Source organism: Callorhinus ursinus, unplaced genomic scaffold, assembly GCF_003265705.2.
Source record: "Callorhinus ursinus isolate GAN/ISIS: 27379988/994484 unplaced genomic scaffold, GSC_fseal_2.0 scaffold52, whole genome shotgun sequence".
Classification (NCBI taxonomy): Eukaryota; Metazoa; Chordata; class Mammalia; order Carnivora; family Otariidae; genus Callorhinus; species Callorhinus ursinus.
This window is the reverse complement of record NW_027397114.1, coordinates 7,493,874-7,563,254: the sequence shown is the minus strand read 5'-3', so window position 1 is coordinate 7,563,254 and position 69,381 is coordinate 7,493,874. Positions and strand designations below refer to the sequence as shown.

Genomic DNA, 69,381 nt, shown 5'->3' with positions numbered 1-69,381 from the left:
TACACTCACCCCAGTGCGGTCCCTAGGCCATCTCAGCCTGCTGTCCCACTGAGGCAGGAGGGAAGAGATACCCGCCTGGCACTGACTGGCACTGTCCTGCTAAAGAGCTGGCGCAATTTCGCATGAAATAGGGGGGCCTGGATCTAAAGGCGGGTTGTTTGAAGGGGGTGGGGGGTGCTGGGGAAAGGCAGAGCCAGCTCCCACAGGCCCTATTCATGGCTGTCTCTGGGGAGGGAGAGAGAGAGCGGGATAATTAAAACTGGGCTTTGTCCAAATCCCTGACCAAGCCAATATCTCACCTTTGAACCCCTGCAGCCAACAGAGCAGGGCTGATGCCCCTTTGGAAGGAAAACACCAATGAACCGAGCCACAGTCCAAGGGCTATGGGTTAGCCCGAGGTGAGGTGCGGGTGTTGGGGGAGTCAATGAGCTGATTCCACACCCACCAATGTTGGATGGCCACCTAAGGCTTTGCCACCCTGAGGCCTCCAGTCCTCTGCCCTGTCCCAGCCTGACGACAAGCAACCAAGCTCCCATCCAGCGAGAGGTTAACCTTGTTGTTGAGCTGTGGCCTAGATGGACCCAGATCCAGGGTGGGAGTGACAGTGGGACCAGGGAAGGCCCAAGAAACAGGATGGCAGGGTGAGAGCATGGATTCTGTGGCCAGATCACCACATTCCTTCCCCGGCTCTGCCACTCGTTAGTGATGTGACTCTGGCCAAGCTATTAGCTCTCTAGGCCTCAGTGTCCTCAACTGTAAAATGGGGACAATAATGGTACCCACATCACAGTGGTGGTGTGAGGATTAAATGAAGTAATTTTCATAAATCCTGGCCCGGAGTCATTGCTACCTACGTCTTAACTATCAGGTGTTTTATTAAAGCAATCCCCGCCTCCTTAAAAACACATTTTTTTCTTAGGCACTAATGTATGTACTTATTTGCATATATTTGTATCCCCTCTGAATCTCTCCAGATTCCTACACTTGGAATCCAGTGTCAAGGGATCTACCTAACCCAGTGTCCTGGAGGAACCTTCCCTGTGGGATGTTCCAGGCCAGACTGGGATGCTGCAGCTCCGCAAGCCTCTCTCTATAAGTCCCCTTGCAGAGTTAACTGCAGTCCCTCACACTATAACTTAGTCCATTCTCCTTCTTTGTGGTCTCTTTTAACCTTATATACCAGGCAGTCCTTCTGCAATGAAGGATGAAGTGATGCATGCCCCTGCCCACCCCAGCCCTGCCCTATTCTGCAACCAGCACCATCCCTCATCCCCACTCCCATCCCTGGCAAAACTGCTGCACCCCTGGGGGACCAGAGGGGCCTCCTGTCTCTCTTCACCATGGGCTCAGGGCAAGCCTGATGAGGGGGCAGAGAGGTCCCCATCCAGGCAGCCCAGCACGAGGCCTACTCCCTGCGTCCAGTCCCTCTCTGCTTGGGCTGAGATCCTTGTAAGCCTGCCCCATTGCCCATGGTGTACCAAAGCCACCTTCCTAACAGCACACCCCTCTCAAAGTTTCACCTTATGCCAGGATCTCATCAGGGTACCCAGGTTCTAGCCCTAGCGCTCTCACTGTGTGGTCTCAGACCTGAATACCCACCCTGCCCGCTCACAGGGCTTTTGAGGTCCTGGAATCCAGCATCGGAGGTAAAAGGGATTTATTGCTCTTATCATTCCCAAGGGGAAGGTAAGGCCTCAGATGCTGGAAAAGGAGTTCCCAGCCACCTTGTGAGCAAGTGGCCAAGGCTGGGGCTGGGGGCCTTTGAGTTGTGTTTGGAGGCGAAATGACTGGTTATATAATGGAGATTCAAATCGCATGCCAATGAGCACATCTCAGTGAGAGCAGCCACTCTGGGGAGTAAGGCTGTTGCCCTGGCAGAGGGGCAGAACCACATGGAATCAAACCCCATCCACCCCTAGCTGGGCCTGGGGTGGGGGTGGATATGGTAGGGGGGTGGAGATGAAGCCATGTGTTGTTGGGGGTTGGGGGGGTGAATCCATGGGACTCGGGCCTAATGACCTCCACCCCCACCCCCTGTCCATCCTGAATTTCAAGTTTGTAATTAGGAAACACTTTGGCTGAAAGGTGCAGGGAGAGTCCGGGAAGAGAGATGCAGGTTGAGAAAGAACTGAGCATACATCCAGCGTCTGAGAAACACACCAGTCTCAGAAAGAGTTTGCAAAGCACCAGACCCCAGCTCCATCATGGGATGGGGGGCGAACAGGGGAGGCAGCTGAGGAAGAGCATCACTAAGTCCTCCAGCCTCGTCAGAAGAGGAAGAGGCCTTGGCCCAGACCTTGACGGCAACCTAGACCCCGAGGGAACTTCTTTTCCAACCGGGGAACGACTGTCCCCAGAGCGTCCAACGCTTCCACTTGGGAAGGAGGGTGGTGCAGTGTTGGGGTACTGCAGCACTGGGCAACCAGGCTCAGAGGTAGGGGGCTGGCTCCAAAGGGGCCCAGAGGCCCTTACTGGCCCCTCCCCAGCTTCAGCAGCTGGCAGATGAAAGAACCCAAGCAAAGCAGCCCAGCGCTGAGTAATGCCCCTGGCACCCCGCGCCCAGACCCACCCACAGCCAGCCCGAGGGGGCGGAGGGGAGCGCAGCGGAGCCTTCGGGACCCGGGGTTCCCGGGCCTGTTTCTTTTCCCCAGGAGCCAGTGGAGCCGCAGACCCGCTCCCTGAAGCTCATCGTGCGGTCCGGCCCGGCAGGGGGCGAGTGTGGCGCGGGGAGGGGGGTGTCCGGCCGCAGTGGCCAAGGACATCCCGCTCCGGGAACCCCCTCCCCCACTCCCTCTCCCTCCAGCTGTGCCGGGGCCTCGCCAACGGAAAACGAAAACTCGGGCAGAGGAAACGGCGGCAGGCGCCCCGCCTGAAAAACCCGGACAAAAGGCGCGGGCCTCCCGCCCCTGCTGCCCGGCCGCGGAGGGCCTGACACCACCGCCCTGGTCCGTGCCCTCTGCCCAGGCAGCCCCGTACGCGTCCCGGCCCCCTGCCTGCCTTCCTCCGTCCCGCCCCCCCTGCCCAGGGCACCTCTCGCTCCGGCCCCCTCCCCGGCCTGCCACCAGCCCAAGTTCCCTGCAGCCGTGCCCGCGGTGTCCGCGCCGGGTGCCCCAGGCCGTGCCCGCCAAGCGGGGGCGCCGCGACCCCGGCCCTGTGGCCAGCTCCCCGGCAGCGCCTGGATCCGCCCCCCTCCCCTGGCCCAGCGCCCTCACCTGAGGGGGCCGGGGCTCCGGGCGGGGCGGGATCCCGACCAGGCAGAAGGCGACTCCATTCATCGGGCGGCAGCGGCGGCTCTGCGGCCAGGGCACTGCTGGGGGCGCGGGCAGGGACCCGGGAGGGGCGGGGCCGGAGGGGGCGGGGCCGAGCGCGGAGTGCCCCCTCCCCGGGGGGCCAGCCCCTTCGCTCCTCCCCCTGCGCTCCCGACGGGGCGCACCCGCCGCCTCTTCCCAGGGCAGCTGACTTGGCAAAGGGGGCTCAGGTAGGGGTTAGCGCCCGGCAGCGGAGCTACGGGGCAGTGCAGCCTGGGGAACAGAGGTGGTCTCAGGGAGACAATTTGGGCTGGCCTCCCGAGAACCGGCCCAAATAGGTGGTGATCCTGGCTGACCGAGGAAAGAGGCCAAGGGCACCCAACCCAGAGCTAGCACAGGGAGAGGGAAAGAGGAAGGAAGGGAGAGGGAAGCAAGCAAGAGAGAAACATAGCCAGACAGAGATGGTCAGAAACAAAGACTGAGAGACACAGAAAGCATGACAGAGACAAGATAGAGACAGTGTAGAGAGCAGGAGAAGACAGACAAAGATAAAGAGACCCAAGACTGAAGAGAGGGAAAGACGGAAAAAGGCTTAGGGAGCCTTCCGTCCAGAGATTTACGGAGACAAGGACAGAGATGGTGATGCCCATGGGAGTGGGGGCGGGAGGGAGCTTTCAGGGGCTCCAGCCCCTCTATCTAGGGTCTCCCTCCTAGGCGGAGTCTCAGTCCAGGACCCCAAGGGGGCAGAGGAGTGGAGGCTGGAAAAGAAAGGCTGGCAGGTGACCCAGCCCTTCAGACCCCCAGCCAGCCAGCTGGGGCTCAGGCCTCTGGACCAGCTCATAGGTCTGCTCTACAGTGGACACCAGAGAGGGCAGAGATGGCCCCAGGCCTCCCAGTCACAAGCTCCCCACAGCCTTCCTTCAGGGCTTCATTCCTGGGTGGGCCCAAAGAGCCATTGGGGTCCTGAGCCAGTTCTTCATTTCCCTGCCCCCAAGCAGGACCCCTCCAGGCCATCTCCTGATGATCCGAGAAGAGATAGTCCCACAGTCCTTCGTTTCTGACAGCAAGTTCTTTCTGCTGTCTAACTGACATCCTTCTTACTTCCTATATTTCCTACAGCCTATGCTTACCTCTTTCCTGTGCCTTCTTGCAGTCTTTTTTATATTGATTCTTTTATTTAAGATTTTATTTATTCATTTGACAGAGAGAGAGACAGCGAGAGAGGGAACGCAAGCGGGGGGAGTGGGGGTGGGAGAGAGAGAGACAGTGAGAGAGGAACACAAGCGGAGCAGGGAGCCCAATGCGGGGCTCGATGCAGGGCTCAATCCCAGGACCCTGGGGTCATGACCTGAGCCGAAGGCAGACGCTTAACGACTGAGCCACCCAGGCGCCCCTGCCTTCTTGCAGTTTTGACGGGCTCCTGTATTCCTACGCCCAGATTATGAAGAAAAGGCGGGAGAGGCCACGGAGAGGTAGGGATAGGATTGGGATAAGGCAGCCAATGAAAGTGGAAGGCTGACTCTGCCCACTGGAATCACCCACCCCTCTGGGCAAGGAGACCTCATAAAACCTGCCTACCTCACCACCATCACCAGCCCCAAGTCCCCCCAGGACCAGGGACTCAGGTCCCAGAGCAGGTTGAGAGTGGCCCAGACACCAGCTAGGCCATCCCTACTCCTGTTAGCCTGGGGAAGGACATACTGACTTGGTTTTAAATCTTATGTTTTATTTAATTTCTTTGAAATTCCCTGGCAGTCCATGGAGAGGGAGGCTCTCATAATGATGGAAGGGCACTTCATGACTCCTCGTCCTTCCCCACCTCTCTTCATCAAGGTCGCGAGTGCAGTTGGACTTGCCCCCCTCTTCTGAGAAGTCCTTCCTGCCATCTAACTGTGACCCATCATACTGCCTGTATTGCCTTGCATGGTTTTCAACAAGGTTCCTGTTTCTACCTCTGTCTGTCCCATAGCTCCAGTGGTCCAAGGCTTGCTGCCACCCTGGCTCAGGGGTCTCTCCTCTCAGGACAAAGGGGCTGTCTCTGTAAGGGGGAAGCAGTGACACCTGGCATGCAAACTGAACTGCGGCTGTGGGGGAGGGGAGGAGGGTGGTGACTGCTGGTGTGCCCCTGGCTCACTTTTTCCAGAGCCTGATGCCCTCAGACACTGCGGGAGGCAGTGAGAGGAAATGAGCTCACGCCCGGCCAGCAGATGAATTCCTCCCTCCACAATGCACTGCGCTCACCTCCCCCACCCTCTCCCACTTCCCAGAAAGTGCGCTCTTCCCCCACCCTGCTGCCCTTCCCACCTCTTCCTGCACCTTGACCCGCACCCCCACCCTGTCCTGGCTCCCCCCCCATCAATCTTCTCCAAACCCTCTTCCTCCCATCCTTTCCCTCAGCCTCCCTGGGTCTCACTCCCTAGTCCCACCACCCAACCCCAAATCCACTTCTATTCCTGGCACACTCTTTCTCTGGGGGTCCTGGAAGCAGAGCCCAACATGGGTGGAGGGGGTCCTTCACTGAGGACCCTCCTTATATTCCCCCTCTTTCTAAGCCCCTCCTCCAGCCCAGTCACCTTTCTTGGTTCACAGATGCTTTTTGGGAATCCTAATATCTGAAGGGGTGGGGGACTGGAGGTTGCCCCCGGGGAAATGGAGGTAAGACCTAGCTCCTTCCCTTGAGGGGTCCTAGTCTTAGCCACCCTGACTCTATAGTAAGATCTCCGAAAAGGAACAATGGAAGGCCAGAGAAGCCGAGGAAAGCTTCGAGAACGAGAACGAGGTGGCCTTGAGCTTTTAGGGGCTTCATGGGTGAGGGGGGGGGGGCGGGGAATGGGGGTTAAAAGCATTCCAGGGAAAAGAACTATCAATAGGCAAAGGCAGGAGAAAGCGGACTCTAGTGATACGGCTGGAGCCAAGTGGAGGGTAAGGAGGGTACAACGTAGGCAGGAAGCATGGAGGGATGAGGAAGGAAACGTGGGCGGGGATGTGCCGATGGAGTGACTGGGCCTGAGGCACTTAGATTCTCGCCTGTCCAGGGGCAGGGATTTAGGAGGAGATGTGCCACAGTGCAGGAAAGAAGGAGAGCAGCAAGAGATGCGGATGGCGGCGGGGGGGGGGGGGGGGGGGGGGGGAGACACTGCATTAGGGCAGGGGCAAGGAACATCAGAGGCCCCCCCAGACCAACTGGCTGTTGCGGGAAGGAGATGGAAAAATCTGGAGTGTTCTCAGGGAGACAGGGCATGCCAGGCACTGTGAGTCCTTTGTATGTATTATTTCAATTCAGCCTTACAAGGGAGCTTTGAAATAGATATTATAATCCTCATTTTATGGATAAGGAAACTGAGGCCCAGAGAGCTTGAGTATCTTACCCAAGTCCACCCAGACTTTGAATCCAGGCATCTGGGTTCTGGAGTCCACACACTTAACCCATAGGCTGTGTTGCCAAGCGGAGTAGTGACGAGCAGCTTAAACTCTGGGTCCGTCTCTCAGAAGAGAGGCCTGAACTGGAGACAGGGCGTTGGAAGTCATCAGTAGAGCAGGGGTGTGGTTCGGGTTCTCCAAGGACAATACAGAGAGGAGACTGGACACCAGACAGGATCTGAGGAGCACCACCTTTAGGGGCCGGTGAGGAAGACAGGGAGGACTGAGAGGAAGCAGGTAGCCCAAGGAACTGTGTTGGGCAAAGAGGACACTTTCAGAGGGCCGGTGGAACCAGAGGCCAGATTATACAGTGAGGAAGGGCATCGGGGAGAGGAAGTGGAGTCAGGCCTGTTAAGAAAGTGAGCAGCACAGGTGAGCCGTGGGCAAGTCTTGGGCAGGAGAGAGACGGAAGGGCTGATGAGTGGAGCGAAGGAAGAAGCAGCAGAGCCTGGGGCTCCAGAGGAAGAACCCGTGTTCCCCAGCTCCAGCTAGGCCAAGGGGAGGAGCGTGGGGGCCGGTCAGGGAGGGGTCCTCAGACCAGAGCCGCCCTCCATGGCCAGGATGAGGCCTGGCCCAGGAGCCAGCTTGGAGTTGCATGGTGTCATCAAGGAGCACTGACCCCAGAGTCCAAAGGCCTGGGTTCAGGTTCCCATCCTGCCCACCTGGTTGCTGTATGTTTTTGAGGAAAAGGACATTCTCTGAGCCTATTTCACCCTCTGTAAGATGAGAACAATAAGGCCTTCTCTGCCTGCCTCCCACTGGGGGGCTCACACTTGAGAATGGATTCAAAGCACCCCCGGAGCTGAAAAGGAGAAACATTGGGTGGAAGGTGGGTTATAGGAACCGTGGCCGTGGCCATGGCGGTAACCCTAACCCTGGACAACAGCTTCGGCCCTTCCACCGAAGGGGAAAGAGCACCCCCTGGTGGAAAAGGGCGGGAGGGCAGGACTAGAGGGGATGGCTGAGGAGGCTTGCTCCTGTGCCTCTGGCTTTCAATCCCCCAGCTTGTCCTCTGCTTGTCCCCTGAAAGCAACCCACCCCCACCTAAATGTTCACCTCTAAAGCAGGTGTGGGCCCAGTTCATTCAAGTCAAAAGATATTTATTAAGCTCTGACTACATGCAAACTGCCGTGTGCAGTGGTGGGGACCGTTGATGTTCCTGCCCTCTTTGGGCTCAAATTCTAGGACAGCAAGAAACAGCCAGGGATGGCTGGGATGGTGCTGCAATGTGGTGGAAGCAGTGCACTGAGGAAAACAAGAGGGGCCTCCCAAAATGAGGGCAGAAGTCAGGGGTGGAACCAGAACCTTCCAGAACCTGGAAGGCCCTGTATGGCCTAGACCTTGAAGGCTCTCAGGGGGCAAGTGGCAGAGGAAGGAGGCCTGAAGCTGAAAGCTGGGGAGGGCATGGGGCCCAGGTTCTGGCAGAAGCTCCAGGCATCCCACAGAATGGATCTCGCTGAGCATCTTTATTGGTGTAGGGTGGGGCAAGGGGCCACTCAAGAAGACACCAGTCCCCACCCTCCTCCCTGCCGCCAGGTCCCTCAGGAATCCCACCTGAACACCCCTCAGGGAGGGAGGCTACATACCCCCTAGCCTGGTTGGGGCCAAGGGGCATTGGTAACCTGCCAAGCAGCTGGGAACCCAGCCCAGCTGGCTTGGGGGTGGGAGCAAGAGGCTGCAGCTTCTCCGGCTGGCAGCTGGGCAAACAAGCCACACCCAGTAAAACCCTGGTGTCAGGGCAGGGGATGGGTGAAAAGATGCCCAGCCCTGCCATTCTCCACTCACAGCCCCTCAGCAGAGCCATGTTTGTCATGATACGGGGAGAAGAAGAGGCCCTGGGCTGGGGTCTCCACCCTTGCAGGCTCCCAACTGTGTGATACTGGGTCATGGGGGACCCCGTGGCCTGAACTATGTGTACAAGGCTAACAGACGACTTCTAAGCACCATGACATCACCTAACACATCACCAAGATGTGTTCAAATGTGCTGAGTACCTACTGTGTGCCAAGCTCTTTACAAACATGATTTCATTTATTCCCCATGACAACCCTGTAAGGTAGGTATTAGTAGCCCCACTCTATAAATGAGGAAACAAGCTCCGAAAAGTTAAGTAACTTGGCGAAGTCGGATGCCAAGCCACTGCTCCATGAAGCAGGATCCCTCTGGGAGGAGCTAGGCCAGGTAGTGTCTTCCCAGCTCCAGGATGCTAAATTCTGAGGTTCTGTGTGAGGGTGTTTAAATTCTTGCAGCAACTGGCCTGCAGTCCTGCTTTTGCCACAGGCCCCCAGAGCCTGCCCAGCTGTACCGAAGCCCTGCACACAAGAGGCCCCTGGCCCACTCTCCTCCCTGTCTCCATTTTGCCCTTCTAGGAGCAGGGGGAGCAGGGGGGAGAGGAAGAAAAGAGAGAGGAGGGGAGAGGAGGGAAACATGAAGGGAAGGAAGAGAAGAGGCCGGGAAGGGGGGAGGACGAGGGGAGGGGTAGCTCCCACCTTCCCCTGGAAGCTCTGGAAATCCCCCCTGCAGCTGCTCCCTCTCCTCTGTCTGGCTCTGAGCCAGCCCCTGGAGGGAAAGGGGAGTAGATGGGGAGAAAAGAGAGGCAGGGCACTGACCACAGGGGGCAAGCCCCTCCATCCTGGCACCCACCCCACCTGGCAATTCCAGCCCCTATGAGAGATTCCAGGCATGCTCCCCTTTAAGAGACCCTACGTGCCAAAATCCACGCATACCACACAGACACATTGGGGCGGTTCTTGCACTATAAAAGGATTCTTCGCTTTACAAGAGGGCTCAGCACATGGGAAACTTAAAATAGGAGCTTCCCCTGGTTGCGGTGAAAGAAGCTCTGATTTCAGAAGCACCCCATACACACCATACTTCTGGCACATCCAGAAAGCCGGTGACACCCACAGGGGCCCCAGGGCTGGGGCTGCCTTAAGACATTAACATCGGCCTGGGCACCTCCCTGGTTGTGCTGAACATCAGAGTCCCCATGGGGTGGGGGGGAACGTGTCTCACAGTCCAACAGACGGTTTGACTGCTGGGCTGCTTGGCAGGGTGTCCTAGGACACCTAGAAAGGACCCGGGAAACCACTGCTCCGCACAGCTGCCAGGGATTTCACAGCAGCCGAGAGAGAGGACAGATACCCAAGACCTCCCCGTGTCCCTTTGATGGGGGTGGGCAGGAGCCCAGTGTCTTACTCTCTTCCAGCTCTCTCCTCCCTTCTGCAATGCCAGGGCACAGGGGAGCCAGGCTCTGTCCCCTGGGAAAGCGGAAACAGCTGACCCCCAGAAGAGGTCCGGAAGGCTGATGGGGGGGGGGGCAACTGCGGGCTGCTTTGAGGAGCAATTCAGGCCCAGCTGCACTCCCAGTGAGATGCCTTTAGGGTCCTCTAGGCAGAAAGTAGTGATGGTCCCTAGCCCGACCTCTCCCTTTTTTTTTTTTAATTGAGGTGAAATTCACATAACATAACATTAACTGTTTTAACGTAAGCAATTCAGTGGCATTTAGTACTGTCCCCCAACCCCTACTTTTTGCACTCAGCGTGGAGCCGCGGGTAGAGCCGGTAAGGACGACAACAGCACATAATGACAAATGGGTCCCCTTCCCCCTGCGAGGCCTGGTGCTGCCACCGGCCATTTAAATTAACAACCAAGATGCCAAACAGGCCAGGAGACTAGACCAGCCCACAACTCCACCCCAAACATCACACCCAGCCCAGGGAAGATGCCCAGAGCACTTCATGCCTCCCCAGAACTTAGGATCACCCCCTCCCCTGACTCCTCACCCTCCATCCCTCCTCTGGCCCCTCCTCATCACCATCAGAGACAACCCAAGAACCCCTCTGCCAGAGGTAGGGGGCCTGCGCTCAGTCTGGAGAGGAGGGGTCTCAGAGCCCAGGACCCCAGGCCACTGCTTTAGGCAGAGCAGCCCCAAAAAGCCCAGGAGTGTGGATAAGCCCCGCACTTATAAGGCACGCCCAAGAACAGAAAATCCCACCACTCCAGACCCCACCCCAAGACCTCCTACCAAGTCAGGATTATGAAGGGAGTAAGACAATCTCAAGAGCAGCCCCCTCATTCCTGCCCAGTCTGCTGCCCCTCTTAGAGGAAGAGACTGATTGCCAGTCAGAATAGAGGCCCCCTCACTCACGTAAGGAGACCGGCCCCCCTTCTCCACTTGAGCACCCTGGAGGGGGTGAGGAGCTCCAACCTGAGGGAGACTTCACCCCTGCCCCTTTCTGATGGAGACCATTTAAAGGAAAGACAGCCCCCAGGGCCTGGCTGGGGCTGCAGGTCTGTACTTGGGGGGCATATGGAGAAGCTGCCCAGCCCACCCCATCTTTTCACTGCCATGAAATGGTGGTAGCAGCTGCTGCAGCTGCTGTAACTGGGGGGAGGAGGGGGAGCCTGGCTGGGAGAAGACCCTCCATGTGTAGGTGGGGGAGGGAACCGGTTGTCTTGGTCGTGTCCTGAGGTCTCACTAGGGGGTCGGCGGTAGTTGGCTTGGGAGAGCTACCTCCGCCTCCTGTCACTCGTTCATCCCGCAGGGCCTGCAGCCCCCTCAGGCCCAGGATCCTAGCAGGGGCTGAGAGCTTACCGAGTGAGGAGGGGGGCTTCTGATGCGGGTGCTCCCCTGGGTGGGGAGAGAGGCAGCGTGCGCGCCCTCTGCGCGCCTCCCTGTGTGTCAGCGTGTGTGTGCGTGTGTGTGTACCCACCAGCTCAGGGTCACAGCAGCCCCGTCCCTCCCCCAGAGCTCCCGCGGGGCTCCGAGCCCTAGCGCCCCAACCCCCCTCCCCCGCGGCGCGCCCACCCTCAGCCCCTGCTGACGGCCCCCGCCCTCCCCTCCTAGACACGCACCCGCGCCCCGCGCCCGCCGACCTGCTCCATGCTACTGCCCGCTATGCCGTCCTCGCCTCGCCGGCCCCGGGGGGCGCCGGGGGCGGTGGCCCCTCCATGCGCCCTGTCGGTGCGGCAACCCGGCGACCGCCCAGCGCGAGGAGCGCCGGTTGTCAGCCGCCCGGACTCCCGCCCCGCCCCGCCCCGCAGGCCCCGCCCCCTCCCTTCCCACCCGCGGGGGGAGGCGCGGCGCTCACACCCGCGCGCGCGCGCGCGCGCGCACACACGGTCACACACGCACGTTAATGCACAGCCACTCACATCCAGGGGCTCATCCCTGCCAGCACACCTGGTTCTCCCTGCCCTGGGGACACTGTTAGTCCAAAGAGGACACCCTCCGAGCGAAGCCCCTCTCTTCCATCTCCGAGATTTATGAGTTAGAAGGGCCCCCCTCATTTTACAGGGGCCACAGAAAGGTTTGCCTGAGGTCACCCGGCAACTTGGTGACAGAGCTGACACTGTCTCCCAGGCTGATGCCCCTCCTCAGGGGTTGCCTGAGAGCAGGTCAGAGACACCCACAGAGCCCGGGACGCAGGGAGATGCGGCACTGGCCCCCACCCTGCGCGCAGGGGTCTGGATCCTGTGACCTTGTGAGGACAGGAGATGGTGGGGAGGCGCCACTCCCTGCTGCCAGGATCCAGCCTCTGTTCAAATGTGTTCTGAGGTCCTTGGCTGGGTGTGGGGAGCAGAGATGGAGATTCCTGTCGCCTACCGTGTGCCATGCCCCCACGCATATGCCAAGCAGGAGGAGGGGCTGAACTGTTGGCCCACTGCCAGAGAAGGGTCATCTGAAGCCCTCGATGCTAGCCAGGCCCCTGACTGCTGGTAGTGGCGCCACCCACCCTGGTAAAGACCAAAGAGGTGGCAAAGAGACTGCCCCCCACCCCCCCACCCCCACCCCCCCTCCCCGCATCAGAGGCGGCTCCTGACTGCGCACTGCCCCTCTGTCCTGCCCCTCACCGGGCAGGGCCGAGCTGAGGGCGAGATCACATGAGCAGGCATGTGAGAGGCAGGCATGCTGCCCAGGAGCGTGGAGTCCAGAGTGGACAGGGGTGGGAATTAACCTGCCCTGAGGTTGACGCCCCCCGCCCCGGGGCCAGTGCCCAGCCTGGCATGAAGGGGGTTTCACCCCTTCTCACTGCACCCTGGCCTCTGTTGGGCACCAGAGGGTGAAGGGGCAGAGGGCGGGAAGCTGAGATGGGGCGAGATAAGATCTTCAGTGGGCCCAGACAAAGGGGGCTTTATAGACTGGGTGTGGGGGACATGCTGGGGGGAGGGAGGCAGGAATGCAGGCTGGGGAGGCCCTGAGCTCATGGGGAGCCCGGCTTGGGGCTGAGGTTGGACTCCCCCAGCCCTCCCACGCTTGGGCCCTGTGTGCTATTTGCTGCTTTGCTCCTGGGACGGCAGCCAGGAGTCCTGGCAGCCCCTCATCCCGAGCCTCCCGAGCCACCCGAGCCACCCGTCTTCTCAGGGGTCTGGGGGGCACTCCCCACGCTCTCCCGGTCTTCCCCGCCCAGCTGGCCGCAGCCTCTCTTGGCTTCCCTGCCATGCCCTCTCAGCGGCCTCGTGGCCCCTGTCTGCTACCCAAGTGAGTGACTGCCCTGCCGGCTGCCTGGGGAAGGGGAGGGACAGAGTTGGGTAGGGTCACAAGGCTAAGGGGTCAATGGGGCCCTTTGTCTCTTCAGACGGAATCTGTCCCGGGCTAAAGAGACAGGAGACTGAGAAGAGTGCTAGCCAGCAAGCAGACCCTGACCCCGCCTCTCCCAGGCCGCGGTGGAGCTGAGCCCTGGGCTGTGAAGGCGGGCTCCGTTCTTCCCAGTTGTTTCCCTCTGATTCTCTTTCAGGGATGAAGCAGCCACTGGGAAGTGAAGACAAGAAGGAGGAGGTGGCTGTAGCGGCAGCAGACGCCCACCGTGGGCTTCTGGAACAGCTGCTGCTTGGCTAGACCTAAAGTCTGGGGTTGGGCTTTGCAAAGTTGAGAACTGTCTGTCCCCAAAGATGTTGAGCTGGCCCTAACAAATAGACTCCTACTAGCCAAAGTCACGGTGGCTGGACTGCTAAACCCCAAAGCAATTTTCAACACACCTGAGCACTGCAGGAAGCTCCACAAGCACAGTCCCTGTGAAGGACCGCAAGATGCATGTGTGCAGCCCCCCAGCCCTCCCTCTTCCCTGGCAGCCTGGATCCTTGACAAGCTCTGGCTCTCTAGTTCCTATTGCTCCTCTCCACATGGGCCAGAATCTTCAGCCACAGCCTTACCTCAGAGGGGCAGCAGGAGGAGGCCCAGCCCAGGTCACTTGACATACATCTTATTGAATCTCCTTCATAAGATTAAGGGGACACTAGTTTTGTCTCTTAATAAGTGTCTTGGGCAAAAACCTCTTTTTAGGGGGTAAAAAAAAAAAAAAGTCCCAGTCTGGTCAGCACCGAACTTTCCAACCTTCTCTTTGAGAAGCTTTGAGCCCCCAGTGGAGGGAGACTGACCAAGATTCAAGTCCCATGTCTGCCATTCAGGAGCCGTGTGGTATATGCACCTCTGAGTTCTGGCTTCCTCATCCATAAGCCAAGAGTGATAATAGTACCACCTCAGAGGGTCAATGGGAGATTGGGATGAGGGTGTAACATTCTTGGCCCACGGACAGACACATAAGCCGTCAATAAAAGCTAAGTGCTTTCTACACAGAGCTGATTTAATTCATCTTATGTTGATTATTTATTAGCTTTAGTGTATCAGGTGACAGTTTCTAACCTTGTTCCCAAATTCTGGGAGACCATACCCTGGCTACAACCAGGTTTTTCTTTGAGGGTGGCATCTGCCTTCCACCGGGTGGGAAGGGAAATGAGGAGGGCAGTTTCCAGCCTTGTGCTGATTTCTGCTTCTCCCCCACCTTCCCCCACCAGCCCCCTTCCCTTCACCTAGGAGCCTCACGGGCTCCCCGGGGAGCAGGAGAAGGTGGAAAGAGATCTAAGAGCCACCTTAAGGCAGACGACTCCTGGGGTGGGGGTGCCATGAGCCTGAGAAGGGAGGAAGGAGAAGGATTACCCAGGAGGGAGTGGAAGGAGATGAGCGGGAAGGGGGGGGCATGGACCGCGCGGGGCCCCACTCCCCCACCTGCTGCTTTGTGAACAAAGCCAAGAATGATGCAATTCTGGCCTGGTTGCAGCTGAGGCTCTAACCAGGCCCTGAGAGGAAAAGTGGGCGTCGAGGGTGGGGGGCGGTGCGGATGCAGGGGGCCTGTGGAAGCCCGGCCCTGGATGCCCAGCCCAGCATGTAGCTCCCAGCCTCCTCCCGAAGCCCCTCACCCAAGGTCAGAGCCCTCACCACACAGGCCCAGCTGCCTTTGAAGCAGGAGCCAGACATGATGCAAGGAGGACATCATTCCAGGCAGCCTCCTCGGAGGGGTTGGCACCTCCCACAGGGGAGGGAGATGACGGAGCCCCAGAGGCGGAGCTGGCTCAGAACACCCCCCCATCGGGCCCTTCACGTGGGGGGTGGGGGGTGCTCAGTCTGCAGCTCTCTTTCCCCTTCCTCTCATCTTGGAGACAAAGGCAAAATTCCCTGGAGAAGGTGGGATGGGAAAGCTCAGGAGAACCCTGACCCAGGCTCTGCACACGGTTGCACATATTTATAGAATTCAATAAAACCCAAGGCAGACACGGAGATGGGTCTGGGCCCCCGGTGCCTGGGGGAGGCCTGGCATTCCCCTGGGGCGGTCATCAAGCCAGCGGGGACAGGGTGGGGCCCGGGGGTGGTCTCCACCAGCTCCTGGGGTGTCTGCCCCATCTCTCCATTCTGCCCCGGGGCCGAGAGAACAAAGCCTTCCCCCTCTCCCTCCACTTGGAGAAAGGAGTCTTGTCCCGCACGCCAGGATCATGTGGAGGATGTGTCACAGGCCAGGGGCTCCCAGGGGACAGGGCATTAAACGGGGGCAGCAGAAGAGAACTGAAGATACTGCATTCAGGGATATTAAACCCAGCCTCGCCCCACTGCTGCCCAGCCAGACCTGAGGGGACAGCTGGGTGGCATAGCCCAGAGACGCCGCTAGGTGGCAGGAAAAGCCCAACAACTCACCCGGTCCCACCTGTTCCCACCACCCGCTGCCCCACCCCACCCCCCAGCCTTATCCTCCAGCAACCTTCCCCCCTCCTCCCTCCAACCCACCCCTCGCTGCAGGCTCCGGTGACAGCCCCGAAGTCTTTTCATTTTTCCTTCCGCTTTAGAGAAGGCAAAAAGCTCTCAGTCCTTCTCTTCCAAATGCCACTAATAATGATAATAATTAGTGCCTGTGGCTATTTATTGAGTGCTGAAGAAGCACAAGGCATTTTACGTGCATTATCTCATTTACTCACTCATGGGGTAAGTAAAAATACTCTCCCTCTTTGCAAGAGGAGACAGACTGAGAAAGCATAAATAGATTGTCCAAGATCACACGACGGCAAGTCGTGCAGCCAATGTTCAGATCAGGTCTACACATGCTGGGTGGGGGCCTCCCTAAGCCTGTGAACGAGTGGGTGTCGGCATGGAGAGGGGGCGAAGCACCCATCAGATGCACCTGAGACCTTCCGTCCACTCTTCTCACCAACCCCCGCCACCCCACACCCGACCCCTTGAGGTTCTAGGAGGGTGTCTTAGTCTCAGAGTGAGTATGAAGTTTAAAAAGTTTGCCTGGGGCGCCTGGGTGGCTCAGTCAGTGAAGCATCCGACTCTTGGTTTCGGCTCAGGTCGTGATCTCAGGGTCATGAGATCGAGCTCCGTTGTCGGGCTCTGTGCTCAGCGGGGAATCTGCTTGGGACTCTCTCTCCCTCTCCTTCTGCCCCTCCTTCCTGCTCTCTCTCTCTCCCCCCCACCAAAATGAATAAATAAATCTTTTTTTTTTTTTTTTTTTTAAAGTTCGCCTGAGTGATTCGGGCTCACAAACCCCTGCTCTGGCTGAGAGCCACTGCGCCCTCCCCTGACGCCTCTTCTACGGACTGCACAAGGCATTCTGGGTTCTCTCCTTGCCCACATTGCTTCCCGTGTGAATCCCCATTCGGCACCAAAGGTGATTCCAGCACAGAGGACCTTCCCCCAGGGCCATCTCCACGTCTGGCCTGGCTGTCTTTGCCAACATCCAGGGGGCACCCGTCCGTGTGCTGGCACAGCCCCGGGTGGTGGGGGCGGGGGACAGAGCAGACGAGGAACAAGACACAGAACCCACTGTCCCCAAGCAATAAGAGTTCGTGTCTAAAGCTGGGCCTGTACTGCCTTCTACATACGGTGTCCACTCGGAGAAAGAGCCCGCCATCCAGAAGAAAAGGAGATGGATCCCTACTGCCCTGTTCTTCACTGACACCAGAGCATGCGCGAGGGCGGCAGCTGCAGGGAAGGGGCGCGAGGAGATGACACCCAGTGCAGAGCAACTTCTTGAAATTTTCTTTGACTCCACCGGTCTCCCACACAGGGTGGTTGCTGCCAGGCTGTCCTGTCCCATTTCAAGCCTTCCACACTCCCCCCAAGATCAGCTGTGACCAGCCACACTTATTTTTCCCTCCCGCTAGAAAGCTAGCCAGCCTCTCCTATTCTCCGCCTGTCTAATCACCCCTGGATTTGCAGAATAAAGGCCCAGAAACAAAACCAAGTTCTCAGAAGTGGACGCGGAAAGCCAGGCCCTGACACCACACGGGATGAGACCAGCAGCCCAGGAGGTGAAGAAGGGCACCTGAACTGAGCTCTTGATTTTTCTTTTCTAAAGATTTTATTTATTTGACACACACACACAGAGAGAGAGAGAGAGAGAGCACAAGCAGGGGGAGAGGGAGAGGGAGAAGCAGGCTCCCCGCTGAGCAGAGAGCCCGATGTGGGACTCGATCCCAGGACCCCGGGATCATGACCTGAGGTGCCCCCCCACCCCCGCCCCCGAGCTGAGCTCTTTAAATGCAGACTTTCTGCTGGGGGAGAATTCAGCAGGGGGCGGTGGGTGGTTCAGTGCAACCTCGGGTCCCTGGACGAAGCCTGCTGACCCTACGTGGGGAGCATCTCCCACCAGAGGGCAGCTCTGGTACTCAGGCACCTTTGGCGGCTGGAGGAAGCGGGCCACACCCCACCTTTGGGCTACCTTGAGTTGCAGTCCTGTTGCATCCTTCACACTCTTACTTCAACCACCAAAACTCCAATCCCTTGAGAAATTCCGAAGAAGACTGACATTTAGTAGTTAAGAACCTCTACTTCATAGGATTGAGCTGTCCCGTGTAAAAGGTGAAAATCCAGGCTCAAGGCTGGCTGACTGGGAAAGCAAGCAGCACTCCCGGGAAGGGGACAGATGTCGCCTTTGCTCAACCACCACCACCTTGGCGCGTGTACTCAACTGTGTCAGCCCCGGAGGCAGGGAGAGAGCTGAGCGGGACGCAGGCTCTGTCCCTCCCAGACCAGAGGTCAGGACAAGCCAGCAGGCAGACACATGAGAGATAGCCGAGGAAGGAGCACTGGTTTGGCCCCGAGTGGCTGGTGACAGTTCCAGAGGTGGCCCCGGAGCAAACCCTGGAAGGCCGAGTTTCCAGGCAGGGAGAGTGACAGGAAAGGGTCCCCCAGCATGAGGGAAGGTGGGAGTGGCAGGAGAAGGGATGTCGTCCTAGGGGGACACCGGGTGTGTCACGACCAGAGTGCAGCCTGTGTGGCAGGAGGAGAAACAGCCTTGATGCCAAGTTGAGGAGGGAAGATATTCTTCTCTAGGCGGAGTCATCGTTGATCTTCAACTAAGGAAGCGACTTGAGCATGTCTTTTCTGGGGAAGGACTTTTTAGAAGGACTGGAGAGGGGAGCCAGGACGCAGAAAGACCAGCTGGGGAGTTGCTGGAATTGCCCAGGTGAGAAAAGGGGAATGTCTAAATTAGGACATGGCAACGGAGACCAGATGAAGTCGCGGCTTCAACAGGGATCAGTGCATAGGATTAACCTGGTCAAAATTCCTCCTGAAAAGGCTCTCGGAAGGGGCTCCACTAGAGGCCAGCGGTAACTTGGCTAATGCCTCTTCAGAGCTGGCGCCAACTCCCGAGCCTTTGGCTGAGCGCCAGACGGAACGGGTTGTTCTCCAGAACCCACGTGGCACCAGCAGGCACTCGAATCATTACGCACAAGATGCTCACACCACGAGAGGCGGGAGGGAACCCAGACAGACCGAAAATTCCCTCTCCCCCGCTCACCCTCATCCCCGGGGACACACACACACGGGGGGGGGGGAGGGGATCTCCTGCGCCCGCACCGCCTGCCGCACGCTCGCTCGCAACCGAACCCTCGTCGGGGAGCTGCGCAGCCAGGCACCACCGACAGGTGACGCGGAACAGCCTTGGTGACAGAATCGAAGTGCTGGCTGAAGAGAATGGCCAAGGAACACAGGGGGTGATGTAGGTGGTGTCAGGTGTTGGGGGTGAAGAGGATGGCAGGGGGCCGTTTTATTTATTTATTTGGTGCTTGCTGTTACCAAAAGAATGCCTCTCCTTCTGTGGGCTTTATCACCCAAGTCAGAGGCTCCAGGATCTCTTTCCTGACGAACCTAACAAATAAGTCATCACGACTGTGAGCGATGCTGGTCTGAAATGGTGAAAACCTGCGCCTCTACTTTGAAGACATGCACACTAACACTCTTGACTGACAGGTGCGAGCAGAGAGTCCTTATGACTGACAACTGCGTGTGCCGACGGCGGCCATTAGGGCATTGGAATTGCTGGTTCTGAGTTAAACATGGTCCCTCATCGTGTTGTTCACCCTTCGTAGCTTGGCACACCCTTCCCTCTAAAAGGGAAGAAAACTTCGCTCTGGAATTCACGGTCACAGAACAGCTATCAGAACTGCTAGACCGACTCGACCATGAGCCGACTGGGCCGAGTGGGGACTCCCAGACTCCCCCGGGCGCCACTTCCAGCCAGTCCTGTGAAAACGCAACTCCCCCAAACTGGGCGTTCGCTCACGCGGCATGCTTCCTGCTCTGAGGATGCAGAGAAAGGGCAGGAAATTCCCCCCGATGTGCCAACGTGGTACTGTGGCCCCCTAAGTAGGGGACTTGGAGGGGGATTAGGTGGGGAAGTGAAGAGAGGAGTTTCCAGTGGCTCCGAGGACACACGGCTGTCAATGAGAGAAACAGTCTGTTCCTCTTCTCCCCAAAGAGCACCGCTCAAGAGGGACTGGGCCAGCACGGCAGGAGGGATGCCCGTTAAACTTACGAGAAACCTCGCCTGCCAGCAGGGGGAGACACGGGGACTGACCGCTGTGGGGACACGCGCACTCTCCCTATAGCCACAGCCCAACACCGCCACTCCCCTACCCAAAGGCCACGGGCACTGGAATTCTCCTGCACTTGCCGGGGAAGGAGAAAGCAGCGCTGAGCAATGGCCATTGGCCTGGGGAACCCTGCAACACCTCTAATTCTGACAAGACCAGTTCTGGGTGCATCTGGCTTGGCTCCCATCACGGAGATGCCCCAGTCACCAGGGCTGGATCCTCTGCCCCTGCGGGGCTGGTGGTGGTGCGAGGAGTCACAGGAGATGGAGGAAGGGTTGACAGACACGAACCCAAATCACATGAAGTAATTTCTAAACATTTTTATTTCAAATCTCTTTTCACCCCTCCCCAAAAAGACATGAGTCAGTACAGCAATCATAAAAAGGAGATACAAACACAAGAGTCAAATGTCTCCCGCACTGACACTTACAAAAAACTGGGAGTTGTACATGGGGTTTCCAAACAGGACCTGCAGCAGCTACTAATGTCCCTTGTGAGAGTCACACATGCCTATTAGTACAGTATATACAAACACCCGGTTCTGGAACTAATCTACAGGGACATCCCAACACCCGCCCATCTATCCCCAGAAAAATACCAAAACACACCCAAAGTGCATTTGTTTTGTTTATATCAAAACATCTTTCCCTTCTCCCACCCCACCCGCAGACCCTCCCACACCCCATTTAAGATTGGCCTGCAAGTCTATTTTAACCATTTAGTAATTTTTTATAGTTTATGAAAATAAATTATACAGCAACTATTTTAATAAATTAAGCACAAAAAGGGGGAGGAGAGGAGAAAAACTAAACGGGAAGACAAAAGCCAGGCCACGCTTTGGCTTGGAGGAGGGCGGGGGCGGGGTAGCACACAAGGACAGAAGTGGTTGCAGGGGTGCGGCTCCCCTTCTGGTGAAGGACTGGCAGCCACCCTGAGCCCGGAATGACACCCCTCTTCATGGAGTTTCTTAAAAACAATCAAAAAACTGTACAGCAGCGGCTGCGCCACAGGCAGCACCGGTGTGGGCGCCGGACGGCCGGCCTACCCACCGAGTGGCACCGGGGTCATGCCTGTCCCTTGGAAAAGGCTCTGGGCCCAACGGTGAGGGGCAGGCCCCCGTTCAGGGGAGCACCAGGGATGGAGGAGCCAGACCAGCCCGCCCGCCCCACCTGAGCTGGGCGGAGCAGTGTGGGATGCCCTGGGTTCCCATCAAGAGTGTCCTCCGTTTTCTTCACACCGTCTCTCCAGGAGCAAAGATTGCAGTCCAGCTGCAACCAGACACTCATGTCCCCCCTGCCTGGGACCTGCTCCTTCGTGCCTCTTGGCACTTCGGAGGGAGGAGGGGGGGAGCAGTTCCAGGTACCCTCTCACCGAGATGAGATGAGCGTGAAGGCAGGTCGCAGACTCAGCATGCAGGACTGGCTTCCCAGAGGTAGATGGGAGTGGGAAGGGACGGGAGAAGAAGTACAGAAGACAGGATGGGAAGCAGGAAGACACTGGGCCGGCACCTACCAGGAGGGTCAAGAAGCGATGAAAAGGACAACAACAGTATGGAATTTGTATGTAAAGAAAGGTCTTTCCCTGGCAGATTAGAGAATCAGTATTTTAAATACAGTTCCTTACTCTTGTCTTTCTAACTGCAGCACCTGAGTCGCCAGTGTCTCCGTCTCTACGGTTCAAACCCCACCCCACTCCTCCCGGGGCTTTGCTCTCCATCTTCTCAGGGCCTCCTGTCCTTTCCTGCTGAGCACGAAGGCTCCGATGTCAAAACAGGAGAGGTCACGGGGACTGGCAGACTCAACTTTGCCTTCTGGAGCTTTGAGGCCCACTAACCCTACAGCTATCATGGGGGGAGGGAGCCACGCTTTGCTTGCTTTCTTCTTTTTTTTTTCTTTTTCTTTTTTAATAAAAAAGATTTTACTCCCCAGGAGCAAATAAATCACTTTGAACTACTGATAAACACTGTTGCAGTGAAAAGGAAAGACGGCTACATGTATGCAACAGCACGAGTCGGTGTAAGAACAGCTGTGCCGACAATTAGAGATAAAAATCACTTATCCCCCCACCACCCGAAACCAAACCAAGAGGATTCCCATAGGGAAAATGTCTAACTCAAAAGCTCCTCCCTTAGGGACAGGGGGCATGTCATTCTCTTAAACGTGGAAAACAAATGGCAGGTCTCCCCACAATGGAGATGCTTTCAACACCCCAACTGGGGGCAAGACCTCTGCAAATGAAGACGTGCATGCGGACACACAGACACACACACGTACACGCGCACGCACACGCTGACTTTCAGTTCTCCTTCCCACAGCCACAGAGCTATATCCCAGGGCCTCACCCTCCATTTTCAGGGCTCAGAGCCAAGGGAGAGCGGCAGCGAGGCAGGGAAGGGTCTAACCTAAGGGAGAAGTCCCCACCTATCCCCGTTTCCTGCTGGGACCCAAGGGCTTCAAGCAGCCTTGCTCTTCTGGGGGCCTAGGGTGAGGGCCAAAAAGGTGGGCACCCCAGGGCATCCAGCTCTACTCTAGGCTCTCATACCCGGACGTGCAAGCACTCAGCACCCTCCCGGCTCCCCACTTCTTCCCGGATATACACTGGAGGGGGGTTTGCAGCCACCTCCACAGCATTCCCAGCCTCAGGGAGGGCCGACCCTGTCAGCCCCCGGGGAAAGGAAGGAGAGGAGTAGAAACCGTGACGGTGAGCTCCCCACCGAGCCTCTCCTCTCAGAAGCCGGCGTGCTGCAGTCCGCGGCTCACACTCGCTACGTCTAGGCACAGGCTGGCCACCGGGCCAAGGCCATCGCCAACAGCCCCAAAGTGCCAGCTGCTGCCCCCTTACCCAGTCCTCACAGCAAGGCCCCACCCCCTTACTCTGCGCTCCTGCCACAGCCGCGATTTCAAGTAACAGCCCATTGTAGCAGCAGTTGTCACCTAGCTCACAGTGGTCCACACCTGTCCTGAGGAAGGTTACAGCAGATCAATTATGAACAAGTAAGGGTCACAGGCAAGAACCCATTACCAACTCTGAAATCAATGATGGGCCCGGGAGGTGAGAACCTTTTCCAGTTTGAGACTTTAAAATACGACAACCGAAAAGGAATGAGTTCCCTCTGTGGACTGCATCTCGACTAGCACGACACAGAACTGGCGAAGGAGGAGTGGGCCCAGCCTGGAGAGAGGCCAGCCGCCCCTGTCCCCTCTCTGCTCTCTGACCAGGCGGGCCCCTCAGCCAGCTGCCCCACTCCCGCCTCTTCCTCCCCGTCACCCCCCCAACCGAGCCGGTCTCTCCCTGCACATCTCTGTCTCACAGCCCACTCTACTGAGGAAGGGCTAGGCGACAGCCTGGGCCATGACTAGCACACAGACAGATCGTGGACACGGGTGCACACCGCCCTTTCCCAGGAGGAGAAAGAAGGATGGTGGTGAGGTTGGGTCATGCCTCCTCAGCTGGTGTGGTCCTGGACCTGACCGCAGGAATTCTCCAGTGGAAACCCCTGGTACCACAAGGGGTACAAGGGCTCTGCCTTCCTCCCCCCAGGACTGCGCTGAGAGCAGTGAGGTCCCTGGCCATGGGCAAGAACCAGGTGACTTCTGGCTCTGGGCTCCACTTCACCATCATAAGCCCTCAGTGCTGAGACTTGCCTGATGACTAGGAAGTTTCCATCTAAACCGCAGGCTCTGGGAAAGAAGTGACTGATGCTGCCACTCTAACCTGGGGCTGTGTCCTGGTCAGTACACCCTGCTGATTTCGGCTTCCATGCTTCTGTTCATGTGTTTCTTGTCTGTCTTACCCTCACCTAGGACCCAAAGCCTCACCGCCACAGAGCTCTCCCAGACCATCTGGTCTACCCTGATCTCGCCCACGTGAATTTCTTTAAAGACAGCCTTTGGTTCTTGCTGCCACAGAGTCATTGTCCAACTGCTGCACGTGCAGCAGTCACTTAAAAGCTCCCTTAGGCCAGACATCATGACTTTCCCCTCCTGTGTTTCCCACAGTATCTAGCCCAGAGCCAGGCAAACACACTAAGACATACTATAAAAAAGAATTTTAAAAGTATGGGTGGCTGAAATGGTATAAAAGAAAAAAGGCCCAAAAAACCCAAATAGCTGCACATCAGCCATTCAAGGATCCCGATGGATTGCAGACTGCAGGCTCTAGAGCTGGGTGGCACTTTCTGCAAGATGGCAAGTTAATCTGCACCCTCAAGAGGCAAGACTCACAGGTTAAGCCAATTTCTGGGATCACTATCTTCATTGGTTGGTAACACACCCACGGGATCCAAGGAGAAAAGAGGTACCTCGTGACAAATCAGAGGTGGGCTGTGTTTATGTCACAAAGCTCATTTTTGTGGACCCCCTCTTTCCAGGCAGATAACAATGCAAGTCTCCTCCCTATTCCACTACAAGGAGGAAGACTGGTCATTCCATGCAAGACATAAGGCAGAAGGCCAATGCTTCCAGATGAGGCAGTCCTATAAATTACCAAGACACTGGGGCCTCACCCCAAACCATCAGGAAACCACAAACCTGATGATATTATTTATCTCATGAGATGAGGCAGACAGAAGCACAGGGGAACCAAAAGAGGCAGTCTAATGGAACATTTACTACAAAAGAGCAATAAAGACCCAAACAGCTCAATTTTCCTATCTTAATAGCAAACCTCTGCCCAGAGTAACTCTATAGAAAAGCAAACTCATAATATCTTATGACTTGACAACGGCCCACTTCAGAAAAACTCAAGGACCACTGAAACACACTGGAGTTTCTCCCCCTCCTCTTCCACCGCCACCTGGAAGGTGGGCAACTCCCAAATCAGCATCGGACAGACTTCCCAATGAAAGGGGGGGCAGACAGGATCTGACTCAGGAAAATGTTTGGGTTGCTAGAAAAAACACAGTTAAATTAAAAAGCCCTTGCTACCTCCTGTCCCAGAAGTGGGATAACAGGGGTAAACCTAAAAACACGAGATGCAATGCTCTCCTCCTCTCTGATCCAGACACTCCATTAAGGCTGCGACACTGGAGAGCTGCTTCTCGGAAGAGCGCTACCACGACAGCTTCGTTTCTCACCGTCCTCCATATTCCCTCTCACTAGCTGGCAGACATATGGAGGTAAGTAACACTGACTCCTAAGTCATGGGTACAGTTTGCCGTTAAGAATCTGGAAGCATGCGCCATTAACTTTAGCAGCTCGTGATTAGGGCTCTCAACTGCTCAGGTGATAAGAAAATCGACTGCCTTGACAGCTGGCAGAAGCAACAGGAACGGTGTTGCCATGATCAGAGTGAAATGTACAGTTATCTCGGGGGAGGGGTGGAGGGTGGAGGAAGAACGGGCCGGACTTGAGGGCACAGAACTCAGGAATTCAGTACGACAAAACTAACACAGCTTCTATGAGAGGTGATTCTGAAACCAGGTTCCTAAACCTTCACAGGAAAGGATGTGAGGAGTCACTACTTTCCCCAGCAGAGGCCCTTTGCCAGTTTTTGTTCAGCAATCTTCTATTCGAGACTACCCACCCTCCTTTCTTTCTCCCTCCGACTGAAGCTGTCCAGGCTTAAGGAGATGAGGATCCTCATCCCTCAGAGACTCCCAGCTCAATTTGCACTTCTGACTCCTTCTCTCTTCCCTTCTTTGAGGTCAATGGTGAACACTAGCACTCTGCCTTTGGCACCAGCTGAATGACCGTCACTGGCAATCCCCTCCCTCCCCTCCCCCCCTTTGGACCTGGCTCACCCTTGGCACCACTTCCAGTCCAATGGGCACGAACCCCAGCTGCCTTTAAAGGAAGTTTTCCATACCGAGAAATGCAAATATCCAAAACAAAACTTCTAAAAAAGGAACAGTGTTGAGACTTATTCCAGTTTTCCAAGGAGCTCGTCCAGTTCCAGGATACCGCGGGGGATGGACGTGGAGAGGTGGAGCCCCCCACGCACAGAGTGTGGTTGTGTGCTTCTTCCAAGCCCCAGGACTGCAAGGGGGACCGAAGTCTTTGCACGGAGGAACTCAGCCCTTCCAATTCCCTCATTTCTCCTCACTCCCCCTTCCACAGTAGCTTCGTTTGGTTCTTCAGAACTGGAGCTTGGCAACCAAATGCCTAGGTGAAAAAGGAAAAAAATGAGAGCAGCTCAATGGAGTGGAGCCAAATGGAGAAGAGCTCAGCCTCTGGAGGTGGAAAAGTACAGCTCAAAAGGAGAGCTGGAATCTGGATAGCCGAAGACTTCCACAAACACTGGTGCTGGCTCAGGATGTAGCAACAGCACTTGCTGGGGGACCTGAGCAGCCCAGGACTTGGACACCAAAAAAGGTCCTAAAATAACTGACAAATATATTGTGTCATATCAGCTCACTTCTCTTTCCCTTTCCCTTACCCCTTAATTTTCCACCCACTTTTCTCCCCACTTCTTTCCCGAGGCTCACCTGCTCCAGGGACTAAAAAAGAAAGAAAAAAGGGGCACCTAGGTGGCTCAGTTGGTTGAGCGTCCGATTTTTTTTTTAATTAATTTATTTATTTAAGAGAGAGCAAGAACGAGACAGAGAGAGCACGAGCGAGGTGAGGGGCGGGGGGAAGCTGAGCAGGGAGCCCGATGTGGGGCTCGATCCCGGGACTCCAGGATCAAGACCCAAGCCAAAGGCAGACACCCAATCAACTGAGCCACCCAGGTGCCCTGAGCGTCTGACTCGATTTCAGCTCTGGTCACAGTCTAAGGGTCGTGAGATCGAGCTGAGCACAGAGTCCGCTTGAGATTCTCTCTCTCGCTTCCTCTCCCTGCTCGCTCTCTCTCTCTTTAAATAAAATCTCTCTTTTTTTAAGATTTTATTTATTTGTTTGAGAGAGAGGGAGCACAAGTTGGGGGGTAGAAGGAAAGAGAGAAGTAGACTCCCCACTAGCAGGGAGCCGGACGTGGGATGGGGCCCTAAGGTCTAAATCAGGAGTGAGGATAGCATGATGCTTATTCTTTGCCATAGACAACAATCCTGGTGTCACACACAGCAAAGAGACCCTGGGAGTTTAGTTCAATCCTTTGCCCCCCATACTCATGACAAATGGCTACCCCTGGCCTATACCTCATCAGATCAAGTCCCTTCCTATCTCAGGGCCTTTATGCTTACTGGACTCCTTGCCCAGAATGCTCTGCTCCCAGATCCTCTCATGGGTGACTCTTTGATAATTCAGATCTCAGCTGAAATGACACCTCCTCACAAGGGCCTTCCCTGATCATCCAAACTTGAGTAGCACTATCCCACCACTAGTCATTAAACTTCACCAGGTTTTATTCCTCATAACATGTATGGTCAACTGAAATTAGCCTACTCACTTCTTTACATGTTTGCTGTCCATCTCTCCTTATGAGAACTGCAGCTCAGCGAGGTCAGGGCCACAAATCACCTCGCTCAGCACACTCTTCCCAATCCACACTGGGTACTTAACAAGCAGGCAGAGCTGCTAAAGGCAAAGCCAAATGGGGAGCTCCCTAAGACCTGTGGAAAACCACTCTGCTTTTGGACCTCTCTGTTAAAACAGTTCTTCTGAAGTGGGACTGAAGTCAAACTCCTCCTATCTTACATCAATCGTGACCCTTGGCCTGCCCCTGGTGCCACACAGAGTAAGTTTAACCACTCCTCCTTTGCATTTCTTTCAGCTAGCAAGCCCCTCTCATCCTGAAACTTCTCTGCTCTGTGTTAGTCATTTATTCCCCATATGCTGAAGCTGGGAACCCTCCACCATACTAAGTCCACCTCTGAATGTGCTGTTTGGGAGGGTTCCTCCTAAGCACCCACCGAGGTGGTGCTCTAACTAATGGGTCCTAATTACTCCACAACGGTGCGTTTGTGTAGGCGCGCCTCCCTGGTTCCCTCCTACCTAATTCCCATCCTAATTTCAGCTGCAAAGCCACCAAGCAGAGAAATCCTCCTAGACATCAGAACATTTGGATGTTTTAGGTGTCGCTTCCAAGGGCATACAACTTGCATGTAATTGAAGATATGACAAGAGATTGTACACCCCGTCCAGGATGCTTTAAGTTAAAGCTCTGTAGCCTCCCAGAGTTATGACTTCTTGATCTCTCCTTTCATTCCTTCTTCCCTTGTTAATCCTTAATAGCCCAGCTCACGTACTTTCCCCCAAGCATAGGATCAGGGACTTCCAGAGCTAAGAAGGGAGGCACCCAGCTGGGTTCACCTTAGCCACGGCCCAGGAAAACCCGTGGGGCATAAACGCCAGTCAACACACTCTCCAGTTATGAAGAGAGCAGAGAGCGTGGAGAGATGGAAGACTCCCTTCATTCTCAGACCGTCACTCTGCGGGTTTTTTTCTCTTAGTTTGTATCATGTGGGAGACAGCACTGGGGAACAGAGAAGGTTGGAGGAAAAGCAGACATATTCAGTGCTTCAGGAAGGCAGTCCACACAAAGAGGAGAGATGGGGGTCACCACACCTGGCAGATCACGAGAATGTTACATGTGATCATACGTATAACCCACACTACCAAAATTACAACTCTCTGGCAATTCTGTTCCCTACTCACCTCTATCTTTCAATGCCTACATGAAGGCAGTTTAAAAGACCAGTTAGAATCAATCTGCACAAACCAGTATTCCAAGATATTTTATGGGGAAAATAAATGAGTAGAATTCAGTTAATGTAGCGACAGGAGAAGAGCCTCTCAGATAAATGAATTCCTTAGCTAATTCACTTATCCTTTTCAATAATTTACTCTACAGTGTTCCAGATGGAGCTCTAACCAGAAGAGTGAGCCTGTTTTCCTCACCCCCACGTTCCACGCCACTGGCCTTGGAAGTTCTCACTCAAGTGCACACCTGTTGCAAATGAAAGGGGGCCTGCACTCCCTTTGATGACCTTTTCCTCCTTTTTGGTTTCCTGTTTTACATGTCATTTGTGCAACAGCAGGGAGAGGGGCCAGAGTATGAGAGAAGGCCCCACACTAAGCTACACTTGTGTGTTCTCCTCATTTATATTCGGTGCTTAGCTTGCATGTTGCTTGGCAAATACTTTTTAAGCCCCTCCTGTCTGTCTGCTCTTCTCCCATTTGGTGTATGTGCCCCCTTGGGGACCCCGTTATCAGATTTGGTGACTCTCTGGGCAGACATCTGGATCCGGAGTATACACATGGGGTGTGGGGGAGGAGGGTGAGGCCCAGCACATGACGGTAACTGTTCAGGGAGACACTTGGCTGGACAGTAAGGCAGAGAGCTCATACCCTTAGTGGCGATCAGCAGGGGGCCCCTCGCTACGTGGAGGGTTCGACCTCTTGCTTCTGTTTGGAAATGAGCTGCGCTTCCTTTAGAGACAGGTACACCTCTTCCTGAGGATCATAGTAGTAGAACTTTCGGATATAAGAGATCAGAGGTCTGTGAAAAACACAAGAGGGATACACATAAAGTGTTATTTACAAAGACCATAAACAAAAGACCACCTTTGTTCAAGCCTTCCTTCTTCTTCAACCCCTGTATGGCTGTGACTACACAACAAACTTGGCTGACCAAAGAAACTTGCCACATTCTCACTTGTTATAGCTCTGTCTCCCTCCCTCTTACCACCTCCATTCCACTCTTCGTAGAGACTGCAGAAGGGAGGCTTATGCGCACACACACACACACGCGCACACACACACACACACACACACACCTTCCTCCCTTCTAGCTGCCATGTGACACTTCTAGAGTTAGGTGCTAAGACACGCGAGAAGTGAAAGGAGGATGCCTGTGAAGAGCGCCAGGCTCTGCCTGTGCTATCAGCTGGCAGGCCTCACTCACGTTTCTAACTAAGCCTCCATTCCTGCCCCGACCCGAAAGACCCCATTGTACTTAGGCAGTGGGAGATCCGGGATGTGATCTATCCGGACGAGCTGTCGGATTCGGAATCTGCAAAGGTGCTGCAGGGATTTGACATTGCTGAATCTAGACACTGGATAGAGCAGCTGGACTGGAGTTGGTGGCAGTCCTTCAAGAATGAAAACCAAGGACATATTCAGAAGGAATGCAGCTAACTACAATTCCCCTTATGAAGCGAATCCAGGGAAGGGAAATAGGGCTTCTTTATAGTTCACATGTGCGTTCTGTGCAAAAGCTCCCTTCCACAAAGAACTGCTGATTTCCATTTGCAGAAGCATTACCACTGTATTTCACTCAAGACACTCGATTCTGCTCTGCCAAGGGCCTCCCTAGCACTACTCTTCACAGCTAAGAGTCTCGCTCTTCAGAATAGCCCAGTGAAAACCACCAAGCTAGAGACTTTACTTGGAGCCACGTGGCCAATCCCAGGCCTGAGGCTCTCCGTGAAGAGCAGGAATCAAAGCACCCCTGCTAAGAATGGGGGATACTGCGAGAGCACATCTAGCAGCATCCTGAAGGGGAGAACTCAGAAAGGCTGCTTAGAGGAGTCTGCAACCAATCCCAACTAAGAGGCTGGTAAGCAGAAGGCAATGGCTGGGATCAAGGCTACAAGCCTATCACTCCTGCCATTTACTTCAAGCCAGGACCAGCGGGTTTAACCACCTCTTATTTCCCATAACCCTCCCCCACCCCCCACTTCTCCTCCTCCAACCCCTCCTTGCTCCTGAAGTTTTAGGCTGGGTCTAGGAACAGAAAAAAAGATGATGCTTTTAAAAGAAAAGCAACGACACTAGCTTGGGGAAGCTGGAATTAGTACCACTCAGTGCCAAAGTGCCTTCTGACTGATGCCAACCAGGCCCAACGGGAGCCCCACACCCTGCTTTCATCAACTTCAGCGGGCCTGATGCTGGGAAATTCCAGCCCCCACCCCGCCCACGCCAGGGGTCAGTGCCACAGAACAGAAACATCCACAATGGCAGGGACACTGAAACTGGTCCAAGGGAACAAAGAATATTCTGGTTTCAATAAACAAAAGGGCTACAGCACGTAAATAAGCAAACTGCTCTCAGAAAGAATCTGAGCTACACAATCTTTTAAAGAATTCTTTTCTCAGTCGCTGTCCTATCAAAAGAAATTCTGTAGGCACAACTTATCGGTCTACTACTGTTTTAGGAGTTTAATTTCAAACATTTTTAAGTTTTGTTTGAAGGCGTGAGAAGAAGAAAATTAAAGCTTGCAGATTGTCTCCCAGAGCCTTTGCATGGTCATTGATAACAGACTTTCTAAAAAAGAAAAAAGTCAACATACATCTTATACTGTTACTAAGCAAGCAGGCTTGACTTAAAAACATTTAACTCGTTTAGTCTTCAAAACTGTACTTTGAGGTAGGTATCACAATTATCCCCATTTCACATATGAAGAAACTGAGGTCTACTGGGGGCTCAGAGAACTTGCTCGCAGTACAGAACCAACAAAGCCAGCCTGCCATGAGCACCTGCTCTGTCTGAGGAAGAGCTGAGCCCACAGAACTTCAAAGGAGGGTTCTTCAGTTCTGTCTCCCCAGAGCACCCGCCCCTCTGCTGTCTGCTGAGGGCGCTATCCAGGAGAGCCCCAGCACCTTGATTCATGCCGGGCCTCTCCCACTCCTCTCCTTGCTCCTATCCCTTCAAGCCTCGGGCTTATCCTTGGAAGCACAGTAGCCCCCTCCACCCACATGACTGGTCCTCTCCACTCACACACTATTTAAAAAAAAAAAAAAAAAAAAATCACACATGAATTACTCTCCTGAATATATTTAAACTCAAGTGGTTTTAAAATGGTACTGGGTTTCAAAGGCCTCTTTGAATTTACCCTCCCTCTCATATGTTTTAAAAAATATTCTTTAGTAAATTAAACTATGGCAAACAAAAAAGCTTTTGGGGGTGGGTTGTAATAATGCTAAGTTCAACATGATGTTTCAGAGATAAAGGTAATTTATGTATCTAATTATTTATTCCCAAAGACACAGTACTATCGGACTTGTGCTTAAAGAGATCAGGATAATAAGCAGCATAAAATTATCTGACAGTTTGCCTACTTGAATTTTAATGACCATATATACTTGCCTATTTAATTGTGTTAGTTTTAGCCTTAGGCTCACAAATAGCAATTTGAACCCTGTTAATTCTCTGATATTTCCTGCTGTCAACCTGACCATTTACTGTTTGCCCCCAAACACAGCAAACAACTGGAGCTCTCACATCCAGAGCATGTTAACAGAAGAGGTCAGAAATGGAAATAAATCTGAAATAAGACACCAGGACAGCAGAAAGGGAAAGGGCGAGGTGGACAGTGATCATCAGGAACCTTCTTCTGGTCCTTCATACCACGGGTCCTGGGCACCAATCCAGTTTCCAGCCACTTCACTGTTTTTTTTCTCCCCCCAACAAGGACTAGGTTAGGGGTGACACATGTCTTCCAAGTCTGAGCAGCCCCACACATAGATCTTTCTGCCAAACCAAACTGTTCCCTGAAGACCAGAATTTTCCAGGCCAAAATGTCAATAGTGCAGAATTAAGAAATCCTGGGATACAGAGAAGTTTTTGTCACTGAACAAAACAAATAATTATAAGATTAATGATGGTTACAAAAGAGAGACCAATTTTCCTTAGAGTTGTGCAATTCAAAGTACAATTAAAAAACAAAAGGTATTGGAGGCACTTGGCTGGCTCAGTTGGTGGAGTACGAAACTCAATCTCAGGGTTGTGAGTTCAAGCCCTGTGCTGGGTGTAGAGATTAGTTAAAAATAAAATCTTTTAAAAAAGTATTTTCTCTTCATGCACTTCACAGATGATGAAGATCCCCCCCAGCTAAGAAGGATATGCTCACTGAGTTTTGGCTCGAACAGCATCAAGGGTTCTGTGCCAATCCCATCATATTCTCTTTTTGAGACTGCTGCCTGGTGGTGTTAGGAGTTTAGTTTGTAACTGTGGAATGGCCCAGACTGAGATGCAAACAGTGACCTCGGATTTGTTATGACTATGCTCCACTACTAAAAAGAGATAAGGGGGAAACTAAGATCAGGTGCCAGCATTTTTATTTTTACTCGGGGTCCCTCCTTTGATGCCAACTACTCCATTTATTCTAACTCATGTCCTTCCTTCTGCTTCTTACTTGCCACCATCCAGAACTTTTCCGTTAGCCCTAACTTTATGATTCCTATGAGCCCTGGCATCCCTTTAACACCAGTCCGCAGGCCCTGTTAGTGCAGTCAGCTCTAGTACTGAGCTGGAAAGAAAACCTGACTTTGAATCCTGGCTCTGCAACTCACTGTACTTCAGTTGGTGGGTGGGTGGGTGGGTGGGTGTGCGTGTGTGTGTGTGTTTTTAGCAGGCTCCATGCTGGCCTCCAATGTGGGACTCGAACTCAAAACCCTGAAATCAAGACCTGAGCTGAGATCAAGAGTAGGACATTTAACCGACTGAGCCACCCCGGCACCCCACTGTACCTCAGTTTCTTAATCTGTATCAAAAAAAGAAAGAACGAAAGAAAAGAAAGAAGAGAGACTGTAGTATCCCTTTAAAGGATTTTGTAAGGGCTAAATCAAATAATCCGTGGCCCCTTGTAGGCATTCAGTTATCATCCCAAAGTCTCAACAAACAGGCTCCTTTTGGAATCTACTGAGTTAAAATCCCTGGGGTAGGTTGAGAAAGCTCAACTCAAATGCTAATCCCTACCTCTTCTTCACACCAAGTCCCTCACAGAATCAACCTCACAGAACGCCTAGACTTTTATGACAAGCAAAGGAGGACAGCAAACCACGGTAAGGGAGAGCACGGGCGTTGCCTTTTGTCCCAGTCCTTCAAAGAGAGGTCACATAGGGTCTAGGAGGAAATACTAACGCTGCTTTGCCTTCTCAGTTTGATTACAATTTTAAGTGCAGGGGCGCCTGGGTGGCTCAGATGGTTAAGCGTCTGCCTTGGGCTCAGGTCATGATCCCAGGGTCCCTGGGATCGAGTCCCGCATCGGGCTCCCTGCTCCTTGGGGGCCTGCTTCTCCCTCTGCTTCTCTCTCTCTCTCTCTCTCTCTCTCTCTCTCTCTGTCTCTCATGGATAAATAAATAAAATCTTTAAAAAAAAACAAAACAATTTTAACTGCAAGTAGATATCCCCTCTGTAGCATTCCTCATAGGTCCTAAAAAGACACCCTCCACTAATAACACTTCTGACTTCCTTATGTAGTCTCCACAAGTCTCAGCAAACTCAGCTTTCAATTTGCTTGCTGTTACTTTTCCCCAGTAACAGACTGGTAGCAAATAAAGCACAGGATTTGGAGTCAGCCGAGCCTGGGTCTGAACTCTGACTTCAGCACTGATCAGCTAAGCGACTTCACATTTGAGCCTCAGCCTCAGTTTCTTCACTGTCAAATGAAAATGGTCTTATCTATAAATAGACCAATCTATTTGCTAACTTTGGGTTGTTGTAAGAAATGAGAGCTGTTTATTTTTTTTATTTTTTTTTTGAAATGAGAGCTGTTTAAATAAAGAACCTGACAAAGTAACTGGCACAGGATACACAGTCAATAAATAGTAGCAACTGTTACAAGTTCTAACCCTTACCAATGTTAAGAATCTTAGTTAAAATTTCTGCAGGCAGGGCACATTTGTAGAATGAAATGAGCTTATAGCAGAGTCCAAGTCTCTCAAATACTCTACAAGTAGATATATGCTTCAGACTCCAGAATCCTCTGAGAGGATTTCCCTGGTTCACCCACAAACAGAGCTGCTTCCCCGCCCTTGTCAATCACCCACCACTGACCGCCCTGCCTTGTACTGAGTTCTACATGTGCTCTTGCCTTTATCTTCCTACCTGTCCTCTTTCTGAGGCCATGAGATCTCTGAGGGTAGAAATACGGCTTATTTTTGATACCGAGTTACAGAATAAATGCTTGCTAAATAAATAACCTCCAAAAGCCACAAACTTTAAAAATTACTAAAGAGTCAATTCCTATAAGAAAGGATTCTAACTTTTCCCTTTAACCAAGTCAACTGCATGAGACCCAACTGTGTTGACAGCGCTGAAGCAAATATGAAATGAAGTGAGAATTAATACAGTTTTCACCCGTCATGCCTTATTTAAATCACCAAGATTATAAAACACATTCCTGTAACCTGGTTCAATCCTGTTACTGATGTTCTGCCTGGGGCTCCCCTGGAACTTCTTTTTAAAGCAATTTCTTGGCACACAGTTTGTTTAAGAATCTCAATTTGATTCACTGGGAACGCATGAAGTTCTCATTTTAATCTGTTTGTATCTTACAAATTCCTCAATTAATATGCTTGTCATTTTGCTTTTCCCCAACCCTATAAAAGCAGACAGACTCCTCCAAACCATCTCTTCCCTCCCTTCGGGAGAGATTAGATAGCTAGCTCCCTACTTAGTGGGCAGAAAGACTATATAACCACGCCAGCAAGGATGGGAACGGAACTTCCCAAAGCTCCCAAATGGAGAGATGTCTTTATATTTAATGCTAGTAGAGATATAAGAATCAACAAGAACCATCTACTCTTTAACAGCAAGTTCAGTACGAATGGACAAAATCCACAGCAGACTGTCATTGAATTCAGCCTCCTTGACACTCACCGTGGCCTTTCTAGTGAATACTTTTTTACCTTCCCTGTTCCCGTAGAAATGACCTGAGCAAGTTCTCATCTCTCTGCTTCACATGGAAGCATGAGATGCCTGGATCAGGGACAAGGAGACACCTCTGAATGTTAAATATTCACAGGACGCCCGGGCAGCGAGATGGGATCCATTTTCTCATTCGTGTGTTCAGAAAAGCAAAGATTCCTTCTCAGTATGTTGAAGGATTAATGTACAAGAGCAGGAGATTAACCACTGGACTCCAGGAAGAGCCAGGAAAAAGGACTTCAAGTAAGTGTGGCTTTTTCTGGGAGGCAGGGGGACACATTTTGATACTATAATGCATCATACCCAAGTAAGTTATATAATTAATGTAACTCTAGCCTTACCTGGAACCCTGGATCTCAAGAAATAGAGGAACTTCCCATTCTTGGAGTGCATGATGGCTCTCTTAATGAACTCCACCACTGACTGACAGCGATCCTCAAACTTGGGGTGACACCACAGGCTGAAAGTTCCTGCCATGGAAAATTAGGGAGAGGTAAAGATGTAAAAACTTACTTTTAAAACATCTGGGAAGCTCACTTAAACATTGAAACGATTCACAATTCTGGGAGGGTCATTTGTGGGCAAGCTGTCAGACAGAGGTCCCTGAAGACGCCTGTTCCTGTTTGCTCCACAATGAATGGAAAGGAAGAAATCACCTTTAATAAGACATTAGTAGGAACACTAATCCTTAAATCACAGACCATAAAAAAAGACTGCCATAGCAAAAGCCAGTTGAAATGCCATCCCTTCAAGAAACTCTGTGTTCAAGCATTCATGGAATAGTCGAGGCAAGAAAGGAAGAGTGGTTTTGCAAGTCTCACTCATTCAGGTGTTACGCACAAAACATCAAATTCTAAGTCTTTTCTTCTTTAACTTCTCAATTCACACCCCCCACGGTATGTTGCAAAGATCCCACCCCAAAATTTTAGAGTCCCAAAAGCAAAAGGGAAACTGAACTCCATGACTAAAAACAAACCAAAAACTCAAGCACTAAATGCAAAGGAATCACCCACAAAAGGGACGGAATCCAAGAGAACTACAGATTTGAGTCTCTCTAGCTACTCTTACAATATCACTTAAAAAGATAAAGACAAATGCTCCATTAAACTGGCAACTGAAAGACCCACAAGGCTTCTATTAAAAATTCCATTTATTCGAGGAAGAAAAGCCCCTTTGAATAAAAAGTAACTGGAGCACCATTTGAAGGTTCTCTCCTTACCGGCCTCTTGCCTATCAGGGACCTTAGAGGTCAGGCATTTATTCCTCATTCTCATGGCCTAGTCATTCATCATTTTCATAGATTTATAAAAATACTTCATTTGAGGGGTGCCTGGGTGGCTCAGTCGTTAAGCGTCTGCCTTCAGCTAAGGTCATGGTCCCAGGGTCCTGGGATCGAGGCCCGCATCAGGCTCCCTGCTCAGCGGGAAGCTTGTTTCTCCCTCTCCCACTCCCCCTGCTTGTGTTCCCTCTCTCACTGTGCCTCTGTCAAATAAATAAATAAAATCTTTAAAAAAAAAATACTTCATTTGAAAATGCTTTACTTTGCATGGTGTTTTTCTGGTTTGATTTTGGCCTTTGGAAATAGCAGGAGGGGGGGCAGCAGGCTAGGCCACAGCTATCTAACTAATTCTCAGGTCTGTGGACTGAAGGGCCTCTCTCTTCATGCACCTTTAAGGCAGGGGTGGGGACAGAGGAAACCATGGACAAAGCTATGCTGGCGTAACACGCTACTTCCTGCCCCACGTGAGAAGCAAACCAGATACATACAGCACAACATGGCTGACAGCAGAAAAGACATGGTGGGGGCTGAGAAGAGCCTGCAAGAGACTCTTGCTTGTGAGGCTGTGCCTAACACAGCTCCTTTAAGGCTGATCCCTGAAACTCTCCAAAGTTCTCTCCACTTTTCAAATTTGTAACACAGGCAGTTACTCGGAGACAAAGGATGTAGTACCCAGCCCTGCCACTGCTGACCGTCACGAGTTTCTGGCCCAGGTCAAACACAGAATGCCACGATGCAAAGTCAATCCAGACAGCAGGGTTGAACAAATCAGCTCTATACACGACCACAGCATTCAGCACTAGCTGACCACAGAGGAGGAGGGACCCCCCAGGAAGGAAGGCAGATAGTCTAAAGCATGTTGATCCCACAAAGTCTCTGAGTTCTGATGACTATTTCCTAAGAGACCACAGAGATGACCTAAAGAAATTATCACCATGCTGTCTGGCAGGAAGAGCCGATGCGACTCTCAGGCAAAGAAATTCACTTACAGGACAGTCACAGGATGAAAACTAAATTCTCCTCTTTGTGTACAGGATTTAATAGAAGTCTCTCTAGATGTTAAGTCTAATTATTTTTTCTTTATGAGATACAGATACAGCAATTACCTACATAGGGGTGAAAGGTGAAGCGACATCACGCGTTAAGTCTAATTACGAACGGAGCTTGGGAGAATTTGTGGAAAGGTCCTAGGTTATTTCTTCCTTCTATCAAGAGAATTCTACCAGCTTTGCTCTGTTTGACAGTCTTGTTCAGGCCCTCGTCTTTTGGAGAGAAATGCTGAGAATACTTTTCAACAGAACCCTCACCTTCCTCCCTACCCCTGCCAACATTCCTTCTAGGACTGAAACCAGTACCCATAACAACATTCAACGGAGTATGAGGTTTTCCTCCCTATCCATAGTTCCACTTCTATAAAACCTTCCCGCAAAAAGGCCAGATAGCAAGAGTAGAGACCCGCAAAGGGGGAAGAAGGCTTTCCCCAAACAGCAGCATCTCTTACCTCTGTAGTGCTCCATTCTCGTGTGGTGGGTGATACCCTGTGACCGGAAACTGAGGCTCAGGATGTAACGAGGATCAGAGCTATCTCGTACCAGGAAAGAGCCATCTGGCTTCCCTTTCAGCTTCATCTCTGCATCTTCCCAGTTCATTGGTCCCCAGTACCAACCACACTATCAAAGACAAGAAGTGGTCAAGTACTTCACAGCATGGGGGAAAGGTGCACGTTTTCAGCACTATCGATTTTACCGCAGGAGAATCCCCACCCTCCCATCACTTCTAAAACATTTCACTAGGCAAGAGCTGCTAAGAGTGTCTTAACCATTAGCAACGAACAGCAGGCTCATTCATTTTACCCCTCCAGAGTAACAGAAGAATAAGCTTACAGTCCCATTACCAGGGCCCGACAAAGAAAGGAGAGGGAACTGGGTCAGTTAATCTGTCAAAGTCAGCTTCCACTAAGTAAACAGTTCTCCATAACCGTTCTTCACCACATTCAAATGTTTTTCTCCAAGATTCCATTTTACAACGTCCCTTATGGAATTGATCATAGCAGCATATTGCTTTGGCACTGTAAATATAGAGGCAAGAGAACTACTCTTCCTCTAAAAATAAGACAAGGAGAGCCCAGGACAGAAGAAGGAGAGTGGGAGAGGAGGCCAGCCGCCAGTCTCCGGGCACCGCCTACCTTCTCCAACTCTCGAAGGCTGGCGGCAAAGCTGCTTGAGTCGGGCCGGTAGAGCGGACACTGGAGATGCTGGGGGGGCTGGCTGTGCAGGGATTCAGCTGCTCGGATGGGAGCAATCCGGGGAAATGCATCTGCCGGGCAAGAGAGTGGCGGTCACTTGTTCACCCTCCCGGCTCCCAAGCACAAGCAGACCCTCCCCGCAAAACAGAGATGCTAACTGAAGAGGGGCAAGGCATTAGAAGCTAAGCTGGAAAGGGTGGACGCCAAAGCAGTGGAAAGGAGCTGGATGGGCTGTAACAAAAAGCTGTGTGGGCTCGTGTAAGCTGTGAAGGATGGGTGGGGGCGTTTGACCCCAAGAGAGGGCTAGAGGAGCTGCTCACTAACCTGACTAAGGTGACTACTTCAGGGGCTTCACCAGCCTAGAGCGATTCCAGCTTCTCCCACCTCGAGGTGAAGCGCCGGTAAAGCAGCCTTGGAAATAGTGACTCGCTTACTTGCCCAGGAAGAGGAACGATTTTGCCAGGCAAGTGGAAAAGAATGCTGATTTCATTCATTTTACTCCTTGGGGACTGGAGGCTGGCAAAGCAGGTATGGGCTACTAAATGCTTGGTACTTATTTACAAGGCTGCAGTAAATACTAAAAGCTTAGAAACACCAGAGAACTTTGAAAACTTTAAACCTCTTCACCATTAGGAAATTAAGGCAGTCTCCTAAGTGAGATCTACTCAGAGACCGCAAAGCAGGTTCGGCAGCAAAGACGTGAGAAATTCAATAGTCTTTTATCCCTAACAAAAGTCAGATTCACCTCCACAGGGAAAATGGGTTAGAAAAACCACTTCTTGGCCTCAATTCCAAGGAGTTCTGGCCCAGCCAAGGGGATAAGATTTAAGCTTTCGCATAAGTCCTATTATTTCCATAAATAGACGTCTCCCATCCTTCAAGAGTATATTACTTTGTACTCCCAACTTTTACAAGGCTTGCCTCTAAACTAAGCTAACCTGGGGCATGGGGTGGAGGAGGCGGAGGTAGGGGGAAAGACTGCAGGGAAGACCCCATCGGAGCCACAAGGACAGATGTAGGCAGCGTCCCACTGATATCATCTAGAAGAGAGAACAGAAGCAAGAGGTTCAGAAATATGAGCACAGATGAGTGAGGTGAAGCAGAGGAGAGGGAGAAGGATCATCAGGCTGCCCTCTGGAGCAAGATGGCCTGACCTTCACCCTGTCTTTTTGCACAGAGGCAACAATCATCTTAACCTGGTTTCCTTTGTTGAAAGCAGAAATGTAAGGATATTCCTAAAGCAGTCTACTACCGGTAGATTCAGGGCAAGATAAATACAGGTCTAATCAACATATGGACAGTAAACGTTACAGCATGCAGGTAAGAGACCCATTTAACTGCTTAGGGAGATGACAAGTGTGCTGAGAAAGGGACAGGGAATAACTGGGTCATTATTAGAAACCCAGTCCTGGGAAAGAACAACAGGTTTCTAGAGCTCACCCCCTCCCACTAGGGCAAGAAGGCAGAGAGGGGCAGAGACTATACCTAGGAGGCTGAGGCTTCTCCTCGGAGGAGGAGGGGGAGTTGGAGGGTGTGGAGAGGTCAGGCCCCGCTGAGAGATGTCCACGTCCACAAGTGACACAGTTTCACCTGAGGGATTCACAGACCAAGCATGTTACGGAAGCACCTTGCCCCCAGCTGAAGTCGAAAGCAAAGGAAAGCAAAGGGCAAGCAAGGGAGGCTAGAGGTCTCCGGCTCTCAAAAATCTCAAAACCTAATGCTCCCCAGAGCTGGAATCACCCCCAAACACCCGGCAAGTCAATTTTAAATTCTATCATTTCTCGGTCCTGTTAAAGGTCAAGGATTCTTTAGGACAGAAACATAGGATTAACAGTGGAAAGGCCAATTAATTGTGGTTGTGCCACTGACTACGTAACCTTAACAAGGGGTCTTTATTCAAATGGAACTCACAGCATTTATGTTTACAGATGTGTGTACCAATTTCTGCCTTAGGGAGCAAGGCAAGCAGCTTGTTACAAGTCCAAATGGACATGGAAAGCAAGTGCCAGAAAAATGTAAGAATTGCATGGTAACCTGAATGCAGATAAAGGTCCCAAGGTGAGCCCCAACTTCTTCCTAAATAGCTTTCTACATCTAAATTTTCCAGAATATTCACTCATAAGAGAACCAACCATTTCGCATATCAACTGATTCCTAACAGCTAAGGCTACAAAGGCCAAAAAGTGCATTTATAATCCTAATAATGAACTACTTCCACAGTCAGCCAAATCAGGTAAGCTCCAGAGGAGCTTGATGGGGGATGGCACATGGTTTCTCCTATTTCCGGCCTATCATGCAGTTCTGTTCTCTGCATATACCCTCCTTCTTGCCATCCAAGCCCATCTACCCTCTCTCCACTTCAGTCACCAGAGGGTAACGGGTATTATAAAACAAAGGCTGACTCACAAGTTTTGGTAGGCCTGACCCACAGGGGGAGGACTCTCAAGATTTCTCTAATTTGGCCCTTAGGGTGTTACTTCCAACAACTTTTTCTCATTCAGGAAGCTGAATTAGCTCCTCAGCTAGAATTTTATTATTTCCCAGTTAAAAAAATGAGGTAACCAGTATCTCTAAAAGGCCAAGAGTTGGGCTTTCACAATCTAATACACAGTTTTTTACAAAGGTCTTGAGCACTAATTAAGATAAGCAGAAAAGCTCTGCCAGGGGGACCTGGCTGGCATAGTCAGTAGAGCATGTGACTCTTGATCTCAGGGTTATGAGTTCGAGCCCCATGTAGGGCGCAGAGTTTACTGAAAGAAAGAGGGGCGCCTGGGTGGCTCAGTTGTTAAGTGTCTGCCTTCAGCTCAGGTCATGATCCCAGGGTCCTGGGATCAAGCCCCACACTGGGCTCCCTGCTCAGCGGAGAGCCTGCTTCTCCCTCTCCCACTCCCTCTGCTTGTGTTCCCTCTCTAACTGTGTCTCTCTCTGTCAAAATAAAATAAAAAATAAAATCTTAAAAAAAAAAGAGAGAGAGAGAGAAAGAAAAAAAAAGAAAGCTCTACTAAAAGTCATCAGTGGAAGCTCTGGGAAGCTGGGCCCAGACTCAACACAGAGCTTAGTAACTGAGAGTCTAGCAGCCCAGAGCAATGCAGTGAGCTCAGACAAGTGTGTTTCCTGAAGGGTCAGAGATCTGGACGATAGGTATAGCACTTATTTATTTTTTTTTAAGATTTTATTATTTGAGAGAGAGAGAGAGCACGAGCGGGTATAGGGGCAGAGGGAGAAGGAGAAGCAGACTCCCCGCTGTGCAGGGAGCCCAATGTGGGGCTCGATCTGGGATCATGGGACCATGACCTGGGATCACGACCTGAGCTGAAGGCAGACGCTTAACTGACTGAACCAGCAACGCGCCCCTAGGTATAGCACTCAAGTAAAACATGTAATTAAAAAAAAAAAAAAAAAAAGATGTAATTCAAGAGAGCTGAGGCTGTCTGAAACAGGAACACCAAACCTGAAAGTACAAATGTGGGTGAGCGTTCCTTACTTTAAAGAGGAAACAATCATTAACGAGAAAGACATGCTGCTACAGGACAGGATTCTTTAATTCTGGGCTTCGGGTAAGAACAGAGGCCTCCCTCTCCATCTGTGCCTATTACAGACACCAACTCACTTCTTCTGACACCTCACAGCAGTCTATGCAGTAACAGGGGTCCCAATAGCCTGCTGAACATCTTCTGGACATGTCCATTCCTAAATCATAATTCTTCCTGTCATCTTTTCGAGGGATACAATCTCCAAAGGAGTTTGAAGTTAGGATTTTTTGGTTGGGCCACAATGAGGAGTACTCCGTTCCTGAGACTGGAGGCAGCATGCTAAAGACCTTCTCTATCACTTACTTAAGCAGGAGCTCTATATATGACTAACAAAAAGGCTCCCTATCTGAACAAGATCCCCATTAAGGAGAAGGCAGTTGCCCAAAGGATATTCAACCACTTTCCTACTTGAGCAACTGTGTTCCCTGCTGCAATAGGAAAGACTTAAATTAGACACAGTGAAGAACTCTTAACAGCTGCAAGAACTCCTGGCCCCTAAAATGGGTAAGACAAGAGTTCACATAATCCCCTTTGCCCAAAGTCTTTAAAAATAGACCAGACAATCATGGATCATGTTTATTAGATCATCCATGAACTCCCTTGGAAGCAAGGACAGGAATTGTATGACTTCTAGAGAGTCCTTTATGAGCCTATAAATTTGTAATTCCTACTTTTAATTTACACACGATGGCCCTGAACGAAGCACTGTGTACCTGCCAGGGCTACCTAATTACCAGCAGTCTCTATCTCCAACTATAAAGACTCCAAAGTCAAGAACACATTCCACACCATAAAAATAGCCTCACCCCAACCCCAGCGGGCATGGAATGAAGGAAGTGGCTGCAGGCCCACCAGAAGCTTGCTCTGCGGTGCATCTGCAAGTGTCCCCAGACAGGTCTCAGAACACTCCTGCTTTCAGAGGTCAGAAGAAAAAGAGAGCAATCACCCTTACCTGTGAACAGAGGGCTGAAGGAGACCGGAGAAAAGGCACTTTGAGTTCTTGTCAACCTGGGTTTCCTAGGGGGTGAGAGAGCACACAGAGAATATAAGGGAGGATGGAGGAATGAACACATACACATTTAAGTCACTACGACACTCAATTCTAGATGCACTGAAAAACCAAGCAAATCCTAGTCACTGTCAACAACACTTTTGTAATAAAGCCTAAAATTTAAAGGGGGAGAATGAAATAATTCAGGCAATTTCTTAAATAGATTTGCCTACAAAGTTCAGCCTACAAAGCCATGAGAAATCCCTTTGGATCTCTCCACACCCAGCATAACGGAAAAGTAAAACACCTTGAGTGGTAATTAGCAAGTCCATTTCTAGAGGAAGGAAGTCAGATGCAAGGCTGATTTTCATAAGGGAGCCAAGAAAATGGCTCTTGACCTGAGCAGGTGTCATATCGGAGCAAACACTTTCCCTATGGCCCCGCCCCAAGGTGCAAGAGGTCCCAAAGGGAACCAGGGAATAGATTTGGTCTTGAGAATGGCACAAGAAGCACAGGCAATGTTCAACCACTAAGATCCCTGATTTCTACACAAATGCCCCGAGCCATGGTACAAAGCCATCAGCTAACAAGGGGGCCCCCTCAGGTTAAGGGCTCTGCCTGGCTCCCAAAGAAAATGGCCCTTCCCCTCTCTGAGTGGCTAGTCACATGGCTCTCCCCATGACTTCTTGATCCTGCTCTGGGGAGCCAGCTGGAAAACCCAGATCTCCTGTGAAAAGATACACCAAAGGTAACTTCACTTTGTACCAATTTCAACTGGCTTTTCAGTGAGAAATGAAAGAAATCCAAAAGACTGACAAAGACTTTCTGGCCAGAAATGTGCTAAGCTCAAAAACCTCACCTCAGGATGACTGAATTGACTACAAGGGAAAGAACTTGCAGAAGTGATAAAAATATGCTCTATCTGGCCTGTGGCAGAGCTTATATGACTGTATATCATATTGCCAAAATTAACAGAACTGGACACATAAAAAAAAAAAAGGTGAATTTTAGGCGGTCATAAATTATACCTCAACAAACCAGACTTAAAAAAGGAAAAGGAAAAAACCCACGAATTGAGTGCCTGACTCTAGGCCTTATACCTGGCTCACCTTCCAAAATTACTCTCACCCAAAGGACTAAATAAAACTTCAAAGGCACCAACAGAGAAGCCGCACAGAAAATCCAAAATGAAACCCTATTTAAATTACTTGACTTTGGAAGATCTTTACACATTTGTTTTAACACAGACATCTAAGCTTCTCGAGACTCCCTTCAAACAGAATTTCAAAACCATATTGTGAAGACCTTACTCAGAAACAGCCAAGACGCTGGATTGCTCTCACACTCCCTCTGCAACTTCTTCGATGCTGAGACTTCTCATCTAATGATGGCGCTCCCTGTACCTGCCCCACCCAAGGCACACACAGGAGACATGGCTGCATCAAAACACGACACAACCACACAGACTCCTCTGTTTATAAAAGTTGACCCTGACCATCTGCAGCTTAGTTCCAACACTCCAGAGGGCTGGAATGGAAAGTTAATTCTGCTGGACATGAACTTTAAGACTGAAGAGCTTCCAAGCTGATTTTTATTTGATAACTTGTTGGGTACAACATTAAACCCAGCAAGTAGAAACCTAAAGCACTGGCCTCTCAAAGGGTTCACACCTCAGCCATTTGGCCGTTTGCCTCTTTTCAAAGGAAGCTGCATTACTCTGCCATCTGCCCATGCTGGGGACGAGGCTCTTCAGTGCCAAGCACTGAAGAACGGCAGTACCCAAATGCACACATCTTGTGGGGACTCATCTTCTCCCCCACCCCCGGCATTCTGCAGAAGAAAATCATAGTTTCTAGGATCTAGAAAAAGAAATACATCAGAATCTGAACACAGGCAGAGCCATTTGAGAGCCCTGGGATGGCTTTTTCTGGCAAATAAGGGGGCCTCGGGGCTGGAAGCTTGAAGAGTAGAAGGTCTAGGGGGCTGATAGGCTAATAATAAAAATAAGTGCTTCCTTCTCTCTTCAGGTAGACACTGTCTAACTAAAAATCCAAAGCAGTTTCTGTCTCAAGGATCCTGAGAGCATTCTAATGGCAGCCATTCATGAAAAGACCAATCTAGACAACTATAAAAAACAAAGCAAGGGAACAATTAACATAAAACTGAGGACGGTGGTTACGTGGGGGAGGGAAGAGATGTAATCAGGAAGCAACACACAGGGGTCTTCAAAGATACTGATAACATTCTATTTGCTAAGCTTAGTGGTGGGTACCCAAGTATGCAATTCATTATTATTATAGTACATACACTTTATGTATCTCCTTTTGTAGACATGAAGCATTTAAAACGATAAAAGCCCATCTAAGCTGGATGTGCCGTTTTGGGAAAACAACATGAATGATTCAGCTCCAGTAACATTTTTAACTAACCCTTCCATACTACATTCCCATGTTATTTTATTCCTCCCCAGATCATCCTGACAAGCATTAGGGTGCAAAGTTAAGTCATTTTAACTCTGCCAGTGTGCCACTTGCATCTTAGCAGCAGAAAGACTTGAGAGGTAGGGTGGGGTAGGATCTGGTGGGCTATACCTCAGGTGGCAGAAAAGGACAGAGGCAGCAGAAGACCTGAGGCAAAGGTCTTCTTTGGGGCTAGCAGTGCTTTGTGTCAGCTACACCACTGCTTCTGCTACAGATGACAAACAGAATGCCTCAGTAAATTACTAACTGGACGGCAAGAGATCCATGGGATAAAATTTACAAGCATTAGACTAGATGGGCCAACAACACATTGATAAAACCACTGGCCACTTTTCAAATTCCTTGAAACCTAAAATATAAACCATGAAATAACGATGTCCTCCCTCTCCCTTGTCCATAAACCCCATCTACTGATGTCCTAAGACTTGAACATGTCCTTTTCTACAGTAACTCCCAAACTCGGATGTCCAAATGCCAGGTTTGATGGCCACAATTTACCTCTGAGCCTGCTAGAGCACACAGTGCCAAGTCAGCTAGCCTTGCCATTTCCAACACGTCATAAGCCAGTGTCTGTTCATGTGCTGCAGGCACAAAAACCATGTGTTCATTTGTAGTTCCAATACACAGACATCTGTGCAGCAAGGTCATTTCCAAAACTCCATCATTCGCCAACTGAAGAACCTATGGAGGGAACTTCCAGGGAAAAGCCAAGAGGCGTGGTCCAACGTCTAAAACCTTGGAATGATTTTAGCAGGGAAAATGTTAAGGAGTGAAAGACACAGGCTCAAATGGACAGAGATTTCTGAAGTTAGGTTGCTCATTCCAAAAGATAAGATGCCAACCACAACCACTTTGTGGCACGAGAGTTGAAAAGATCCATGGAGTATGGACCCAAAACCCAAACCCAAAGTCAGAACTTCCTCAACACACACCACAAAATCATCTTGTTCTCAGCATGTCAGGCTATTTCTCAAAAAGACTCCCTGAGACCTGAAGACCCGAGGAAACAGAAAAGGCTTTCTCATGTCTGCCGGGTCTGTCCACGACAGCAGGGCCCCAGGCTAATGGCAGCCTGCCTCTCTTTCCAGAATTCTATCTTTTTTCCAAACAAATAGGAAACCACTACAGAACTGTTCTCCATTTTCCCACCTCACAATTACGAAGACAGCCAGTAATAATCTCAACTGTTAACTCGGAAAAAACAAACCCTGAAAAATGAACAAGGTACCCATTTCCAACCATGTGTGTATTAGGTGATGGTTTTAAAAGGTTAGATCAAATGCTATTTCTCAGCAAATACAAAGGAAGACAATCATTTCAACATATGTGAAAAAGACAAGGGAACTTCACTGGTTTTCCTGAAATAGCAATTCTATATCACACCGAGGCCCCCAGGCATCAAGCCCAGCTCTTTGAATTCCAACATATGTGTGTTACAAGGCCTAGCCCAGTTCTCCAGAACAGAAACCTGATTAGTCGATGGGCCCATTTCTTCCTTCACTTGAAAAGGGTTCTCTAAGCTAATTCGCACAAGACTTAAGACTCAGTATATCCAGGTAGGTCCATCTAGGACTCTAAAGCATCTAAAAGGAACTAAAGGTTTGCTTCATGTTAAAATATGGAGACTATTAAGCCTTTTAAAATGACGGCAGGAAGTACTTTCTAGTGATAGCTGTGGGAAAGGCAGATGTGGAAAAGGGCAAAGAGAGCCATACCCAGAGGTTACTGAAAAGCCCCAAATTATACAGCAAAGATTGCAGAGACTCGTAATTAACTCCAACCAACAATAAGAAGGGGGGTCATATACCTTCTGGCAAAAGACTGACATTTCTCACAGCCTCCAGGGCCTTACCAATCAAAACAAGAGAACAACCTAAAATTCCAAACTCATCCTTCTTCCCAACAGGGCAGACTTAGGAGGTGCAGATCCATAGAAATCACAACTACCCTAGCCAGACTTACCAAGTTTCTCACAGCTGCGAGACTGCCAACAAGACTGGCACATAGTAAGCTGTGGAAAAGCTAACAAGCAAATCTAGCAGCACCAAATCCTAAGCATTAAAAAAAAAAAAATTACCAGTTCAATCTTATTCCAAAAGCACAAAATATTCCATCTCAATTTCTCTTGTCTTCATTCAATTCCTACAAGGACAGGAACAAGACAATAATCACTCCCATTTTACAGATGAAAAAAAAAAAAGGAAGCACGAAGAAGACAAAATTGGCCTACATTCCACAGATGTTGGAGTTGTAAACGGAATCTAGATGTTCATGTCCTCTGTGCAACACACTGCCTCCTAATAGCAGTCAGCCAAACGTTCATACACAAATACCTAGCTCTTCTCCAATTCATCAGAAAAAGCCCTTGGACCAAAAAATGTAATTCTCCAGTGCCCTGAACTAAGCTTCCTTGCAGAGCTACAGCCCAATTTGCTCTGCAGCAGAAATCTGTATTGTGCTTAGTGTGAGGGTTGGTAAAAGAGCAGCCAATGACCATTAAATTCTGCTTCCAAAGGCAAAAAACCGTATAACATTATATGCCTTTTCCCTTCCTAATCTATTAGACGTAGCAGCTAATTTCACGCCACACCTCATATTCAGCGTCTCTGGAATCTTAGACCAAGTCCTGGTCAATATGGAACAAAGGCAAGACAAACCACAAGAAAATTAGCAGTCTATCCTATGTCATTACCCACAGATTCAATCCTGCCCTCCCCCCATCTGATGAAAATTTCATCTATACTGGTTAAGTGGAGCATTGAATGCAGAGCCTACAACAAAAAAGCTGTTTCGGCAGCCACACGTTTTAAGACCTGAGCTCCCAGCATAAGTTCACTGGGAAGCAAAGGCAGAAACATAGGTCTACCTGCAGGGGCAACACACATCAACCTACTGATTTCTTTAGGGAATTTGCGTTGGGTCTGATTCCCAAGATGATGCTCTGGCACAACTCTTCAGAAAGGGCAGCTAAGTCATAATTGACCCCACACTTTCCTCTTGGGGGCATGCAAACTCCCCTGAAAGGAGAAGTCCAAGGATGAGTGGTTCCCAGTCGAGGTCATACTTCAGGGTCATGTGGGAAGCTTTGTAGAAATTTAAACTCTTGGGCCCTCAGGCATACTGATCTTTTCCCAAAGCTCCCCACATGATTCTGGTACACAGTAAAGTTCTCAAATCTATTGGTCTACCCGTTCTTCAGCCTTGGGTTGTGGTTGCCAGTGTGTCTCAAGAATCCACCATATGAGCTGCACCAAAACCAATTCCAATCTTTGCTCAGAATCCACTCAGCGGTGCAAACCACAATGGCAGTTACCACAAGGGAAGTCTCACTTCTTGACACAAAAGTTGACAGCTTTTTAAACTAATATACAGACCTAATACTGGATGCCAGAGTGCTGTCCACCCTTCAGAAATGCAGAGGAAAAAAAATCAACGTCCAAGTTTGGAATATTCATCAACTGGCCTAGAACTCACGGACCCATGTCTATACCTCACACTTAGAATACTCACATGGGCTTGAGAGCAAACTATTTTCTATTCTCCCAGACGGTGGTCAGCACACAGGCTTGAGATACCAAGTATATCTAAGAAACCAACCAGGAAAACATTAACATGTTGAACAGAGATACCCAAACAATTGCTGGCCTACAGCTGCACGTGTGTCACATCATTTGTAGGCATGAGTGTGAAAGGGGTGGGGTAAACAGAAAGAATAATAAGCAAAATGGTTACAACACCAACTTTTTGCCCCAAAGACCAAACATTTCCAGCAACCGCCCTACCAGATATAATGGTAGACAGACACCTTGGAAAACTTTAAAAGCCAGGCCAGGGTTGGGGGTGGGAGGATGGTGTCAAATCATCTCCCAACTGGAGGGATGCTAACCAGCTGAGAAACGTCACCGGAGTGAACTTCCTAAGAGTGAAAACTGTTCCCCCACTTAGCTCTGACCTAATGGGCGATGTCACCACCTTTAGCCCTAAGTCTCTGTGCCTCCTTATGAAAGGCACATCCTAAGAATTGTCAGAAGCATGTTCGCAGCAGAATAAAAGGGAAATGAAACAAGAAAAGAAGTTTTGTCAGTCAGCCCCTCGGCCAGTCTCACCTCCCCGCGTCCAGCTCCCGGCCCGCAGAGCCTCCCATGTCTGTCAGGCTCGCAGCAGAAGTAGCCAGCTCTCCACAAGGCCTCTTGCCGGCCCCATCCCCACCGCCGGAGCCGCCGTTGCAGCTCTTCGTGCGAAAGAGGCGACTGAGGCGGATTTTGAGGGAGCCCTTCCGAGAAGGGCCCGCCAGTGGCCGGAGGGGCCCGGGAGGAGGCGGGGGCGGGGGCGGGGGCTGCGGCTCCCCTCTACCCAAGCGCCCTGGGGGGACCAAGTCCTGCATCGGGAAGGGCACCGGGGGTAATTCAGGACCCGGGGGCTGCAGCAGAAGCCGGCCGCCCCCTCCTCCTCCGCGACCCGGGCTGCTGAGCTCCTCTTCCGAGCAGCTGTTAGTCTCCAGGCTTTCGGCCTCCGACTCCAAGCCCTCCAGGACCAGTAGCGCGTCGCTCGTTTCCGTGGGGTCCTCCCCGGCCTGCGGGGCGGCAGCAGGCGGCTGAGGCTGCGGAGGGGGCGGCTGCGGGGGGCACGGGCACGGGCACGGGCAGCAACCCCCACCGACCGTCTTGACCCCCGGCGCCGCCGGCTGCCCGAGCCCCAGAGCCGCCAACTGCGCCTCCAGTCCAGCCGCCGGGCCCCAGGTTCGCTCAAGCGCCAACCCCGGCGGCAGGGCCTTGGGGTCCAGGGCACAGCGGTGCCGGGGACACAGCAGTTCCGAGGGTCCCGGCTCCGGGGCCGCCTCCGCGTCCTCCTCCTCCGGCGGCCGACCCACGTTGCGGAACACCATCAGCTGCGGCGGCCGGGAGCCCCGCGGACCGGGCCGCGCGAGGAAGGGTGGCGGCGGGGGGCCATGGCCCGGGGGCGGCGGCGGCGGGCCTGGCTCGGGGGCCGCCTCTCCATAGCCGAGCAGGCGGCTCAGGACGCGGTACGAAGCGGCCGCCGCCGCCGCCTCGCCATCCCGGAGCTCGGCCCCCTGCATCGGGGAGAGGGAGGGAGGGCGGGCGGCTGGGAGCCGGGCTGGGGTGGGGACTAGGCCGGGCCCCGCCGGAGCCCCGCCCGCCGCGGCCCCCGGAGCGACAGCGCTAACGGCCGCCGCGGCCTCTGCCTCATAGAGGGGGGCGGGGGGCGCGCGGAGCCCAGCGCTAGCCCAGGCCGCGCGCCGCCGCCGCCGCCGCCGCCGCCGAGGAACGCCCCCGGATGGCGTCATTTCCGGAAGGCTGTGACCACGCCCCCTCCCCAGGGCGCGCTCGCGCTGGCCTCGGCGGAGCGTGACGTTGAGTGCAGCCCGGGCCGCTATTGGCGGTGGGCGGCTTCTCGCCTAGCCGTTGGTCCCCTGCCCCGACCTTTGCTTTTCACTTCCCGGGCGCTGAGGCCGAAGCCGCCCCTCCCCGGTGCGGGGGGAGCGGCCCTGGAAAACCTGGTTTGGTCCTGGCCGAGAGACCGGCTGGCCTCTGGGAGTACCTGTGATGTGGTCCCGCCTGGGCCGCTTGCGAGGTGTGACCGTGACCGAGTCATTTCTTCATTGACTAACTGTATCCCCTCTGGCTTCCAGTGAATGTTTGTGGAATGACACATGAATAATGTGTGTTCTAGAGCCAGTGGTGTGCTGATAAATGTTTAACATCTGGCTCTCGGGGGAAGAGGGCATTACATGTATATATATATGTATATATATAGGTACATAAGTTTATCATGAATTTTACTGATGTAAAGGTTGTATAGCACACAACTTACAAATGATAACAATAGTATACGATTGCAAATTCTATATAACCAATTGATTCTCAAGAATCCTTTCATTGGCTTTGGTCAAACCCTTGTATGGGTAGCCAACTTGTGGTTTCAGTTGACCAAGGAATTGCAGCATGAATGTTGGTTGATGTTTTCCTCAATGTCAGTGTAAGAGGAAAATGAAAAAAATAAAGACGGTCTTAACTGGCAATTATGGGAGTGACTTGCTTGCTGAATCAGAAAACAGTTTTCAAATACTGAAAGAATATTCCCTTAATTTGGGGGGCGCCTGGGTGGCTCAGTCGGTTAAGCATCTGCCTTCCGCTCAGGTGATGATCCCAGGGTCCTGAGATGGAGCCCACCTTGGGCCTCTTTGCTGGGGGTGGGGAGTCTGTTTCACCCTCCCCACCTCCCCACCCCCGCTTGTGTGTTCTCTCTCCCTCCCCCTCTCTCTCTCAAATAAATGAATAAAATCTTTATTAAAAAAAAGATTTCCTTAATTTTTGTGCTATTCACAATGCAATGGCTACAGGCATAACACATTAAATTTAAATCTGAATTACTAACTTCCCCTCCATCACTTTCTTAAATCTAGATAATAGACAAAACACTAAATCAAGGCCCTGATTTGTAGCATTTGCTGATATCCATGGTGTAGATACTCCCACCATGGCTGATTTCAATTTTCAGAACACAGAGTTACTGAACACGGAGTTAGAAAGATATGAGCAGTAGCATACCCTTATGTAATAGTTTCATCGTGCAGCTACAGCCCCAGGAACATAGGTAAACAGTAATAGTAAAGTTATTAGAAAGTGATGAGTTTTGAAAATATATTACCTTTATTTTAAACATTTAATTATAAGTGTGCATTATTTAATTTTGAATAGTAGCTGTGTTTCACAACTGGCTTGCAAAATTCTTGAAATTTTAACAGTTGGCTTTCACAGTCCTGTATGAGCCAGCTCCACAGCATCTTCGTACCTCAGTTTTCTCATCTGCAAAATAGGAATAACCATGACTGCTTCACTTACTTGCAGACATGCTGTGAAGATCAAATAAGAGAATGCTGTGTAGAGGATACTGGACTGGAGGGGAGGGAGAGGACTGGACTGGAGACAGCAGTCCGGGAGATCAGTTAAGAAACTATTGCAATTGTCCCCTGAGAGATGTCCAGGGATGCAAGAGATAAGGAGGAAGGATCAGCCAGCAGAATTTAGCAACTTTGTATCTGTGGGTGCACTGGAGCGAGGAGGGTATGAGCCCTGAAGCCAGAGAGAGCTTTTTTTTTTTTTTTTTTAAGATTTCATTTATTTATTTGGCAGAGAGATAGAGAGAGAGAACAAGTAGGCAGAGAGGCAGGCAGAGGGAGAGGGAGAAGCAGGCTCCCCGCTGAGCAGGGAGCCCGATGCCGGGCTCAATCCCAGGACCCCGGGATTATGACCTGAGCCGAAGACAGCCACTTAACCAACTGAGCCACCCAGGCGCCCCCAGAGAGAGCTTTTTAAAATGAAAATTTGTCAGGGCACCTGGCTGGCTCAGTCCAAAGAGCTTGCGACTCTATGTCAGGGTCATGAGTTCAAACCCCATGTTGTGTGTAGAGATTACTTAAAAATAAAATTAAAATTGGGGCGCCTGGGTGGCTCAGATGGTTAAGCGTCTGCCTTCAGCTCAGGTCCAGATCCCAGGGTCCTGGGATCGAGCCCCATGTTGGGCTCCTGGCTCAGCGGGGAGCCTGCTTCTCCCTCTCCCTCTGCCTCTTCCCCTGCTCATGCTCTCTCTCTCTCTCTCTGTATCTCTGTGTCTCAAATGAATAAATAAAATCTTTTAAAAAATTAAAATAAAAAAATAATAACATGGAAATTTGTCTATAACCCGTGATTATAACTCTTCGTGGTTTCCCATTGTTCTTAGGCTGAAGAGAAAACCCCTTAAGGAGGCCTATGGGGTCCTGTGTGATCTGAATCCTGCTTCTGTCTGACCTCATCTCCCACCAACCTTCACTTTGTTCTCCCGCCCCTGTAGTTCCGCTAGCCCTGTGTGAGGCTCACACACATATGGCCATTACATAAGCTATTCCCTTTTCTTGAAAGGCTTTTTCCTTCTCTTTTTGCTTAGTAAACTCCTACTCATCCTTAAGTTGAACTCACTCCTCACTACCTCAGGGAAATCTCTCTGCCTGGGTCCTTACTTCTCCCTACCCAGCTCCCAGACCGCTCTTTTGTCACACTGACGAAACAGCTGTGATTTTTCATCTCCCCTTGGGGTTATTTGATTAAAATCTGTCTTCCCTACTAAGCTGTAAACTCCACAAGGGCAGGAGCCAGGTTGGCTTTTTGCCCATCATGGACTCTTCCCCGTACTAGAGACGCTGCAGGGCACAGAGTGGACCATGGAAATATAAGTGTGGGATGGTTGTTCAACCTCATGCTTTGCAAGGGGCTCCTGATACAAACTCATGTCTAATTCTGCACAGCACACCATCTTTCCTTGCCCATGAAGAAACGGAAGCTCAGAGAGTTATTTACCTAAGGTCACACAATTCGGAAAGGTACAGTGGAATTCAAAACCACCCACCCTCCTTCAGCAACCTGGCAGGTGTCACTCAGATTTCTGGAGAAAAGAAGAGAAATTGCTATAGGATCACAGAACACCGGAGGCTTTAGAAGACCCCCCAAGATGCCTGGTTGTCTCTGGAAAACCTCCCTAGCCCCCGAATGCAAGGTCTGTAGCTCTGCAGCGCCCTCTGCTGTCCAGCTACTTTCTTGGCCTGGGAGGGAAGCTATGTCCCCACCTGGCGTGTCCCCATCTGGGGTATCTCCACTGCTCCAGAGCACACAGAGGCACAGGACAACACACACAAGCTTTTTCTAAGGCAGGGCAAGGAATATTGCCTTTCTCCATTTCCTTAAATGTTCAGGCCTGTAGCCCAGGTCCTGGGAAAAAGCACTGAAAATTCAGCTTCAAGCAAAGGAAGTGTTATCTTGGGATTTGTGTGTATTTGTTGAACAGGTTTTGTGTCTACTCATATCTCTCTCACTGAGGCCCATCTAGGTGGTCCCTCAAGTGGTAGGACCCTAGTTTCAAAGGTTTGAGAAGAAAAACCCAGAGAACTGAAACTGGTCCTGAGGTCACTTAGTCATTCAGCAATGGGCTAGGCCTCGGGACTGCAGTGTTGAGGGAGACTGGGACCGTCCCTGCCCTTCTGGAGCTCGCCAGCTACTCTGAGTCCTAATCACACCATTTCCCGGATGGATGACCAAGAACAAATAATCTAGTATCTTTGCACCTGTGTTTTATTGGCAAAAAATAGTTCAGTAATAATCCCCCCCCCCAGGGGCTTTTGTGGAACACTTAACACAGAAATGCTAAAACATGACACAAACATTAGTAGTTGTTATTATGAAAAGCTTCTTGGGGGACCAAAACAATTATTATTGTGCCTTCATACAATGTGTTTATGGCCCTCCACTAACAGTGACCAGTAAGGCCAACACCTTGGAATGGGTATCTTTTCCCCTCCACCCCTCTCAGCACACAGAATCACAGAAGCTGAGGAGAGAGCTATGCATGCGTCATACAGGTCTGACTCCACTCACTGGCTCCGAGGCTTTGAGAAGGTCAGCTGCGCCGGCCTGCAGTTTTAGTTTTAGTTTCCTTTTCTATCGGAGAAAGGCCCTGGGCTAGAGGCCCTTCCAGTTCTGCCATCACAGGGGTTCTGCTGGGGGGCTGCCCTCAAGCCCCTCCTCTCCCTCCCACTCTGACGTTCCCACTTAGGATCCAACGCAGAACTGTTTGCAGAGCCCAACGGTAAAGCAAGGGGAGTTTCTAGAAACCACCACCCATCCCTTCCTGCATACAGTCAGTGCTCTGGGACATCAAAGGTTTACGGGAGTGGGCAGAGCGAGAGAGGAAGAAGCCAAGAGACAGCTTGTGTATGTGGGGCCGGATCTGTGGGGGGTGGGGAGCACAGCCGTGATGGGAGACGGCAGGAAGAGGAAGGCAGGAGCGCTGTTCCATGGCTACACCTGCAAGAATCCACACCCTCCTGGGGCGCCTGGGTGGCTTGGTCCGTTAGGCATCTGCCTTTGCCTCCAGTTGTGATCCCAGAGTCCTGGGATGGAGCCCCGTGTCGGGGTGGGCTGCCTGCTCGGCGGGAGTTTGCTTCTCCCTCTGCCTCTGCCCCAACCTGCTGTTTATACCTCTCTCTTTGTCCCCAGTGATAAATGGAATCTTAAAAAAAAAAAAAAAAAGAATCCACACCTTCTGGATCCAAGGAAGGGCTAACTCGATTCCGCCCCCCCCCCCCCCCCCCCCCGGGAACCAGTTATCATGTCCAACTAAGGGAAGGATGTGGGAGTAAGAAAACCAGGAAGAGCAAGAGAGATTAGGCACCTTTTCATGAAGAAAGGAAGACAGGATTTAGGATGACAAAGTGAGGGGGAAGAAGCGGAAGCAAAACTTTGTTCACTCTCTTCCTGTCGCCATTACACACGCGCGCACGCGTGCACCCCCCCCCCCCCCACTGGCTGTGGTTGTTAACTGTGTGGTGCTGGAGCAGACAGGCTCCCCTGGGTGGGGAGGTGAAGACCTGTTGGAGGCTCCCACTCTGTCATGAACGACAGTGACAATGTGATCCTAGGGGGAGTCCTTCTACCTCTCGGGGCCTTGATTCATGCCTCTGTAATGAGGCTTGAATAACAGGGTCATGGGAGTTCGATGGGGGCCAGTGCGGAGAGTCAGAGCTCAAACAGGGTTTGAGTCTCAACTTAAAGTGAGCTATGTGATCTCGGGTGTGTCTCTGAGCCTCAGTGCCTGCATCTGTGAAATGGGGATAATAATATTGACCTTCCGCAAATGCTTGTGGGAAGGATTCATTGAGATAACGCACACAAGAAACACTTGATAAACGGCCACAGTTTGTACGGAGACTGGCTGTGGTTATATTAGGCTCTCTTCCCCACCTTCGCCACCCCAAATCTCAAATTGCAGTTCGGCAGCACTGTGTTCAGGGTGGGGGGGGGGTCCTGGCAGCCAGAGCAGCTTGCCAGAAGCTGCAGCTCGGCCCTTTATCATGCCCGGCGCAACTGCTGCCAGGAGGCTGAGTGGAACAGAGGGGTGGAGAGAGGGGCACGAGCTCATCTGCGGTTGCTATGACACCCCATCCTGGATTTGCCCATCTCTCCTAATGGAGCGAAGGGCAGAGGGAGGGAGGGAGGGAGAGAACCCCCTCCCGTTTCTCTCGCTCTGGAGCTGATGTGGGGTGGGGAGTGGGGGAAGGGAGCCTAGATGCTCGATGAGAGGAGGAGGGAAGAGGGGTGGTGCCAGGATTAAGAGGGTTTGCAATGGGGGGTCACACTGAGAGAGGAGGGGCAGAGCCCTCATGCCTACATCCAGAAGCCAGCTGATGACGTTAGAGAGAAGGAAAATCAGGCAAGACAGCACAACGTGAGAGAGAGAGAGAGGGAGAGAGGGAGAGAGAAAGTGAGGATAGGAGGCGTGGAGCCAGCCAGCTTCTGCCTGGGCTCTCCTGAGCCACCAGATTCCCCCAGGCAGCCTGCACCCCTGGGTCCCTGAGAGCTGCCCTGAGGATGGGCCCCAGGGCAGTGGTCATGCCCCACCCTGTGTGGGGGCTGCTGGGTTGCTGTTTCCTTGGCAGCTGGGCTCTGGGGGCTCCGCAGCCCCTCCGCTCTCTGCCACCTCTGTCCTCCCAAGTCAAACTGGGGTCTGTGCCCATGCGGGTGCCCCCAGAGGGGGCCGAGGCAGCCCTGGCTTTTCTCTACTCTGGAGATGCCCAACAGCTGTCGGGGGCTAATTGCAGTGAGCCTTACGAAGCCCATGGCACAGGAGCCGGACCAGGACTCCCCCCAGTCCTGTGGAGGGCAGCGGGCTCCCTTGCCCAGGCCGCTAATTTCCTCAACATGCTGCTACAAGCCAACGACATCCGCGAGTCCAGTGTGGAGGAGGATGTGGAGTGGTACCAGGCACTGGTCCGCAGCGTGGCCGAGGGGGACCCAAGGGCATACCGGGCTTTTCTGACCTTTGACCCTCCACCAGGGGCCAGCCACCTGCCGCTGGCCCTGCAGGCCACCCGGATGGGGGAGGAGACCATCCTTCAGGACTTGGCTGGGAGCAGAGTACAGGAGGAGAGCCCAACCGGGGCCCCGGACACCTCTGCCCTACAGAAGCGGGTGCTGACCAATGACCTAGGGAGCCTCGGCAGCCCCAAGTGGCCACAGGGGGATGGCTATGTGGGCGACATGCAGCATGTGAAGCTGTCTCCTCCCTTCCTGGAATGCCAGGAGGGCCGGCTCCGTCCTGGCTGGCTTATCAGACTTTCTGCCACCTTCTATGGACTCAAGCCAGACCTCAGCCCAGAGGTCAGGTAAGTAGGTTTGTGCAGTCTTTGATGCACTTGTGGGTATGCGGGGGTGGGGGCCCCTAGTCCAGCCAGCTGTGCGTGGGCCATTTGGCACACACATATGTATCTGGGGGCACAAATGTGTGTATTTGCATTCAGCTGCGTATATTTGCAGTTGACTCTGGGAAATCTGTAACAGTTAACACATACAGGTGTGAGTGCACATGGTGCGGATGAATCAATCCACTCGTATGCAGGTATAGTCATATGTGTGTGTACAGACAGGCATAGGTCTTGGCCCCCAGGTCTGGGTAGTGGGGAGAAGGCAGGAGAGCGCTCAGTGTGGATGACAGTGACAGGCCATGCACGAGACGTCTCGTGGGCATTCCAGGAGTCAAACCTGCTGTTCTCAAGCAATCTAGAACTATAAAAGGAGGCTTCTTGAAGGGAAGAAAAGTTCTCGGGGAGAAGCCTGGAACCATTCATTGTCCTTTCTGTCTAGGAGTTGGCCAGGTCCCCAGGGTCACTCCCAGTGGCTATATTCTTACATCAAGTAGGTTCCAGTCCTGCCTGTCCTGACTGGTACTCTTCAAATAACTGACTTCCTCCTTCAACCAGAATAAAGAGGTGATTGGGAGCCCTGGTGGGAAGGAGGCAGCAAATGGCACAGAACTGCAAGGCACTCAACAATCAACATTGTTTGTCCAGCTATGTGTCCCATTCATTGCTCCCAGCAGGCTTTCCCTCCTGCCAGCCAGCAGCCTGGCCCCTAGCCAGCTCTCCCTGCTCAGCCCAGAGCAGGCGTTGGGAGCACTGGGGCCAGGCAGCTCCATTCCATAGTTCCTTTGCTGTGATCAATTCAGATCTGGTTTGGGCAGAGCGAGGGGTGGTTAATAGCTGAGTTCTGTGCCTGTGCGTGCGTGCATGTATATGTGTGTGTATACATGCAGTGGAGAAGTGTGATAATTCCCTTCAGACAGATCATCAGAACCCCAGCTCCCACATGTCTTGACATGCCCCCTCCCTCTACCCATTGATAGAAACAGGAAATGCTAGGATGTTGAAAAGCTGAGGGATGTCGGGGGAACAACCTACAGGGAAGAAGACTTGTTGCCCACAGAAACAGTGAGGATTAATAGCACTGGAGAAATGGAATGCAGATGTGCCCTCTCTCCTGACACACTGTAACCCCTTTGCTAAAGCTTGCAAAGCTTGCATTGCTCCCTGGCCTGAGGGCACATATCTACCTTGGCATCCTTCACTGCACCCCTAACTGCCAATTCACTGCCCTAGGGGGCAGGTGCAGATGGACGTAGATCTTCAGAGCGTGGACATCAATCAGTGTGCCAGTGGGCCAGGCTGGTACTCTAACACACACCGGTGTGATCTCAACAGCACCCAGGTAAGGATAAGGAGGACGGTGGGGTGGGGCACTCGGGTCCTGCCTCCCTTCCCCTTTCCCATCCCTGCCCCCACCCAGCTCCCAGGAGCAGCTGACCAAAGCATACCAACCTCCGGGCTTCAGGGGAATCCCTAGCAATGAGAGAGACAGAAATGAGATACCAGGCTTTTAATTTTTTAATTTTTATTTTTTAAAGATTTTATTTATTTGAGATTGAGAGAGAGAGAGAGAGAGAGTGTGTGTGTGTGTGTGCGCATGCACGCGCATGGGGTGCAGGAAGGGGCAGAGGGACAAGCAGACTCCCCACTGAGCAAGGAGCCCATCCCACAACCCAGAGATCATAACCTGAGCGAAGTCAGACCCTTAACTGACTGAGCTACCCAGGCGCCCCAAGATAACAGGCTATTTAAAAGTGAGGACATTTAAACTGTCAAAAAAAATTCCAATAAAAAATAAAAACTAAAAGAAAAGAAAATTCAGAAATGATATGTTGATGGTCATTTCTGAGAAATTCCCAACTCCTCCTGCTTGATACATAACAGGCACTTAAAGTTGAATGACTAATAAAAAATATGAACCTTGGGGAAAAAAAGTGAAGGGGGCCTAGATGGTTCAGTCCATACAGCATGTGACTCTTGATCTCTGGGGGCCTTGAGTTCAAGCCCCACATTGGGCATAGAGCCTACGTTAAAAAAAAAAAAAGTGAGGACACTTACAGCCCACTCCCCATCCCCCACTGGAGATAGCCACCCTCATTCCTTTGAAATCTCAGTATGCCTCCCTGCCTTCTCTCCCTTCTGGTACCAGCTGCTCTAGGATCCATCCCCAGGACCACTTCCTGAGCCCCTGTTAATCATCCCCTTTCCTTCTCCTGGACGACATTCTCCATGTCGACAGAGCTCTTGGTTTCTAAGTGTAATTGTTGGTTGGGGTGTGGCAGTAGTCTTCAAGAAGGAGCTTGAAGAGCTCTGGGATTGGTAAAGGTGATGGAACCCAAGCCAGATGCCGGCAGACTCAAAGCCATGGATGCAGGAGAATCTGGATAATGGAAAGCAATGGCTGGTAATCCTGCAAGCCCAGGACTGAGAAACTGGGAGGGCAGTGAACTAATCCGCTCCATGGCTGCACTTGACCGCATGTCGTGCCTGAGCTGAACCGAAGCCAAGGCGAGCCCTGCAGCCTGCTGGGAGGGGGGGCGGGTTTGGGCATCTGTGGCTCTTTGGGGCACATGTTTTTGGAACTCTAAGTCCAGGGATGGAGAAGGGCTCCCATTATTCAGTGCATTATTAAACCCAGCCACATCACCTCTCAGTGCACATTGGCCTGATTGTGCAGACGGTGGCAGGAACATAGCGTGTTCTAGTGCTCCTGGCAAGAAGGGAAGCTGAGCCGCAATTTCAGAAGCACCACCCTGTAACTTTTCTAGGTGAAGTCAGGCGCTCAATGTAGAACCCCCCAGGGCGAACCCCTTCCTTTGTCCCACTGTTAGGTCTGTCCCTAACCACTGCCCACAGCAGATCTGACCTCATCCGTGCGCTCATCTCCCCTGCCTGAGGTCTGCTCTGTCCCCTGCTGGGCAAACATCAATGGACAGAGCTGGAAAAAAAAGAGCTGGCCTTGGCATCCCTCCAGCCTGGCATTAGCCTGGCATTAGGGCTGGGGAAAGCAGTCCTGTGCCAAAGCCAGATGGCTCCTGGTAGGGAGCTGCTCCTCTGTGGGGGCCTTTTCAACCCACCTGTGAGCCAAAGAGGGAGGCTGATGAGGACCCCTTGAGGCAGGATGTAGGCACACAGGTATGATTGGACTCCAAGTTCTCCCCACTTCCATCTCCCCCAGTACCTCGCTGTACCAACAGCTGGGCACTGGGAAATGGGTCCTGTGAGGCTCCTGTCATTGCCACTCAGAATAAAAGGGTGATCTCTTCCCATACTCTTTGCTGAAAAGAGGCAATGGCGGGGATAGAGTAGGGTTTCCAGAGAGGGAAGGCTTCCTAAGGACTAGGTAGGACTTCTGGGCAGGGGGGCAGGGGTCCCTCGTATGGAGGAGGTGCTGTGGATAGGAAGGTACGTGGACCCTCCATCTCTTCCCAGGAGGAAAGCCCCATATAAATACCTGTCGTGTTTGTCATCTCCGCAGTGTGTCCCCCTGGAGAGTCGGGGCTTTGTCCTTGGCCACTACCTCTGCCGCTGCCAACCTGGCTTCTACGGGGCAAGCCGCTCCAGGGGTATGTTAACTGTGGTGAGGGCCAGGCTGGGCTGGGTGGAGGGGGCATCTGGGGAGAAAAAGCTGGAAAGAGACACTGGGAGGGGTCTTGCGGGGCGAGGGCAGAAGGTCGAAAGAGGCAAGCGAGGCAGGCAGGGTCCAGTGTGGGGTGTCTGTGCCTTCTGAAAATGAGCCCATACACAACGCGCCAGTCTGACGCAAGTTGAGCCTGCAGTGAGCCCTAGCCTGGCGTCACCTCTTCCTGTTACCCGGTCCTCCCCTGGGAGTATCCATTTCCTCACTCTCCCCCCTTCCCAGCCCGACCCCGGTGGTGACAGACCGTCGGAGGGCAGGGAGAGGGCTACGGTGACCAGTGGGAGAAAATGCTGGTAATGCCCCGGCCATGCCCCTCTCCTTGCACCCATCTTGTTCTTTATAGGGTTGGAAGAGAGTGTCGCCCAGCCTACTGGGCCATTCGGCTCCCCTCACAGCAGCTCTGGGGGGCTGCTGCAATGCCAGCCATGTGCTGAGGACTGCACCAGCTGCGTGGATGCCAGGCCGTGCCTGGTGGAGGAAGCCTCGGCGCTGCGGGTGGCGGTGCTGGCCTGCCAGACCTGCTGCATGTTGGCCGTCTTCCTGAGCATGCTGCTCGCCTACCGCTGCCGCCGGAGCAAGGCAAGGAAGGCCCCACATCTCCTGCGCATGCCCTACCTATATGGGGTCCCTAGCATCAAGTAGGGGCCAGAGACTCCCTAAGACTAGAACTCAGAAGAAAAGGGCTCTGGTCTTAATTCTTAATCTAACCCACTAGGTGACATTGGGCAAGTGACCCCACTGCCTTAGATTTGTTTCCTCACCTGTAAAGTGTAGGCATTGGACTTGATTCAAAACACTGTGTAGGCACTGGGGAGAAGTGATCTAGACCCTCATGGAGCTCCCAGTTGAACACAGGAAGTAGGCATATAAAGAAAATGACAACACAGCAAAACAGAGGCGAGGATGGAAGAGTGTGTTGGTTGCCAGGGGAGCTCCGAGAGAGGACCCAGTTGTCCTGCCTGAGATGGTCTGGGAAAGCCTGTCTGGAGAACGTAACATTTGAGCCAGGCTTGAAGGTCAACTGAATGGTTATCAGGCAGAGAAGGGGTTAGCAGTCTGACGCAAAGTTTGGGGGAACGTGTGAGATCCTTCTAGCTCCAGCAGCTTGTGACTGCAGCCCAGGTCTGCAGCCAGGCCCCGGCTGGGACTGGGAGAGGCTTGGGGCTGGGGGACAGGAGCTATGTGCAACCTTGGTCTTAGCCTGTGGTGGGGGTGGGGGCTGTGGCTGTGGATGGAGAGGGAGGAGCTGATGTTACAGGGTGAGGCCTTAGCCCAGGGCCACCGAGCGACCTCTACAACAGGCCTAAGATTCTCCCCCACCGCCGCCCAGGCTCTGCCCTCCCACTGCCCTGCTCACCCACCTCTCTCTTTCCTGGGTTCACAGAGGATCCGAACCTCTGGTGTGGTCCTGCTGGAAACCATCCTTTTTGGATCCCTGCTGCTCTACTTCCCTGTGAGTTTGTGGCCAGAAACTGGCCCCACCTGATCCCCGCCTGGCACCCTCCAAACCCCAAAATCCTTCCTCCTTTCTGCCCTCTTAGGGAGATTCGGAGACCTCAAAATCCCCGTACTCATATCTACAAATGGCAGGCTGGCCTGATGAGCTCTGGAGCCAAAGAGCCTAGGCTAAAAAGAGCTCCCTGGCCTACTGTGTGACTTAGGACAAATGACCTAACCTCTCTGATACTTCCTCTGCTCTCTGAGGAATGGAGGTGACAACGCCTCTATGGCAAAACTGTTAGGAAGATCAGCAGATCAGAGAGAGGAAGTGTATCGGAGAACAGCGACTTTTGTCCCCCTCTTCTCCCAGGTCTTCATCCTGTACTTCAAGCCCAGTGTATTCCGCTGCATCGCTCTCCGCTGGGTCCGGTTGCTGGGTTTTGCCACTGTCTATGGCACCATTATACTCAAGCTTTATAGGTAGGGTCGGGGGCAGGCCTTGCTCTTGTGCTGCTCACTCCAGGCGGCCCCGGCTCATTTGGAATGGAGTGGAGTTCTTCCCAGCCAGACCCTTACCTGCTCTACTCCCGGGTGTATCACCATCTCCCCCCCCACCCCCCGCCCCAGGCCTGCCCTTATCGCCATAGCCCTCCCCAGCATGTAACATTTTAGGGGGCAGGGAGTCAGCAAACCATGGGAAGGACAGGAGGACAGGCAGGCGTGGAGGGGAAGGAAGCCATGGACAGAGGCCAGAGACCCGGACCCCCCCTCCTTGGTCCTCCCCCATGCCCCTATCCATCCACCATCCACACCCTTGTAGGGTGCTCCAGGTGTTTCTGTCTCGCTCGGCCCAGCGGGGCCCCCACCTGAGTACTGGGCGGCTGCTGCAGCGGCTGGGGCTGCTCCTGCTGCTCGTGCTGGGCTTCCTGGTGGTGTGGACCATGGGGGCCCTGGAACGAGGCAGCCACACACCCCTGGTGACCCGAGGCCACACTCCCATGGGCCGCCACTTCTACCTCTGCCATCACGACCGCTGGGACTACATCATGGTTGTGGGTGAGCTGCTTCTGCTGAGCCCGCCTCCCTCTGGCCCTCCACGCTGCACCTCCGGGGGTCCTCCTGACCTACCTGGCCCTCCTGCCTCGTCCCCAGTGCCCCTGGCCCAGGCACCACCAACCCCCCCACCGCCCAGCACACCAGGCACAGAAAGGGGCCGCGTGGCTGCTGAGTTGGTGCCCGGCTCTCTGCCCCCTGCTCTCCCACAGCCGAGATGCTGCTCCTGGGCTGCGGCAGCTTCCTCTGCTACGCCACCCGAGCCGCACCCTCGGCCCTCCGCGAGCTGCGCTACATGGCAGTCGCCCTGCACAGTGAGCTGCCGCTCTCTGCTGCCTTCCACACAGCCAGGTAAGGGCAGGCCGTCCGACCCACGACTCCTCCCCACCTCACAACACTCGCCTCTCCCAGGCCCGGGAGCCCCATCCCACAGCCATCCTCGACACACGGCTGGGCCTTGGCAAGGCGAGGAAGGCCCCCCCCATCTGTAGCTCTCTCCCTTCCCCACAGATGCCCTCCCTGCACCCCATGTCTCACCCAGCACCCCAAAAGAGGAAACATGCCCACGCCTAATTCTTCTCCTATTCCTAAGCCACATCTCCAGCACCTCCACCATGCTCCTTCCCACATATGCTCAATTCTCCCTGCCCTTCCCCCCACCTCACACCTCAGCCCATCCGGCAGCAGGCCTGCTATAAGTGTTCACAAGGACTTGGCGCTGTGGTAGGGGCAGAAGCAACCCACAGGGCGGCCCATAACAGAGTTGGGGGAGCATGAGTTTGTGCTCTAGGCAACCAGAGAGGAGTAGTCTGGGAGGGCTTCTCGGAGGTGGGGGTTAATGTGAGCCTTGAGGTAGGACCTATGTCCTAGAGAGAGCAAGAAGAAGGAAAAGGGCCCTTTTCAACCCACCCGGAACCTCCACAGAGATCAGGGCTGGGGCTGGGAGGTGAGCCAGTGAGACAGGTGAGGGGGAAGAGGCCACGCCCACCCACAGCTAACGGTCCCCTCCCTCCCACCCTCAGGTTTGTGCTGGTTCCCTCCCTGCACCCAGACTGGACCCTGCTCCTCTTCTTCCTCCACACCCACAGCACCGTCACCACCACACTAGCTCTGATCTTCATTCCTAAGGTGAGGTCTTCCCCCTCCTGGTTGTGAGCCAGACCCCAGCCCCTTTGTAAGGTGCACCGTGGATCTGCTGCCGCCACAGTGCCCTCTCCAGGTCAGAGTGAGGACGACACCCTGGCGTGAGTGGGCTGAGCCACAGGGGCCTGAGTGAGGAGCCCGCTTGGGGTGGGGGTGGGGAGGAAGCTACTGTATCTCTCTGCCTCCCATCTCAGGGCAAAGGAAATCCAAGCTAGGGCTGGAGGGGTCCGAAAAATCAACTTGGACGCAGTTACAGAGACATAGGTCGGGGAGCTGAAGGACATGGCTAGGAATTGTGGGGGCAGCTGCGTAGGACCCCCCCCCTCCCCAGTCTCTGAGATAAAGAAAATCAGGGAGGATGATGGGGAGCAAAACTCTTCGTGCCCTTGGAATTGCAAATTAGAGAGGGGCTGAAGATTCCCAAAGTAAAGATAGATTCCACGGGGCAGGTGGCAATAGGAGTAAAGAGGGAGCCAAGCTGACTCTCCCCCCGACCCCCGTCATACCCCCCCCATCAGTTCCAGAAGCTGGGGGCTCCTCCCCGGGAGGAGATGGTGGATGAGGTGTACGAGGACGAGCTGGACCTGCAGCGCTCAGGCTCCTACCTGGAGAGCAGCATCGCTTCAGCCTGGAGTGAGCACAGCCTGGACCCCGGAGACATTCGGGTATGTGCCGCCCTCCTTGCCTGCTTTGGATGCTTGCTTTAGGGACTGGGTCAGCATCACTGCCGCCCTGCTGCCTGGGCTGTGTACCCTGCAGGGCCCCTCCCCTGCCCCTCGCTTTCCCTCTCTCGAAGACCTGTCCCCCTCCCTTCTCCACCATTGCCCTCAGCCGCCTCCCCTGAGTCGGTTCAGATGAGGTCACACACCGCCTAAGTGGAAAGACCCCCAGAGGCCCAGAACCCAGATCCCTGAGGCCCAGGCCACTTGGCAAGTGAGAGTCAGAGCCGTGGGTGGAGCTCTACTCCCAGCAGCAGGGGCACCATGAGGGGCAGCACACTTGGGCAGTTGGTGACCGGAGGGCCAGCTACGGGGCTGCGTAGTTCAGGCGGTTAGTGGCTACCAGAGATTTCCACAGCCGGATATCCATTCCCCGGGCCCGGCAGTCTTAGAGAAAGGAAGTTTTTCCTGAGTCTTACATCAGGAGAGTATCTTTACCCTTCCTTTTCTGCTTAGGGGTGGCATAGTCATGTAACCCAGATCAGAAGCTCAGTGGGTAGGAAATAAGGAAACCGGGCGGTCTCAGCCTGTTGTTTGATAAAACCTACGGTGTGGGAACAACCTCAGGAAGCCATTTTGTCCATTCCCTCCACCTCCACTGGGGCCTCCCTGTCCACCTGACTTGTTTACATCTCCAATTCCCTCCTTGTCCCAACTGCCTCTGCCTGTTTGTCTTTCCCCCGTGTCCTCCTCTCCCTCTGGGCTCCGCCCCCCTGGGAAGAGGCTGAACCGAGGCCCCAGTCGCGCAGAGGGGCCGGACAGTGTGGAGGCGCCGGCCACAGCAATGCCACCCTGCACCCCTTACTTTGTGGAGAACCCAGTCTCTCTCCCGATGCTGATGCTGGCTCTGGGGAGAAATCCAAAGTAGAAGACTCTCAAAGTCCCATTCCCTTACTTGCACCTGAAGAGGGCACTTTTCACACCACCAGTCTCATGTGACCCTCCTAAGGAAGCTAACAGTAGGCAGCCAGCTCTTGTTACTTCATAGAAGCAGAGGCTCTGAGAGCTCAAGAAAATAGCCTTCAGACACAGGCTGGGTCAGCAGCCTCGAACCCAGGCTTCCCGTCCTCCAGCGGGTGGCCTCCCAACAGATCACAGGGAAAGGAGTGCACCCTGCACCCTCAGGGCCAAGCGGATGTGGCTCAGAGCAGACGGGTGGATTCTGAGAGTTCTCCAAGCAGGGAAGGGACACAACCTGGTGGGAAAGAGATGCTCCAGAGAAAATGGTCCAAATAATGGCCGGGAGAAGGGGAGGCAGGGCAGCCAGGGGCTGGAAAGAGCTTCGCCCTCTACCTGACAGTGGGCTCCGCTCTCCTCACGCCCCCCTCCCCTCAGGACGAGCTGAAGAAGCTCTACGCCCAGCTAGAGGTCCACAAGACCAAGGAAATGGCTGCGAACAACCCGCACCTGCCTAAGAAGCGGGGCAGCTGGCGCCGGGGCCTGGGCCACTCCTTCATGAGGTACCTGGCCGAGTTCCCAGAGGCCCTGGCCCGGCAGCACTCCCGGGACATGGGCTCCCCCAGCCGCGGCAGCCTGCCTGGCTCCTCGCGCCGCCGGCTCCTCAGCTCCAGCCTCCAGGTCTCTGAGGAGCCCCCGGCCCTGCGCAAGTCCCGCAGCACCTACGACCACGAGCGCCGGGGCCACCGCCGGGAGCAGGACGCCCCGCTCCTCGACTCGCTGCTGCGCAGGAAGCTGGCCAAGACCTCGAGGGAAAGCAGGGAGAGCCTGGAGTCGGTGGACGGGCCCCCCGCCCTGGGCTTCCGGTCGGCCAGCGCCCACAACCTGACGGTGTGCGAGAGGCTCCCCCGAGCCCGGCCCGCGTCCCTGCAGAAGTCGCTCAGCGTGGTGGCAGGCTGCGGGGAAAAGGCCCTGCTCGTGGCCAGCCAGGCCTACCTGGAGGAGACCTATCGGCAGGCCAAGGAGCGAGAGGAGAGAAAGAAGGCCGAGGCAGCCCTGGCGAGCCCGGGGAGGAGGCCGTCGTCGGCCAGGAGGCTGGAGCGAGCTCAAGGGGCCCCCCTGTCAGCCCCGCCCTCCCCGGCCAAGAGCTGCGGTGTGGACGGCTCCCACATGGCTGCCGCTGCCGCCGGGAGGCTTCAGGAGGCTGTGAGAAGGCTGCCTCACCCGCCGGTCCGGCACCAGGTCTCCACGCCCATCACGGCCCCGTCAGGAGCCTGCCCGGGAGAGCCGAGGAGGCTGTCTCCCACCTCCACCTTGGCTCCAGCCCTGATGCCAGCTCCAGCCCCAGCCCCAGCCCCGACCCCAGTCCCTGCCCTGGCACTAGTCCCCAAATGCCCCCAAAGCCCCAGTTTACTCACTTTCATCTGCCCCTGGGAGAATGCAGAACTGCCAGTCAAGAAAGGAAATGTGGCTCAAGAAGGCCCCCCAGGGCCCGAGCACAGCAGCCTCTCCCCTGCCCCAGCTCGGGCCAAGCTCTGGAGAGCTCTCTCTGTTGCAGTCGAGAAAGGGGGCACCGCGGAGAGTGCAGCGGTCACAAAGGACGGACGTCTCCAAGAGGGAGCTGGTGAGGGCGACGAGGACAAGCCTAAGGTCTTCTCTAAATCCCACAGCCTCAAGACCCCCATGCAGCAGGGTTCCATGCACAGTCTAGGCCTGGCCATCAAAGCGCTGACCCGTTCTCGGAGCACTCACAAAGAGAAGGAGAGCGAGGGAGGGAGTCCTGAGACAGAGGAGAAGGGCAGAGCTGCAGGACAGGGTGCAGGGGCATGCCCCAGATCCCCCAGGCTAGGCTGGCCCAAGGCGGTGGTGAGTAAGCAGGCCACCCTTGCACCCTGTGATGATGAGTCCCTCCAGAACCAACAGAATGCTCACACCAGCAGAATGCTTCAAGTCTGTCACCGGGAGGGCAGCAGGGAACAAGACGACAGAGGCAGGAGGACATCCCACAGTCTAGGGGAGGGGAAAGTAGAGAGAGCAAGTAAAGCGGGGTCTGCTACACTGAGACAAGCCAGGCAAGGCACAGTTGGGGACAAAAATGCTGAGCGAGCAAAAGAAGCCCCTGGTGCATGGCGGGAACTGCCCAAAGCTGGCCTCCAGCCCCTGGGTGGTGCTGACCGCAGGATGGCAGGGATGTGTCCCAGGGAAGTCACCCAGTCAGGAGCAAGTCAGCCTGACCACGGCTACAAGGCCCAGATCTGCCCCTGGGAGGCAAGCGAAGGGGCCCCCGAGAAGGGAACGTTACAACAAGCTCTAGATGACTCCCAAGAGAGAGGGAAAGCCTCGGAGAAGTCAGAGCCCCAAAGTGTG

The 69,381-nt window shown here is 52.9% G+C and overlaps 3 protein-coding genes across 6 annotated transcripts in view; 1 reads left to right on the top strand and 2 right to left on the bottom strand.

The window, feature by feature from the left end:
* ARHGAP23 (Rho GTPase activating protein 23) overlaps positions 1–3,300 on the bottom strand; it is a 70,485-nt gene extending 67,185 nt beyond the window's left edge. Inside the window, exon 1 of the mRNA XM_073883762.1 lies at positions 3,213–3,300. Coding sequence (XP_073739863.1) covers positions 3,213–3,275 — 63 coding nt within the window. The 5' untranslated portion in view covers positions 3,276–3,300. The remainder of the gene's footprint in view (positions 1–3,212) is intronic.
* Positions 3,301–20,122: 16,822 nt separating this feature from the next.
* Positions 20,123–51,144, bottom strand: SOCS7 (suppressor of cytokine signaling 7). 3 transcript variants are annotated; one of them, XM_025859276.2, is made up of 10 exons: positions 49,979–51,144; positions 43,354–43,418; positions 40,354–40,458; positions 39,807–39,908; positions 38,809–38,939; positions 38,125–38,293; positions 35,686–35,814; positions 29,649–29,784; positions 29,042–29,192; positions 20,123–25,918 (listed from the first exon to the last, which is right to left on the bottom strand). In XM_025859276.2, exons 1-9 carry the CDS (start codon positions 50,947–50,949, stop codon positions 29,072–29,074), a joined length of 1,929 nt encoding a protein of 642 aa, XP_025715061.2. In that variant the 5' UTR covers positions 50,950–51,144; the 3' UTR covers positions 20,123–25,918; positions 29,042–29,071. The 3 variants fall into 3 exon arrangements, with proteins under 3 accessions (XP_025715061.2, XP_025715062.2, XP_025715063.2); XM_025859277.2 differs by lacking the exon at positions 39,807–39,908 and having other exon boundaries at positions 49,979–51,142; XM_025859278.2 differs by lacking the exons at positions 39,807–39,908; positions 40,354–40,458 and having other exon boundaries at positions 49,979–51,142.
* A 4,249-nt stretch (positions 51,145–55,393) lies between these two features.
* The window catches only part of GPR179 (G protein-coupled receptor 179), an 18,657-nt gene continuing 4,669 nt past the window's right edge, over positions 55,394–69,381 (top strand). Inside the window, exons 1-12 of one of the 2 annotated variants that reach the window (XM_025859267.2) lie at positions 55,394–55,511; positions 57,759–58,086; positions 59,356–59,464; positions 61,601–61,688; positions 62,106–62,341; positions 63,147–63,215; positions 63,573–63,682; positions 64,023–64,258; positions 64,468–64,606; positions 65,278–65,383; positions 65,917–66,063; positions 67,453–69,381. The exon at positions 67,453–69,381 is cut by the window's right edge and continues 4,668 nt beyond it. In XM_025859267.2, coding sequence (XP_025715052.1) covers positions 57,797–58,086; positions 59,356–59,464; positions 61,601–61,688; positions 62,106–62,341; positions 63,147–63,215; positions 63,573–63,682; positions 64,023–64,258; positions 64,468–64,606; positions 65,278–65,383; positions 65,917–66,063; positions 67,453–69,381 — 3,459 coding nt within the window. In that variant the 5' untranslated portion in view covers positions 55,394–55,511; positions 57,759–57,796. Of the gene's footprint in view, positions 55,512–57,012; positions 58,087–59,355; positions 59,465–61,600; positions 61,689–62,105; positions 62,342–63,146; positions 63,216–63,572; positions 63,683–64,022; positions 64,259–64,467; positions 64,607–65,277; positions 65,384–65,916; positions 66,064–67,452 lie in introns of those variants that run through there. The other variant, XM_025859265.2, reaches the window with a different exon arrangement.

Coding starts and splice junctions, on each gene's coding strand:
- SOCS7 (XM_025859276.2), bottom strand. CDS start 50,949: ATGCAGGGGGCCGAGCTCCGGGATGGCGAGGCGGCGGCGGCGGCCGCT. Junction 40,459..43,353: donor CTTCAGCCCTCTGTTCACAG/GTAAGGGTGATT, acceptor TGAATCCCTCAG/GTGAAACTGTGTCACTTGTG. Junction 38,940..39,806: donor TCCTCCACCCCATGCCCCAG/GTTAGCTTAGTT, acceptor CTTGCCCGGCAG/ATGCATTTCCCCGGATTGCT.